Below are 72,089 nucleotides of genomic sequence, written 5' to 3' on the forward strand. Positions count from 1 at the left end.
TGTTGTTATCTTGCGTACGAATTTGTTTTGTTGTCTCATGATGTTCAATTGTTACACACTTGATGTTGTTCTGTTTTGTTATTTAATTCTACTAACGTGTGTTTAACATACTTTTCGCGCATTGTTCTATTTGCCTTTGCGCCGCAGCTCAACGGTATCGTTTCATTCTATGTTGTGGTGGTTTTTTGTTCTCTTCTTTTTAGCTACTACTCTCTTGCTCTGTTTTTGTCAATTAGTTTCCTGGCTAAAAATATATCCGGTATGATTCCTATTTTGTATATATGCTCTCACTTATAAGCTAAAAATGGGTTTAATCTTGACTTTGTTTCATCCTTGATGACGCAGCATTGAGTTGCATTAAATTTCTCGCTGAAATCCAGTTAGTTTGTTACAATGCTTTAACTCGTCTCGCAAATGCTACAACTTATTCGTTTCTCATTTCCTTAATCGTGTACTTGTCATCTTTTTTTCCAACTTTTACAGAACCAAAATGCTCATGTTGCACTCCTCGTCTTATTGGTCTTAAACATGTGCGGCAAAACGTTTGATTATCATTTCGATACTTTGCTTATCTTTTTTTTTACTTTACTCCTCAACATGGTTGCACATCTTTTCCTTTGTTTCCGTGTTCCATTGTTAATCCTTTCCCTATCTAAGCTTAGTTGTTTGTAGGTGTGTAACGCTTTGCTGCTGGATTTAGTATAGTTTGGTTAACTTGTTTTACGGTGAATGTCGCATGTTTGATCCTTTTCTGTGTTTTTTTTTTAAAGAAGATGATTAACCGACCGTTTCGAAACCATACAGTAACGGCTCCGCTAATAGTGATAAATTTGTTCCGTACTTTCCATAGCCTAATTGGTGGTGGGATGTGTTTGTGCTACGTGTGTATTCGTTTCGTTATGCTGGGAGAGTTAAAGAGACTGAGTGTTTTTCGTGTAGTACTTGCTATTGTTTGTCGATATGTTGTCGCTCTCGGCGCCAACAAGTAGGATACAAATTGACATTTTCATATTAATGATGGGCTAGATCGAGAGTGGAGTAGGAAGTGTGGAGAGTGGAGGCTCCCTGCTGGTGGATATTATTTGGTAAAATTCCTACGTTCTGTTTTACTTTAACATCGTGTAACAATTGTGCGCTCGTAAAAGAACCGGTATAGAAGTGTTTTTTTTTGGTTTGTTTGTTGTTTGTTGAAGAAATTTGAGCAAAGATAAGGTCCAACAAGGTGGTAAAAGGTTACAGATGTGTTTACACGTTCATTTTCACTAGGCGGCTTCGCTTACAGTATACACGAGATGCAGTTGCAGTTAGTAGAAAATAACATAACTGATCAGATCGAACAATTCTCACTACACGCCTTTTGTTCTAAGTCTTTGGAAAACGTCTCACTACAGGTGTTGCTTTACTGTTGTTGTTTAATGTTTGTTTGCTCTGAACACGATCAAATTCGATAGGGATTACATAGACAGGAGTTAGGATTTGTTTCGTTCGTTCGCTCTACGGTATAATTGTGTTGCTTATTTTTGTTTCTTCAATTTGTTCGCTACAAATGGATGTTTTTTTTTCTTCTACTGTGTATCTATATGTTCCATAAATTCTTCACCATTTTGGTTTATTTTCCCACCACTGATTGCTGATACATCGAACTCGATGGTCGATCATCATTGTACGGGGTTGCTGTTCCGCAGGGAAGAGATACACCAGCAATATTGTTCTAATATCAGTTCTACATTCGGTATAAGGTTGTCGCCTAGCTTTCTCTACAAAGGGTGCAGAGTGTGGGGTTCGAGAGGTTGTAAATTGTTGTCGGTTTTGCGTGAAAGTTTTTTGTTTGTTTGTTTGTTTTTTTTTTTTTATTCTCCTAAGGTGGAAAAGGTAGATAGAGCAAGAGTATAGTAAAGGTTTTTGGTGTCGTAGTAAAAAGGGGATAGATAAGATAGTAATAGATTTTCCACTATAATATTCAGTGATTGTTGGTATAGTGTGATTCGTTAAAATATGGAAAATCGGACATAAAATATAGCTGTCCCGAAAAAGGTCATTTTCAATCTCTAGCCGAAGACTCGTGGGTACAAGGATCATTTAAATAGATGGAAATGGATACCGCGTGCAACTGTTCAATTTTGTCCTTCGATTGTATTCTTTTTTAATTGTTCTATCAATGGTAATGATCTTTTTTGTTATTTTGCTTAATATCTTTGCTTTGTTTTAATTTTGTCTAATTCTAATACACTACGAGCTCAATTTTGTTAAACTTTGTCTTTTTCTTTAACTCATTTGTTCATTTGTTTCCTTTACTCTACAAGCTGCTTTAGGATGATACAAATTCCGGCTTCCTATGTCCACCAGTTACACCACGGTAGTTTTGCAAATTCTTATACCAATTGGCTTGTTATATTTCTCTTGCTTCCTTAAGTGGTAAGTTAGCTTGTTAATAGTTTGAAATCTCACTGACTTGCACTGTCAAAGCGCGGTTTTTCCTTTGGATGCATGTGGCGCTTTACTTAGGATTCGCTTTGAATGTTTCGTAGACAAAGGTAATCCGCAAGTGATGGAGTCTGCATTTGAACGCTTGGGTAATCTGTCGCTGGGGTTTTTCGATTTAGTTGGCGTAAATCATTGTGTTAACGTTTTGAGTGCTTTCGATTACTCGCATGACGCGTGCAAAAAAAAAGGTAACCGCTCGGTAATCGATTACATCTTCCAGATTATTCCCTGATAGATGCATAAACCGAGCGTGACTAACAACGGAGCATCGTATGCGATGGTTAGGTATGTGTCTATGTTTTTTCTTTATTTTTGATAATGTTGAAAATGTGCACGCGAGAAATAACAGATATAAAAGCACAAAGGACATTTCCTGCAAATTCTCGTTAGTTGCACAGTAAAGCAAAATGTATTGCGAAAACTCGCCGTTCGGAAAACGTTTGTACACGGAAAGGTCATACAGCTTGGAAATAAAAATGGCACACCGTTCAATCGAAGCGAAAGAATATAATGAAACATGAGAAGAGCAACCAGCGAAAGGAGTGTGAATACATCCACTGTGGCCTGAAAATGCACGAGGTTCGAATGGAGAAATCAGATGCTATTCACCGAATGATAGCGGCAGAACTTCAAACACACTTCAAAGGTCACACTTTCGAGCGTCATCATTAGCGTCGTGTGTCGTTAGCTGTCCGCTGTTCGCATTGTGCAACCGGAGCTTCGGAACGTTTTGGTGTACTTTTTGAGCCGGAAGAGCACTCTCTTTTTTTGGATGCCCAACGCAGAGTTTAATAACAAATGGTGCACAAACTTATTTCGTTCGAGCAAAAGTTGGACATCAACCTTCAAAAGCACAGCATGGGAGAAAGTTTATGCTTAAGCGTTTTTTTATGGTTTTGCATTTTGCCAGCTAGAGAAGCTTTATAACATGCGATCGCAGTAATCGCTTGTTTTTGTTTGTTTTTTTTTTTTAATTAATATTGCTCTAATCAATAGAATACTTTGATAAAGTTTGATAAACTACGACTAAAACACTACTTAACTGACTTGACGACTGAACAGGAACTAGCGAGATTTTGAACGATTGCGCGGTTTTTGCATTTAACGTACTTGCGCTGGAACATGATCTAGTAGGTGCCCGGGCACCTACACACACGCACGCAAAAACATATACACACTTTACATACGCTCGGTCCAAAGATAGTGTACATCTTCGAACGTATTGTTGCTATCGCAATCCACTTAACTAACGCCACGGAAAACAAACAATCGAGCAAACGCAACCCCTTCGGACTGCTTTGCAAGGGTTTTTCAATCGCCCGCACCACCCCCCAACAAGATGTATGTATGTACAAACGATAACATAGTAGGCCTATATACTACACAGCAGTGAGGCAGTGCCGCTAATGCTACATCGAAGCAGCCCAGGGTGTAAAGCGCACGCGAAACTGCCACGACGGGATCACAAAATGGTGGTTATCTGGGCCGAACCGGACGCGTAGCTGTTACCATCACCGATCAGATTCTGCAGATGCTGCTGCGGCAGATGGTGGTACTGCTGATAGTGATGCTGCTGATGCGTATGGTGATGGTGATGGTGGTAGTGATGATGCTGCTGTTGCTGATGTGCCGCCCCCGAGATGCAGGTGATGCGCTCCGGGACGATCGAGTCCTCGAAGTCGCTGTTACTGCTGACGGTACGGTGGTAGTGTTGGTTTTGTTGCTGCTGCTGCTGCTGCGAGGACGTGGAGCGATCGTTTCGACGATCACCGCTGCCACCGGAGCGGTGGCTTGACGAGTAGCTGGCTACGCGCCCTATCGAGTTGCGCTCCTTGGAAGTACTCGTGCTCCCTCCGCCGGTACCTCCACCTCCACCGGGTCCTCCTCCACCACCGGCGTAGGAGTGGTGGTAGTGTCCCGATGCAGCCATTCCACCCGATTGCTAGGTGTGGGTAGAGTGCGAGTGTGCCACCGATATGGAGGTGGTCATCGCGAATGGTCCCTCGTCCTTGCGGCGCTTGTCTAGCGAATCGTACAGCGGAAACTCACAGCACAGGATGAACTTGAGCGCTCGCGGTACCTCGGAGTAGATTGCTGGAGGGATCGGTATGAGGGGCGAAGTGCACGCTTTATATTTTCGGTACTCGAGATCACTAGTAGGAGGAGTCATAGAAAAAGGGCAAGAGAAAAAGACATGAAATGATCATTTTATCACAAGGAGATCACAATAGAGGATTTTAAGAAGGTCCCATCGAACATAGCACAAAGGGTAATGATGGACATTAGTATTTTTTCCGCTTCATCTGGCATATGCAGCTTCAGGATATGCAAACTCATATCGTTCTGGTGTGATATGCACCTACGGATAGCTTGGTGGGATCGGCTTAAAAATATTCTACTACGAGCAACTTTACGCACTAACAAAAGAATCGGTAAAGGGCAAGGTATAACTGTTGATATGTTTATTAGCTAAATGTAAAAGCAAATACACGAATCCTGTCAACAACACGCAACCATTTGCGCACTGTTAACTGTATCGTTCAAAGAAAATCCCCATAACTTTTGCAGACCGGTGCGTCACCATGTCACAATAAATAAACCAATCGTTTCAATCTTAAACGCTTCCAATTTGCTTCCTTTCATAATACACCGGTCTATCGCACAATCGTGGCAATAAATCGACCAAAAACCGGAATCCAATTCGTGTACCAGTCATGCTTCTTTTCGGTGTTTATCACGTTCATTACGTGACCAAAAAACTTCCCATTAAAAGGTTGTTCGTAGAAATGGAAGAAAGAGCGAGCAACACAAAAACAGTAACAATCCCTTTCCATTATGCCACCTAACATAGCGTGACCAAAGCTGTTCTTTTCTTGCTTTCCCATCGTGTATTGGAAGCATAGAGCGAAAGTAGTTATCGTTCGATTGGTGCTTGGCACGCAATAAGCCTTCCACTAAACCGTGAACAGTTTCACCCTTGATAAAGATTTGTTACTCCTAAAGACAAACGAACGTTTGTTTTGCATTTTGGCTACACGCTCTATCTACAAAGATGTTTCGCATGTTTGCTGCTGTTATTTTGTTTCCCTTATCCATCACTGGTGGTTCGCAGAAGCAGAAAATATTTTCATTTTCCCCGAAATGTTCACATTTTTTCGGCCAACTATTTGCCGATTTCTCGGGGCCAGTGGGCAAAGAGGCAACGAAGGTTGATTCCATTCATTAGTGAAAGCATCTTTTCCCGAGAGTGTTTATTTTTCTCCTACCTTCACCTTGACTCCATTCATCTCGCATCAATTTTGTGGAGGAAAATGTCAACATCCATGCGAACACGGGCTGGAAAAACCACTTATTTTCGTTGGTGTACAATTTGAAGCGAAATGAAATTAATTGAAAGATTATGTCCTTTTGCCTGGGTGGGAAATATTTACGACATCAGAAAAACATAAATCGCTTGTCACTCACAATCAGTGTCGGGATGGCCCGGCCGGGAGGCGCTTTGCCCAGGCGAGAGGTTAAATTAACGCCTCAGACAAGCTGACGCCAACGGCCGTTTATTCCCAGCAGCAGGATAAATTTGCCAACAATCAACGCTCTCGTCGAATTTCTCTCTCACCATCATAAAAATATGGCCATTTTCTTTTTTCGTGCATTGTATTGGTTTCGCTGTGTTGCTGTTTGAACCTTTAAGCTTCATTTTACAGTGACGCATTAGCGTGCGTGGATCTTTGTGTGGGTTTTCTCTATGTATATGTATGTCTAGATACTTACTCCCGATATTTTTCGTCCGCTGACCGTTCCCGTACCGGAATGCCGGACAGGAAGAGGATGATAAGGGTCGTAAAGATCGGCGACAGGATAGCGACCCATTCGATGCCCTCGATGACGTTCAGCGAAATAACGAAGATGCCCCACCAGATAACGATCTCCCCGAAGTAGTTCGGATGGCGTGACATCCTCCAAAGGCCTGTTCGGGAGATAAGGGAATGAAAGAGATTCGGAGGGATGAACGAAACGCAAGCACTAGAGCCCAAATCGAAAGTAATGTGATGCGATGCGGAAAAAACGAGAAAAGACGAACTTTGAACCCCGGGACGGATTAATTTAAGAGTAGCGAAGATGATGACAAAGAACGGATCGTCCGTCTTCAAAGTGGGCCATGATAAGGAAACAACGCACCAATAATATGGCAAGATGATACAAATTTCGAACAATTCAACCGACCGGTCGAAAACGAAAGGAAGAGGGAAGTAAAACGATGCCTCGAACGCGACGCAGTGATGTGATGTGTATTGGGATAAAGATGACCGGCAAAGTTGGCTACAAAAGTGTCATAAAATTCAATAAATGTCGCACGTGTCAGGTGGTTTTATGCAACATTTTCGATCTCTTTACTATTGGGAAGATATGGAATATCGTTGGGGCGCAAATAAAAGAAGAACCTTTGTTTGGTAAAATGAGTATGGTGAAAAAATATGTTGAAATTGAAATTAAAAATAAATATATTTCACGAAACATCTATATAGCAGTAAACAAAGCATTAAAAAATTGTCATAATAATCTTTTTTAATAAATCGCTTAACTCAGCCTAAGTTATGCAAACCGCATGACCTAACTCCAGAAGCTATGCAATTTGCGCAACAAAGGTTTGTTTTAACAAATTACAACATTTTCTTTTTGAAAAAAAATCTTTTACACAACCTTGGTGTCATCATAGTGTGTTTTTGTTGATAAAAACCATTTAAATATGTAAACATTAAACACTTTAATACAAATGGACGCTTTCCCATTATCATCACTTACACGCAAACCTAACATAGTACGACACATTGCGAAGGAATGATCTCAATCTGTCTTGATCGAACACAATTTGATGATTATATCATGATTTTTTCATTTATTATGTTCCACTTTAACCATCCCCGCTTTCCGCCCTCCGCTTCTCGCTTGTTTATTAACCAAAATTGCGGCCCACGAAGAGTTATTGGATTTCATTCTCGTAAAGCCTCCGACTTAGTATCAGCTTTAATTTCTCACCGAAATTCTCTTTAGCACCGGTGGATGGTGTCACAGCCAGCGCACATCGGGTCACGGTAGATAGCATAGCATCATGCATAAATATTGGCACCGGATCTTCCCAGAAGGAAAAGACAATCCCACGAGTCAGATTACACTCGAGCACATAATGCGGACACCCGTAATGCTCCATCATTATACAATGTTACAGGAGATTTTTTTTTTGTTTTTCTGCATATACTTTTAGCGTACTTTTATTTCCTTTTCGCTACACTTCAAGTACACGAACGCAGCACAGAAGGTACAGTTGTTTTTACTCCTTTTTGCTGCTGAAACGTCTAGCGACCTTCATTTGATCCTTTGGATTTTTCTCGCTTGCTTTTTCTTGGACGGTAAGTGATGGATGGATTGTCGGTTGTAGACGTGGAAGCATAATATTCGTGTACCTTGAGCGATGTACCGGATGGTAAAATTGTTCTCAGCACCCAGTGCCGCGATGATCCCGCTTTCGTGACAACCCGTCATTCATGCCACTGTCAGCTAGCTCTGTTCAGGTTGTTCCGTAGTTTTCCATATGAATTCTCGCTCCCTGGTGAACCCTTTCCCGAAAGCATTACGATTGTGGTGTATAAATGGCCGATATACCCACTGCCAACTATGCACAACACTGCCGTGGTAAGCCGTGGTTTAAGTACGGATCTTCCCATAAGCCGAACGAAAACTGTGCTTGAAAAGAAGGGAGAAAAAACTTGCCAACGTCTGGAGAGGGCGAACACGCCGGACAAAGATGCCCGCTCGCACGGATATCTATTCACTGTGTCCGCAAGCTTTCATTTAATTATCTTCCGCTCGTAGCCCGTAGTACGTGCGGGTACGGGTCTTGCAAGTCAAGATGTAAAGTGTTTCGCCACGAACGTTGCTCGGGGTCGTGCGGCGAATGACGATACCCGTGCAAACCGTCAGCTGGAGCGGAAAATTAGGCACTTGCAAAATAATTAAAAATCACTTTGCCGAAGAATGCAATGGCACCGGGACCGGGCGGTGGGACGTTGCCACCACACGAAAAGGTGATCTTTGGAAGAGTAAAATTCGCACTAATGTAAACTGTGCGGACTGGAGAATAATTACTTTGCTGTAATTCGCTATGATGAATGCATTCGGGGAGTTTTTTATTTCATCCCGGAGATGCAAGTGAAAAGAAACCGTATGCTGGGCAAAGCTGTAAGCAAATTTGTGTTTTTGTAAGTCGAATGAATGAATCTCAGTTATTTTTAATGAAAGAGCACGTTGAAATTAAGTTTAAATACAATAACACCACAGCTTACGAAAACGAAGTGGAATGTTTAAGCATTTTTCTAACACAATATTGCATGAAATTGTTTGCTCTTCTTGCTTTTTCCACCATCACCTTACACATCCATTCCAATCAATGTCCTTCCGTTGGAACACTGTAAAGATCGTACCGCACTACGTCGGACAAGATTCAATTTTGATTTATGCTCAAACCCATGTCCGGGTAAATTCCCTGGCTCGTGCTGAGAATCTCGTTCACAATACATTGCGTTTCAGCACGGTATGGCTCACGTTGTGCTGCTTTATTTTGCTGCTTTCGCTTCTGCTTCCATCTACAATGTCATCCGGGTAAGCACAATGGAGCGCTTTCTCTTGCTTCTGTCTGTTTCGATCGCTCAACGTCCCAGTTTTTTTTCTTTGCCCAGCCCATCTGCCCAGACGATTGTGTACGTGTGCATGCGCCCCTGGAAAACGCTGGTGCGATGTCCTTGCCCTTGACTGTTTGCTTTCATCGAGCATATCAGCAAGCGGTTGCTGAAAGGGGGAAGGATTGAAACATTTCGTGCTAGAAACAGATCGCCCCCTTCTGTGGAGTTGCGAACATGGAAATGGATTTGGGTTTGGAGTTCAATCTTTACGGCCTATCGTTGATTGGGTATTGCCGCTGTATCGTTTCGGGCTCCCAAAAAACCACAAAACCACCCAACCATTCGAGTGCTCGTCGGGAACTTTCCGTTACTTCCCAAGGGTCTGCAAATGAATGATTTATTTGATGCACATAGGAAGTGGCACACGGGCACCAATCACCGGCCCAGTTGGACGAAAAGTCAAGGGATCGGCTCACTGGCGGGTGTACCATTTGGAGCATACCTGCTACAGGATGAGCAGGACATCCGGCACAACGGTCCCCGATGACGTCTACCTTTCACCGCAATTGTAAATTTAAAGGCAAGGTCGCAGAGGCTAGCGTGTGAACGCTGCACGTGGAGTACTCTGTCCTCACCGATCGGTGTGTCGGTGAACTACGAGCTTGCGAAGGGCAAGTTCACGGTAGTGTGACCACAAATGGAATGTTGAAGCCGTACTTCCAGTTTCGGGCACTGGTAACTGCTGGTGTGCTGCTAATGGAGACGCCTGGTACGTTGATGAAGGTGACCATGGAGACGCCTGGTGGCTGACGGGAATAAGCTACGGTTCGGTAGCAATTTGTCCATTCCTGTCCCAACTGGGAGTATCAAAGGGTATCATTCGTTGCCACATCTAAATGCTCTACTAATCATCGATTTTTGGTGCGTACTATGCACCGCTCACCTCACCTCACGTGCCAACCCATTATAGCCAATAAAACCAGCACATCATGCTTTTCCACTTACCATCACGCACACTCGTCACATACACAAATGGTGACATATCGTTAAGCAGAGCAAGGAAAAGTGCCAATTTGGGTGGATTATCGGCAAGCGTATCGTACGATAGCGTTTGCCGTTGTTGTTGTTGTCCCCCAAGGGGATATCAGCCTTACCTTTCCCTCACCCCCAGAAGCGCCCCAACACACCGCAACGCATCGCAAGCGCTCCACTCTAGGGCCAATTTAGGTACATGATTAATGAAATAATTATGCAAGGCAGCTTTCGAACTTGCTACCAGCACCGATCACGTTTGTGGCGGCGTTGCTGTCGCTGCTGTGTGTGTGTGTGTGTGTATTTATTCAAGCTAATGATTACCGGTACCAGCACACGATAATAAAATGTGCTTTCAGTGGCGTAATATGACGCATCACCGCAAAACTGATGTGCGATACGTTATCGAAACCGTTCGGTCTTAATTACGACATTTCCTGCCCGATGATTGAGTGTATGTTTTGGAGAGAAAAAAGCTAAGTGGAAGCATAACGCAAAGCGAAGGACTTGTGTTTGGGGTAGCTAAGCACTGCTGTAGTTTGTGGTGTCATACTCGTCGGAATGTTACAAAATATTAGGGAATAAACAAGCGAATTTTAAAATGTTGCAGCGATAGAGTGAAGCTCCTCAGGACATTTTTTTTTGTTGGTTTGGAGAACTTGAAACTGTACTTGAATAAGAATATTTGTACTACTTCAGTAATTACTTTTGATTCTTATGAATTTACTGAAGAGTTATGTATGTCAATCATCATACAATAGTTTATTCATATGATTGAGAAATGTGTTTCAATGTCATTCACTCACGTCACAGCTTGTCTGTGATAAACTTTTCCTCCCAAACAGATGCCAAACGTCAACAGCAGAATCACAAGAGGTCATCCAATTGCCTTTTCGTGCCCCTCCATAATCATTGTTTATGAACACATTCTTTCCAAACGACGAACCTACCTTCATGCTGGGCAACGGAAACGACCAGAACGGAGCAGGTTCGGTTAAACAGCAAACTCTTCTCCGCAGCTGCTTCCAAACACGTGTGCAGTCAGCTGCAATGGACAGTGCACCGGTCAGCAACCAAACCATCGCTTTCGTGCGGATGGATACGAATTCTGCTTTTGCGTGATGGCTGCACTGCATCTGGCATCCGTCCGGTGCATCAAAGCGGTGCATCATTCACTGCTGGTGGCTTCCAGTTTCCAGCAGAAACGCACCACTTTCGTACCGAAAATAACCTTTGGATAGTTGGATGATAGTACGAGAGTACGAGAAATGCAAGTGATATCAAATATTGAGCACAAGCACGGCTAGGCGTCTCCATTAAATGTATTATTTATTTATTCGCTCAGAAAATGGTAACAAATTTAGAAGCAAACGGATCCTCTTCTTACCCATTCAGCAAACGTAAATATTTAACTTCTTGATAGTGACAAACATCCCGATCGACCGCTCGAAAACCCTGCTAAGCGCAGCGGTTGTGATTGTAGCAGAGAATGGTCTGAAAAGTGTCTGCTCCCTGCTTTAAAAAAAAGCCCATCGATTGAGAAAACCACAAAGAAGCTTTCCACTTTACAGCGGTCCATTCCATGGAACGTGGCAAGGAATTCGATCGAGCTCGCAATCTAACGCTCATCAGCCGTTCTGAATGATGGTGTTTGCATTGGGCACAAATAGCATAAGTAAACATGCGGCCCTCCCATACTCGGATCCATTTATCACATGCTGCCGGTCATTGTCGTTGTCGTTGGAGTCTGGAACATTGAGCAAAAATATTCACACACACACACGCATATCGGGGCATGTTTGTCAAATGAAAACGAAAAAAAAACGGGATACAAATGGCTTCGTTTATCGTGTTTCGAGTGTGAGCAGGACTGATTTTGAAAGCCTTGCAAATAGAAAGAGCACCACGGTACAGCACTATGGCACAGGAGATACAATTTCACCTTTAGGACAAGCACTACTTTGGCACGCTGCCGGCCGTGTGCTGCTAAATTTTTCAAACAATCTTGTGCCTCCATTTCGGTGTTGTTTTTCGGGCATCACGGCACAGCTGTGCGAAGCGGAACGAAACAGGACAACGGAAACGACCGTGATCCGATTAGTGTGACTATGGAACGCTCGTAAAGTGGGACCATCTACACACACAAACATGCATGCGTGTGCATAAAGGATGCACCTATTGGAATCATAAACGAACGCTGGCTATTCGAATACGTTTCGCTTCGTTTACCGTGGAACGGTTGGGAGTGATCGATTGCAAACACCAAACCGACAAACGCGGGCAGTTCCAACTGCAATTGCAATGTTAGTAAATCTCCGGCTCGCAGCGGGGAATGTGTAGCCGCATTCAAAGGGATTATTAATTGCGCGTCAAACGATTTATAGTAATTTATGTAATAGCGCATATGACGTTCAATTGGCTGTGTCGGATCAAGATCAAGGTTTTTGTGAGTGTTTTTGACTAGGCAAGCTTTAGAGAATATTATTTTGTAGCATTTTTGGACAAAATTTATGAAAAGTGTAATATTGTTGACATATTGTTATATAAAAATATTTATCTAAAGAGCTCTTCAAAAACATTCACAAGTTTTGAAGTCCCTCTACATCGCCGCAACAGCCTCAGAAAAAAAAGTTACACATTGCATGTAGCTGCACTCCACAGAATGTGCCACCACGCCAGACAATAACTTTGATTGCACAATGGACTGCCTTATTACAAAACCCACCATACTGACATTGCCATTAGCATAATGATAATGTACGCTCGAGCTGCATGTGAGCTTAATTTTGCATTGTCTTCCGTTTCTTTGCATCCCGTTTTTCGCTCTCCATTCTATTGGACGGCTTACTCGCAGACAAAGGCCTTCCGTGTCCACAGTCAATCCTAAGCCACGCAAGACTATTTGGCGCGTAAAGTTGTCGTGTAGCGAGACGCATTTTGAAAGTGAACTTCCTGGCAAATGGTCGTGTGTGTTTGCACTTCAAAAAGAAAGAAAAAAAAACAGCGGAACGTCTGCATAATTATTACACCGTTTCGGTGGAGTCATTAAAAGTATGGAGTGCGAAATAAGTGGAAATTAATTAGTGTACATCCACGACATTGAGATGGTTTTATAAAAATATATTCAAAGATTAGTCTTATTTACATGGATAAAACATCGCTTCTTAGGTCTAACACCTGGTCAACCTTCAACCTTGTCTCATATAAAGATCAACCTTGTATCAGGCCAATTATTCGCTTACAAATCCATCCCATCAACTCTTATCTGTACCGTCATGCAACACCACATCCGATCGAAGTGTCGTTTAGCCCGCAGAAGATGAGGACTTAACCCGGCTTCCGTCGCTGATTTGCCCGGCTGACAACATAATCGTTTAAAATCTAAACCGCTCGTTAATGTCAACCCGCCAGATAACGGTCCGCTCGTATGCTTGCGCCACGGCTGGAACGATGTTTTCCCACGACGGTCACCACCATCGGTTGCTCCAGAGACGGATAGCTCATCGTTTACCCGGTCCATCGGGAAGGGCGCGCTGCAGGCACTCACGACGCGAGCTCGAGTATCCATTGTATCCGTTGTAAGCTCACATAACGAGATGCTTCGTGGCCGTCCGTTCGACGCTGGAGGCCGTACCTTCGATGGTACACGGTGAAGGCATCATTGACATGGCTTGAGCTATGATGAGGATTGATTTTGTTTGGTTTGAGGTGTAAATGAGGCAACAGAACGGGACGATGGCAGGGATGGGGGAAATATTGAAATAAATCAAATGAGTGCATGATGAGAGAGTGTAACAACATTAAGGCGTACGATTTTTGCCTGATGGGTTTCCAACACGTTCGAAATCAATTGAATCTAGCACAACTCAATAAATTTGTTCAACAAAGCGTAGCTAATCCATTTATTTAAGCACAGAGCGCATTTTCACCAGAATAAGATTTTGCTTTTCCTCGTAAAGGTAAAGAGACTTTAACAACCCGAACCGGCTCGGTTCCAAATTCCCCAGTGGATAGAAAAATAATCTGCTGTGTCGAAAACACACAATCAAATATTCATCTCTTGTTTAATCTCCCAAACAAACTTGCGAGCGTTTCTATCCGTATGCTAACACCTTTGCTGGAAAAGAGGAAAACAAATTTTATATCCAAATTCACTCGTTTCTTTCACACTCTGGGCGCAGCCTAAGCCAGCAGAGAATGATAAAAATCCTAAGTATTACGCACGGTAAACGACCGTTTCCAAATGAGGAACCATTTCGGAGAAATCCATCCTTCAATTTGGGCACGAATGAACATGAGCACTGCTTGTATCTTGCCGCTGTGTGGCACTCACACACACACACGGATCCCGTAATCGGATTAGTATGCGAGATGCTACCGAATGGTAAATATTGATCCACCGATCCAACGGCAAGGCGGAAAAAATGGTTCAACAAAACCAACCGAAACGTTCCGTACAATTCGCCTCAGAAAAACCGTCCTGACGGTACACGGTGTGCCTTTGCGTCAAATTCAACATCACCGAATTACGGTTCTAATATTTTCGGTACAATGTTTTTCTCGGTTGCCCCTCTCCCTTACAATCACCCAGTGGTCTACCCTGGGTCTACGATAAGGAGTGGAAACAAAACGATCATCCCATGCGTTGTCGGAAACTTTCGAGACAGATCTTGAGCCTTGTTTCGATGGAAAACCGGTTTCTGCACACTATTTTCCCACAAACAGCACAAGAGTGGCAAGGGCAATAGAAAAGCCCGAGACTTATATACCGTCCTTTGACGAGTGTCGTACCGAGTGTTTCCCAAGGATATGTGAATCGACGCAGATCGGGTCCTTCCTGCGAAGTGAACACACCATACCGGCGGTGCTGAGCTGCTGTGACGCATTCAATTACGTCGTTGGCGTACAAATTGTCCAGTGCTGATGAGGTCTCATCATAGGCGGGGTTGAGTTTGTGCACCGCACGTTGATTTGCTGTGGTCCTTTTTGATTGCTCGCTTTGTCCGCCTGATTAGGTATGCGTGATTGGTGTGCAAACAATTCGGCGGCGTGGTTTGGCTTTTGGGCTGTGCCTTACGAAAGCCGTGGCACACTCTTTCGAAATATCAGCATTGTCTCTAAAACGGTTCAGATAAATGGATTGTTGCTTAACGGTCGTTGTTTGAATCATCGTTGCATGCATCATGATGATTTAGTGAGTTTGAAAGTAATTTTATGGTCAGAACGCAACAATCCTAAGGGTTTCGATGTATCAATCAAAACTAATGAAATGAAACCAAAATAGATCCGAAGAATATTTCAGCGCCGAAAAGTATGCAAATGGATGCATTTTAGGCCTCAATTTGCTAATCATCTACCTGTGGCTTTTGTAAAACATTTTGTCTTGTAGATTGCATACTTTCAGGCGTTTTCTTGCTATATTTGTATTGCATTCCGATAGATCGTACAGGACCACCGTACATCAAACGTAACATAAATGTTCCCAACGCAAACACTCCCACAAGTTCTGCTCAGTCTGCAGTGTCGTCACATTACCATCATCATCGTCGATAATGGTCCCGTACAGTGGTTGAATTCGTAAACGATTCCCTTTACGCGACATTAACTCTTTCTTGCCGGAACCACGCAAAACTCATTAGCGATATTAAAATTCACGCACGCGGCGCAATATCGCCGGACTCAATATTGCCCAATAAAACACTCGCGAAAGCCCATCCAAAGCCCAAAGGAAAAAATAAACTACGTGATGTCGATGACAAGCAACAGCAAAAAAAAAAAAAAAGATGAAACGATCGCAAATGGAATGCAAATTTTTAACACACAAACGTTTGAAGGTGGCTGGTTGGTTTGCGGGACGGTTTCACCACTGGTCCCGGTGGACCAGTTTCAACAGGGACGTTTGTAAAGCCGTCAAATTTATGAAACTCATCACACTTCACTCTCTCGCTGAAGTCGCACATTAGAGTATTTCTCAGCTTAAAATGTAATATTTAAATGAACCAAAAAAAAAAAACACCCACGCCAACGGAGACGGTTTGGGGCGTAAAAGGTCACCAAATGTGTTCGTTGGTCACGTGCCGGCTCACGGTGGTCATGATGAGAATTTTAAAGAAAAATGTCACCAATATTAACCGTAGCCGGTGTCGCGGTCTTATCGGCCGGTCGGAAGCAAAACCATAAAAAAGCATGTCACAAATCGCATTCGCTGATGGGTGAAGCTTTCCAAGTCTAGTTAAATGAACGGTCTCTGGCTTGGCTGCGTCTAGAAATTCACTGATGGCAGTACAGCGCAGGAAATATCTCCAGATTACCCTCGGCTCTTAACGTGCTGAAAAGCTTCCAGTGTTCGCTTATCTTGCCCCGCCCTGGGACGGCTGACGATCGCGTTCGTCGTCACGGCACGGAGTGGGGCGAACCATTTTGCGCAAGGGCATAAGACACGGTTTATGGTTACATCGAAAGATTAATGGAGAGGAAGGTAGAGAGAGAGAGAGAGAGAGAGAGAAAGAGAGAGACAAAACCACCGTACCAAACTTGAAGCCTAAACGAGTGAAGCTTGCGATGGTAAGAAAAACGTCGTTTACATCGTGTGTCGCTGGGGTGATGAGCATGACACCGTTAAAGTGGGCACTAATGAACGACCGACCGGCAAAAACATTAAACTCGAAGGTTACACCGTCAAAAGGAAAGCGCTCCGTCCGCATGCGGCTTGTGTAATGTGAGTATTAATATCTGCTCGGGATCGTGTACAAGCCCGCACCATCCAAGAAGAACACGGTTGTACCGCTGAATTACTAACCCATCGCCACAAAACAAGCACAGCGAAGCCTACATTTAGGCGCCGAAAGCGATTTAATTTAACTCCTTTTTATGGATCGGGGCTGTGGGCCTGGTGGACAAGAAAAAAAAAACACACACCACGGGTAGCAATACTTACCATCGTTACAAAACTTGCCCTGATTGATCGGGTCCTGGCGGAAGGAAAACTTCTGCAGATCGGCGTACGTTTCCGCCAGCAGTCCCGTGATGAACATGCCCGTCCCGGCCGAATCCAGCGTCGTCATCGTTTTGGGCGCCTTCGGGTATGAGTGTCTCGGTGAGTTGATGATAATGACTGGCAGCGATACGACAAACACCCAGACGGCCTGTACGGGGAGGACAAAAGAGAGAGAGAGATAGAGAGAGAATGAAATGGGGATGGAGAAACAGCGCATTAATGGTGTGAGCTGTGCGGAGTATGAAACATTAAAACGATCGCATAGAAAAGCGACGGCGTGACGAATGACGAATTTGTTGGTGTGTGAGAGCTGTGGTACCGACAGGGCGTATTAATTAGTACCCAAATTTGGGGAGAAGATTTTACTGCAACACCGGGACCAAACCATCACGTGGCACGTGGAAGAAGGGTCAGGCTAGAAGAGGCTTTCTTCTGCTGGGAATTTCTGATAGCTGGGCACGAAAATTGTCCTACGGAACTCCACCGTAACTGTGGAGGTTTTTTTTTCGATTCACTACTACCACCACAACATTGAGTATAACAAAAAAAAGTAAGCTTATCCGGTTGCTCGAAGCGTATTTCTTTCCAATCATTTCCCGTCTTTTATACACACACACAGAAACACATCAAATTTTCTCCCCGTTGCCATCGCCGAACTTTCCCGATTTCACAGTCCCGGCGTCCCCAAACGAAAACAAAAGGCAGAAAAGTTTTAATTTCTGCGTGAAAAACTTTGGTGCGATGTAGCAAAACAGAGGAGAAACAAAGTGAAAACACTCCCAGGAAAGTTTTTCCGAAGAAAAATACGATCGTCGTCGTGCGAGATTGACGAGCAAGTTCGGGTGTTTCATTTCATAATTTGCAGCACCGCGTGTGGTAATCATCCCGTGCCCGGGTGTATCGCTTGACTCGTTTGTTTACTCTCGAACCTGGTTTCCGGCTTGCACACCCCCGAAGTGGTGGTGGCAAGATGGAAAGAAATGTGTGATTTAAAACCCCGGGTAACTGTGTGTGTTTTTTTTCTTTTGCTGGTTTAATGAGGTAGCTTAACTGTATCGTTGTCGGTGTAATTCATCACGTTTGCTTCATTTGAGCAACAGCAGATGGAACGACCGTATATCTGGCGCAATTTATTTGTCCGTTGTGTATGTAAAACAATACTGCTATCGGGAATAATTAATTACTTTAAAAGTTGGCCATGGTTCATTATATTGTAGGTAGAAGCAAAGAGTATTAATTAAACAGTTAATTAAGTTCAAGACATTATGACAATAACATTATCATTCAATGTTTTAATTAATATTTAAAATTGTATAAAGAATATGGTTAACCATGAGCCATTTGCAACAACTCGTAATATAAAACACTCAACTGATCCTGATAGTCTACCTTCACCTTAACTTAACCAAACACTTAGAACGGCTTTTCCGTAAAATCTTTCGAACCACAAATGGTAACTAATTGGCACAAAAGGTGACATTTTCATAAGACGCAAATTTATCACAACTCATGAAAGAAAATTTTGATAAAAGTATCATATTTTCCTCAAGTCGTTTCTCAAACGTCCTCATCCTTCGACTATTTACACTTCTGATGAATTGTTACCCATTAATAGTCATAAAAAAGAGGTCAAAAGTTCATGCCCGAAGTAATGCGTTAGGACCTTCCCAAACAACTCACCACCACCACCGCAACCAACCCCATCTTTCGTGGAACAATTTAATAACGTGCCATTAAGTAGTTCCTACAATTTACACTAACGAAGTAGCGAAATGGGGATGGAAAATGGCCGATATTCCCAGCATTACCATCGATACAAAACTTCCAGCTTCATTACAATGCAACTCCCAGCTCCCCATTAACTGTGTACTTTGCCGACATTTATTTCCATATAAAAGCGTTAAAAGCGCCCCACTAATGGAAAGTGCACAGCGAGCCCTTCCCACACTGCAACCGTACGCTATTGTTGGCCGCAAGAAAATTCACCTTTGCACACGTTTGCATTTGGGGGCGATGGGTGTGAGTGTTGTTATTTTTTTGTTTTTGCTTCATTTGTTTGCTTTAGCACACATGCAGAATGCATACGGGCATCGTATCACGCACGTACACCGCTCGCAGTAATTACCCACCACACTGGATGGGAAATTATTTATACACTTCCACGAAAGCACGGATATGCTTCTATTTCTGCCCGAGTGTTACGTTTGCGTGACCGTACCTCTAGGGTACTATGCCAACCCGTTTCCTCGTGCGCGACGTACAAGGATTGCTGGCTCGTTATCTTTCAATCCGAAGCCAGCCCGGTACAGCTTCGGCACCGTAAAACGGCCATGTTTAGAGGCCGAGCAAATTGCGAAGAGCATAACCGATTGGAGGAGGATGTTCCGACCGGATTATGATAGTAGTTCATTTGCATGAAACTAAACACCGCTTCGGAAGCGCATAGCACGGTACTCGCTCACCGCTGCAAACCCAATCCCGAAGGCTACAAATCGGTGAAATTAAGGAATCGAAACAAACGGGCGAGTGAAATAATTTATGGCTTGCAAATGGCCAGCCGGCACTAAACAACCACGCAACGAACTTAAGACAAACTCCCGGAAATTACTGACCCAAGCGTAGTGGGAAGTTTAACTCCGGGGTGAAATATATCTCTGTCCAGTTGTGCTTCTTTCGATACGAGCGTTGGGGCACTCTTTGTTTTCAAGTGTACAATGTTTTCGCTGCCAAAAAGGCACAGGAAGAACGCGGCGCTATAAACAATCCATTACGCTCATTTGGCAGGCAGTTGTGTTTGGAGGGTGTGCGATTTATTTGTTGTTTGTTGTGCATCGCAGCAGCTGGGACGGTATTTATTGATTCTTTGCAAAACGAGCCCAAACTGTATTAAAATTTGAATGAAAAATAACATATTGTAGATACGATGGCGGAACGTTCTACAGAACGTATCATAACACACAACAAGGTGATGCAGTATAACAATGTTTTTGTTAGGGATTGAGGTTAAGGACTTTCACGCTGGGAAAGGGTTGCTGTTGAAGCTCATTAATCATTGTTGGGACATTTTACGGCATAATGCTTTTCAGAGATAAAGAAAAAAATGTCACCATCTTATCGCATATAGACATCAATCACAATGATAATGTTCTTTTTTAACAACAGTTTGATTGAAAGGGGTCGGATGGTGTAGAATTATTTAATATGCTACGTTTTTTCTTCACAAAAGAATACTATTTCAACATTTTTATAGCTACATTCCAAATGACAAACACAACACAAAATAGTTCTTCAAGAGAGTAAAAGAAAGATCAATATTTACAAGGCAGAAAATGTGTGCTCGCAATATCACTTAACCATCATCAAACAGACGACCGCCACAGCAGAAATTGTAGCACGAAAACAAACACAAAATTGCTCGGCAAATATTATTTATCGTCCACTTACATTGTGCTTCCTGTATTTTTCACACAGCTACACTGCTGCCAAATGCAAATGAAACTAGTCATCCTGGTGGTGCTTACGAATTTATTGGAATAGCTCTGTCAAAGCCCAATGTACGCCCAATGATCGTAACCGTACCATCCATTCCGGCGTTGCTACGTCGCCCATGTTCGGGCGTTGCATTCCTGCCACCATTTGCATTATTGATCCGGCCAGAACAGAGCGTGTGTGTGAGAAAGGGTGGAAGAGCACAGGCCTTTGTGTGTATTTGAATTGGCCTCTCCAGCAAAGCAACATCAAATTACCCGTGTTCGCTAGCGAAAGGTGGTTTTCTATGCCGTCGAGCAAAATTAATTACAGAAGAACAATAGCTACCAGTGAGGATATCTCGTTCTTTTCAATCAACTGGAACCGACTGCATGGGTACGGGGGCATCGTGTGTTTGGCCGCTTCATTTACTGATCAATATGAATGCAAATGTTGGGCAAATGTTTGCAGAGTATCGATTACGTTTAGCGCTTAATCTAAAGCACCCGGAAAACAGGAGCAGTAATTAAGCGTCGAAGGTATCGAAATGATCTGGTTTTGTACATAAAGTGCAACTTAAGTAAGATGATTTTCAAAATACAAGCTTTTTTACGACACAACGGTAAAAACATCATCGTAAACTTAGCTCAAACAAAACACGCAGATTAAGTTTGCTTATTCGCTTTACACTTCTTGCGTGATGAGATATTTTTAGTAATGCCAACCACGGATTAAGTCTGCTTATTTAAGATTATTTATCTACATTCAGAACACCATCACACGAAATGGGCGATGCTTAAGTCACAGCACTGCTGTCATAAGCAGCGCAAGGAAAAACCACCAACAAATGACGCCTGAAGGTAGGCAATCGCACTGCAAAAACATTCCCATTTATGAATCAAAATTTATATCCGACAAGAAAAGCTTCCGTAATCTTTGACTTTTGACACATCCCAGGCATTGAAATGTACATTTCAGATTTCATTTTCTTCTTTTTCACAGATAATGTGAAAACGGTGCTACTATTTACAAATTGCTTCACAATCCACGCGAACGGAAACCTTCTGTGTCCGGCTCTTATCGACACAATGAATGTCACATAAAACGCTTCATTGGTTCACGAACCCGAAGAAACGCCCGCGTGCAAGGCAGCAGCAGCATCCTCGTACCGATACATTGTATCGCCTCTGACCGGGTCGAATGGTAAGATAAAACATTGAAGCTAGTGGGCGGCAAGGGACTCACCTGGAACGTCCAGAAGACGGCGAACCGGATCACATTGCGCCGATTGTCCTCGAACTGCTTGTCGCGTCCGATTTTCACGATCCGATACAGCAGATAGCCGGATAGTCTGGCTCCCCAGAGGCACACGAACACCGTCACCATCAGCTGCCGGCTGTCGTAGGGCTACAAAGTAAGAAACGGAAAGAAGCAAAACAGGACATTCGAGAAGCATTAGTAACACACCAATGGAAGAAACGATTCGGCAAAGAATGGGAATGGTTTCACTGGTAGGGGATTTCACTCTGCCACCGGATGCAAAGATTTAATGAACTGGACAGGCTGCAGTCGCTAAAGTTAATGGGTGGGTAAAAGAATCTGGAATGAATCACTTCCCTTCACATGCACACAAACAGGAACGGATAAACGAGAAGATTTTTCTCAGCGCACCGAACGAGACGGAACGTCTAACTGTGTCCCATTAGTAATTTCCTTCCGTTTCGGAAATATCAGCACAAAACCGAACCTCGCTGAAGCTCCGCACGGTTAAACATCCGACCGATACTGTGTTTAATAAAGTCATCATTTTCGGACAGGAGCTTATCAGACAAGCTAGATCAGCTAGAAGAAAATGAATAAAAATGGCTCATAACCGTACCGTGTGACGATGGATGATAAAATCGGTAACCAATCGATAGAATATTTTACGACTTGTGATCCACGCAGTACGGTTACCGACCAAACTGAGATAACGAAGCTTCCGACACTATTCTCGAGTATCAGGGAAAAAAAGCTATTCTGTGCTGCATTTTCCATTGAATGGATTTTTTGTGTATACACAGGACAGCAAAAAGCTTTAGTACACATTTATGGTAATCGATGGTAAAATATTAGTCTAGCACTTTTGCAAAGTCTCCTTGGAAATGTTTATGTACGAGAGTGAAAAAACACGTACCAAGGGCCGTCGGAATAAATAACAAGCCACAGGAAAGGATATGAGGATGTCTTAAATTCGATTTAAAACGATTCCCACTGTCCATGATGCATTCATCTTTCGGAATGGCTTCCGACAGCACACGTTACAAACAACCACGATAATTCTTCGAACTGAATGTACTATGCTTAAAAAAAACCCATAAATATTACGGTGATTCGATACCGCTCCAAGGATCGAAGTACAATCTCTTATAAATTGTTCTAATATGATAATCAACTGCTATGCACTATTCAGGAAAGGTAATGATTTAATTAAGTGATTTTGCTATGCAATTTGCCTACAATTAGGCGTATTATTTTTATTTGCAATGGAGATATAATTGAAAACACAACCAAACTTTTCGATCCAACAGATAATAGGTGATGATCGATAAGAATTGTTTTCGAGCAAAGTTTTCATGCAATTCACAATATCGCACGATTATTTTGTTCCTCTTTTGCACTATCGCTTTCATTTGTGCGTCTCATACCAACCCGCATTCAACAAGCAATTGAACACTTGAGCCATGTTTTTTTCGCTTGCTGGTAAGTGCATTAGTCAACAGTACTGTACCCGTGCTTTCGGAGCACTTGTACAGTAGCTTCGCTGTTTTCCGGCTACGGACAAGAAACTTTAATTTGGAAAACTTTTTCCATGAAACTAGTTTTCATTTTCTGCTCATGGTTGTGAGGTTCTTAGATCATCTGCTCGTATCCAAAAAACACACAAGCAGAAGCTTATTTGTGAGCTCGAAAAGAACCGACAGACACCGGTGTGGTGCTTACCAAACAATGGGAAACTTATTCTCAACTGTCCGGTTCTTGGGCAAGCACTCGTTAGAGTATTCACACCGGGACTTCTTTTGTTTGTTGCACTGGTTTTCTAAGCTCTTTTCTAGTCGACAGCAATTTACGAGTGGTGAGTAAGTTCTTTTCGCTTATACGTTGTAATGTTTCTAAGCTTTGCCTACTTTGTCATCTCCAATCAGTTATGGATTCAAATATGTAAAAATAGGTCATTATACATTTATATTTATATAAGAATATTTATATTTTTCAAATCTGCAATGTAATACAGAAAGTTCGCTAGTCAAATGAAAACATATCGATAAACGGCAGACAAATTGATATTTCATGCAAATGGCATCTCATTGAAAAACGCCTACATGTATGCAACCACTAGACATAAAGGGCAACTGTGTCCACAGCAATTAATTATTCACGAATGCTAATTAATTAAACCTAACATTTCCAGTCCTTTTTATGTTCTATTACATGGGTTGAGATTGTGCTTTCGCTCCGTAAAAATGGTTTTAATATTTAATTATGATGAATTAATTAGCTATTTTTAAAATTGCTTAGCTTTTTTATTAATGTAATTCCATTATGTTGGCACGACCCTATTGATAAAAGTTAACTCTGATGGTAATGAAGATAGCATTGAATCAAGCATAGCTTATTCAGTGCTTTAGTTGCTGATTGAAATTCTGTATCGAAACGGTTCTTCCCTTACGCTCGTTTGACTCGTACGTGAGTTGACTTAATTAATCCATTCAAAAGTCGATCACTAATCCGGTGAACCGAAGCGGCTAAAAGCCGGAAGTTAGGAATTGTCATCCAAAGCGGAAGGAAACTCAACCAGCTGTAACAGGTCATTAAACGTTGGCGTAAGATAAATCGAACCTTTACAAGCATCGCATGCACTTCGTTCGATCGTTCGTGTACGTGACCGAAGGGCCACTCGGACCAAAGGAACGCTTTTGCCAAGGATAAAGAAAGTGCCCGGAAAGGACTCTCGGTTCAATCCGACAAAAAAGCAACCAGATTTGATTATTCGCTGCCTTCTGTTTCAAAACCATTCCTACAATGCCCTGATTAGTGGGCAACGATCCACATCTACTGCCATACTTTTCGCCCACAAATGTCCTCTATTTGCATGGCAATCGTTCAACGAACACGAAATGGTACCTGGCCACCGGAAGGAGTTTGTTTTGAAGTTGTTTTTCGGTAGCACGCTAAGAAGCCGGAGGGGCTCTTATTTCCTCCAAAAATGAACACACGAAGCAGACGGCGACCCTTGCTGTCGAGTCGTGAACCCAGACCTGCTGAGTCGTTCGTCAAACAAACAAACGATTCAAAGCACCTGTGCTGTGTCCTCCGGGCACTGTTATCTTCTTGCTGTGCTGTGAAGCGATAGTTTCCCGGCTGAAAACACGAGACACGGACGTGAGTGATGCTTGCCCTCGTCGGGCCCTCACGGGACTTGGCCAACCCCGCGAAAACTTTCTATTGACACGAACTGGGTGGATTTCTGCTTTCTTCAGACAGCCGGGAAGTTGTCTGATTGTATTCGGAGCACATCGTCCCCACTGTTTGGCGCTGTCTGTTTGTCTCATCTGTTGCGCCGGAATCAGTGACTGCGACGGACAGGGTTGCTGGGGGTGCCATTCTTCCTTCCTTCCATTCTTCCATTCAGGAGCTTCCTGAATTTCTCGTGTAGCGTACCCCGTGCCGTTGGGAAATGGTTTGCTGGAACGCTAATCAGAATTTGAATGCAACACCATTTCCGTTTGCACCAGCCGTCGAAAGTTGTCGAGTTGAGCCGTCGCTGTACGAGTGAGCAATGAAGTTTGCTTCATTATAAAATGATAGACAAATGCAAATTTTATGCCGTATCAGGGTTCGGTAGTTTGAAATTCCGGTAGTCAACGGTAAGCATGGATGGTACCGTGCGATAAAGTGTAAATTTAATTTGAACTATCAACTGTACTTCTACTATCACGCATGCCTTATTGCATATTTTGCTTAGAAAAGTATCAACAAGAAAGGATTGATTGTGCTTTTTTGTGTAAACACAATGTGTTAATGAGTGATAAGTTTGATAGAAACCGCATTTGGTAGTCCTATGACTTGTCATAAGAAACATACTCCTTGCTCCAAATAACTTCAATCGATTTAACAAAGCATATACCGCGATTGACAAATCGCCTATATTTATGCAATTCGTAAAGCAAAAGCATCCATTTTGGTATTTTATCTAATTTGATTGGCTGTCGGAAGTAATTTTATAGCATATGTATGTAGCTCGTTTACACCAGACTGAGTGAAATAGTCTAAAGATTCAAGTCTTTCTTTCCCGTACAGTGGTATCAACTATCTGCCAAAAGGTTAAAGCAAAGCTGTTCACTTTCACTTTCATTTTGTGCAACACTTGGAGGTGCAGGTGTCAGTCGGTATGAATGGTATATTGAAAACATTTGTTCAATTATGTGGCCACTATATACTAACGATGTAGGACGAAAGAAGATAACTCAAGCTATCTTATTACGGTTCAAAAAGGATCCGTTTAGCTGCTTGTTTATCATACTGGGTAGGCACACGCAAGCGTCCTTTCTTGACGTACGCAACATCAGGAAGGTCGTTACGTTCCACCCCAACCAGAGCACGCTCATGAGAATGGACATGAGAGGGCGTAAGCAAGCGTCAGTGTTATTTACCTTTTACCTGCAGCGTAGATAAAGGACAGCTCTGCCCACATCTCAACGGCAAACAATATTGGGAAGTACAGTAAACCCCGGGTGTCCCAGCAACACTCAACCACAACCTTCATCCTAGCTAGTGTAACCACCAAAACCACGCAGACTTACGTCAGATTATGGGATTGAAGGAAGCCAAAATTTCATAACTACACGCTACCATCTTACCTATCCGGCACCTTCGTCCACCGTCAGCGCCACTGCACTAACCAACTATCAAACAATAACGATAAGAGGTTCCTTCTGCTGCTGCTGCTGGTGAGCCGTACAAAAAAATAAAAGCGAAACCAACTGATGGTGAATGCGTGTAAACGAAAGCCCTTTTTGCAGAATAACCCTTACGGGTGGAGATTTTGCTCATATTAACAAACAACAAATTTCATACCCAGCACCAAGCCGGCATTCCGCAATGGAGACCTCGGTGTCCTTGGGTAATCCAATAAAATTCCTAACTCATCCTCTTCTGCTACTGCGGCGGTGTAGTATCGTTAACTACCCCAAACACCTTCGCACCTTCACAGACACGAACACCCACGCTGTAAGAACGCATTCAAGCACAAATGAACATCGCGAGTGTTGCGTCCACACGTGGCTGGATGGGTCTGTCCGTGAGCTTGCAGAAAACTACAAAGTGTGGCACACAATTTATCATCACACGAAGCTTGGCAGACGTGTGGTCTGACCATGGGTGTTGTGTTTTATTGGTACCGTGCGAGTTCGGTTGCACTGCTGAAACACACATGAAAATTGAACCTGAGCTTTTGAAGTAAGCAGGCAGCTGGCCAGGGTTCTGCTGCGAAAGGGCGATAGCGCCCAGGATGGAAAACACCGGAGAGGAAATCCACAAAATAAAAAAAAAACAGTAAACTAGTGCCAGTGTATCCATGTTGTTACAGTCGTTTTGCTAGCATCATTCCATCGCCTGGCCCTAATACCAACGAGATTTTCGGATGAAAGGAACCCGGCTTTCAGGGCCTCTTCGTAACACACCCAACCACGACCACACTATGCCACCCCGCGGTTGCAGCATGATTGATGATGAGGCACCGGTACGAGAAGCTACTTGAACACAATCCCTTAAAACCTTTCCCAAACATGTAGTATTGCCCTCTTCCGAGGGTCGACGGGTTTTCTCCCTCAAAAGTACCACCCAAAATCGTTCTCAAGGATATCACGAGCTTGCTGTTCGGAAGCAAACCATTGTACCATTGTTGTGCTGTATTTGGAGCGGTAGGATCACCAACGAGTGCTTGACGAGTGATACGAGACAGTCAGACGTTGCAAAGGAAGGTCACAAAATGAATAGTTAGCGCATTGCAAAAGAGCTGGGACGGGGGGGGAATTGAACCACCGTGCACGGAACTGACGTTTCAGTGTCGAGTAGCAGTTATGGCTGGTTCCTTCCGTTAGCGATGATCCAAGACGACGAAACAAAAAAAGGAGAAGTACGTGAACAGTCTTACATTCGTGAAGCATTCCTTTGACTTTCGTTCATTTCATTTTGCAGGGGTAGAGGTACATTCCTTGGCTGCCCATTTCAAGCCTACATTCGGTGGATGGCCAGGACGTTTCCGTTAATGGTAGCTGAACGTGAATCGGCCGACAGTTCGTCGTTGACATTGCAATAAACCCCGTGTGTAGCATGTTGGCTGCCTACTTCCGTGAATCCGAGAGACGAGACAGAGCACCAAGAAGAGGACGTAAAAGAAACACTTCACCAGGACGAGTATTTCTTTCCTTGTCCTATATTATACCCTTACAACGCGAACAAGTGAGAACAGGCACTAGCGTGAGTAGTGTATTGGGGTCAGCATAAAAGTGCTATGCCAAGTGGTACACGGAGCCGAACCTTCATAAACCGTGCTCCTGGTGTGGGTGAGGTGCTAGAGCGCTTTTAAGCAGCGAACTAGTGGACTTTTGTTTTGCTGGCGAAGTCTGGCGTCTAGCGTCGTACCAGCTCACCAGTGTGAATGTTTATGTGTAGTTTATTTACAGGATGTGCTGCAATTTATACGCCCGCCCTATGACGATGAGTTTTGTCAGTGACCCCGCAAGTCAAATGGTGTCCTCGACGGGTGGACAAGCAATATGAACACTGCTGAATATGTGCACATTCCGGTAGAGGACCTTAAGTTTTTTATGACAATTTTGAATGGTCCCGAAAAGGTGACTTCCGTTGCATTAGAGTCGAAATCCTTGAAAGCTTTTACATTCCATGGACTAAATGAAGAATTTTATGACAATGGATTATGGGTGAGTGTGTTTTTTTGTCATTCTATATTTTACTGATGTATAATGGAAATCATCCTCATACAAAAAGGTTCCAAGGTCTAGAAGTAAAGCTAATTGCATAACTTACGGAGCTTAATTGGTCGCAAATACAAATATACAAAGAGCGCCTAAAAGTATGCAATAAACGTGACAAAGTGCTTTAAAACTCACCATGATACACTTATTTGTAACGAAAGTGAAGTAACCATGTAAGAAGGATGTGCTATACCGTTCCTTACGGTCCGGTTTTCCGTATCGTACCCAAACAAAAGCAAATCGAAACAAACGGTCCATTACGATAATTTGAAGGCGGTTATTTACCTTCCTTTTTTCATCTACGTATCAAGAATGTTTTTTTTCTAACTTGAGAATTGCTTGCTGCATCTCCTAAGGTAAATGTGGAAGCACGAAGGCACAAAATCAATCTATATCGAATGGTTGTAATATTTATAGCAATTTTCTTACGATGCATTACAAGGCACAGCTCAGCTATTACTGTTACAACATCTTTCCGATGTGTAGTGCGCTTCATGTCTGAAGCTTTCCACTCGTACATTACGGACGGTCGCAAAAGACGACGACGAAACTCGGTACACTTCAGCGTACACCTACATGCCTCCCCGGTTGAAACACCTTTCGCACCGGACGTAGCAACCGACCTGAAAGCCGTTCTGCCCTATTCCGGCTTCTCATGCAACAGAGTTTACCATTTCCATCGCGTTTCACACGGCGACCGTGTAGAACGCGAACGTGACTGACATATCGATACGGAAGTCTCACGAAACAAGGCCACCACCACCACCCGGATTCGTGTCTTCAGTTCTAGGCACTTTACGCCAATTCGGTAGTGTGCGAGGGATTGGATTGGATGTGGCCGGTGTTGGTGGTAGTAATAATGGCAGCCCATACACACATATTTCTTTTTTGGTGTCAGTTTAAAGGACCCTCCATAGAAGTGGCTGTGGAGTGGGCAGTAGCTCAATGAGAAATGTCTCAATTCGAAAATGTGAAAATCGTTAATGTGCTTTGCTATTTCGGAATTTCCCCTGTGAAAATAACTTTTGATATTGCCTTTTTAGTTCGTTTGTAGTCGATTGAAAATCTGTCCCTTTTGCGCCCTTTCGGTCCGAAAGGGTTTCGGAAGTCATGCGGGCCATGAATATTCTGCACAATGAATTCGTGTATACGATTACGTTTGAAGTTATGTTTATCTGAATTAGCTTGGGATAGGACCGACCACGAGAAAATGTCGCTAGACATGAATTTGTAATGCATTGAAACAGAGCGGTGAGACTGTGACCATCGAGACCTTAAACCCAAGAGGGTAAATTGTGGGTAAAAATAGCTTGTTTGAAGTTGCAAAAGGAATTTCATAATTTAATCGCTTTTTTTGGACATGAATATCAAATGTTTGGCATGTTGCTTTATGATAGTTTGACACAGTACTGTAGCAATAACAATATCCGTATACCATATATGCACAACTTATCTCGTTTTAATGCACTTCTAGTAGAGTTGGTCTAAAATGCGAATTTTAACACATCTTTATCACTCTACTCACCTTTCAACGGACGTTTTAATAGTGCGCGTGCTTTTTCAACTTGTCGCTCGCAACACGTTCCCCTACCGGCCACCCGAAATGCCATTTCGTTTCAACAATCCGCTGGATCTATTTCCCAATTTCCCAACAACACGTACCGATGTGACGACGTGACGAAAGCATTTTCCTAATGACATTCCGCACCAAATGCCGATCGGATGCCGAGTTCCGAAAACAGAAAGTTAATACACACACACACGCGCACATAAAAAAGAAGGAGTTAGAGGAAAGGAGTCTTGTGTAAACGACTTCCCAATACATCCAAGTGTTTACGACCCCCGCGGGTTGACAGGGAACGAATATTGACAATTCATTTATTTTTAGACTTTCCTTACGCTTCTTTGGTTAGGAAGATGGGAACTAGCAAAACAGCGCCCTATCTAACGACGTGACCATCGTGGAACCACGATCTTACCCGACATCAAATACTTCCTCTCGATGACAATTGACGAGCCTTTGCAACCGAAACCATTAATGGAATGGATTTGACGAGTCGCATGAACTGAGACGTAAATGTGATTGGTGAAATTCTTGAAACTGTTGTGCAAATGAGTTCGGCACGAACTGGAGGCGCCAAACTCTGGCCCACATTGTTTTGAAAGCTTTTCGAGAACGAGTTTGTTCGTTTCGGTGGGAAAAGGAGCTGAACAAGTGGCGGTAATAATTTAAGTTTGTAAATAACTGCCGGGATTGAAAGGGAAGCGATTTCGTCCGGAGAAACTCTATCTAAGTTATGTATCTCGCTCTAAGTCTCCAAAGCAGTATTTCAAGGCTGTACCTCCGTTACTATGAAAACTTTGTAATGCGAATTGCATACTTTAGGGCGCCCTATTGACAAAGATAAAAATGTAAAAAATGGGTAGTTTTTATTGAGTTTTAAACTCTATCTTAAATTGTTTAAAACTATACTTTCATCTGCTGTAAGTCAAATCAAGCTATTGGGTTCAAAAGAGATGTCTAAATTTTAATTAAAAACTGGTTAAAAAAGAAACAACGCATCGAGCTCATTCTGTTGCAGATACAATATGCTACACGTTTCACAGAGACGCAAACATAAATCCTTTAAACGTATCGCCGCGCACTCTTTTTCTTCGAACATCATTACACTCATTGCCATTAAGTAACGCTTCGACCACGCTGTTGCCCATCCCGCTACCCAGAACCAAGGCAATGGATCGAGTGCGCACCGTTTACTTGCTTCGAACTTTATCGATTTAAAAGGATCTACTCGTCAGCCATCCAACTGTGGTGCGGCCACCCGGCAAACTTTCCAACAGGCCGCCCACCGTCACACGAGCATACGTTCCGAAAATAAACCGATCCTTTGGGGGCTGATTCCTCCTCCCAGATGGTTTTTGACTGCATTGCAGATGATTCGCACAGCTGCCGGGAGCTGGCACGGTAAACGGTGAGAAAAACGGTGAGCTTCAGTTTTGGAGATTGTAAAGCCATACCGGCCATGGTGTTGTTGTGCGATTTTGACTCCCACCCACACAATGCCACCCCTGCTCATGCGGGATGAAGTTCTTGAGCGTACGCTTCCCCTCCCGGTAACCTTCCGCATGCTGAAACACAAATTTCATTTAACGCTCGTTTTTCCTTACCCTTTGAACGGGCGTTTCTCCGAACGTGGAAGGTAAGTTGTGGAACGATGCACACACAGTTTCCACTCGTTGGGCCACTCGAACGGGCTAGTCCGACCGGGCGTTGTGACCCATACCAGTGAGGGCATTAAATACTTTTCGCCGTGTGAGTTTGACGGGAGAGTTACGAGAAAAGCTAGCACGGCGAAGATGGGTAGCAGGATGTGCAACATTTTCCAAGGCCGCTTTCGAGTGCTTCGGCAAAGCTCGTACGGCAAAGTGTGGAGATAGGATTTAGCTACGGAACAGCCGAGGCTTCTTCTACGATGGCGAAACTACACAAACACCTGTTTTTAATTTAGTTACAAACTGTCTGTACAATGACATGGTCATTGCTATTAGATGGTTCTCTATCCTCATGAAGTCTTGCACTGCTGCATACAGTTTTAAAAATTTAAGATAACAAGATTGGATTTAAAAAGAGGAGATTAAATTGTAACATGCAATAAAAAGCGGATTTGATTACGTTTTGTAATAAAGCAAACGCCATATTTTCTAAGTGAAAATTTAATGCTTGCTCATCGTTAATGAAACCGTTCCAGCTTTTTAATCAACCCTGACCAAGCTCTGTAGGGGTGCAAACGAAGAGAGAAAAAAGACAACCCCAAAACTACCCTAAGTAACCTTCAATTGAAATGGTCTTCCCTGGAATAATCTCCCCCTTCACCCAAAAAAAAAAACAACAACGGTCCCCCTTTTTATTTCCCGCCTAAAAGACGCCAAAAAGACATCACCAAACAACAAGCCGGAAGTGTTCGTCTTTGCGCGGGCACGAGAACAATAAAAAGCAACTCCCAAAAACCTAAAGCTAAACGGCTCGTTCGGGCCTCTCATGCACACATTTCCGAGGGAGTTTTGGGTGTTTGACCCAAATCGGTATCTTTCGCCGACCAACCACTCCCCCTCAACCTCTCCTCCTATTGGGAAGCGCTCCCACCGTTTTTATTATTGTTGTTGCTGTGCGCTTCTTGGTCGAATAGTGCGTCGTATTGCCAACATTTTCACGGCAACAAACCTACACGCCCCAGAAGAAAAAAGAAACACAGTGGATAAATAGTTTCCTGAGCAACCGGAACCCAACCTCCCAAAAAAAAAAAACCCGGAACGGATGAAACCGTGGGAGCTTCACGTTTCACACAATCGCACAAACTTTTCACCATTTTTAGTACACTTTCCCTAGCTTGTGTCCCTTCCTGCTGCGGCCGTGTTTAGCCGCGCTAGACCCGCTGGTGTATTCAATTTTTTTGGCCTAATCTCATGAATTATTCAAACGCTTTTATTTGGTCGGTGATTCCGAGTGAGCGAAAATCAAGAAGCGTTTCGCGCTGCGGTTTCATTCAAGGCGAACCATTTCCTTTTACCCCTTGACGCTCGCTTGTGTGATGGGAGGATGGTTTTCGCTTTTTTTGTTTTGTGTTTACCACCCCACTCGGTTTGCAGCGTTTGGTATCTTCTTCGGCCGTGCCACATGAAACAACGACGCAGTACGAGGTCAAATGGAGCAAAAGGACACATGTGTGTGCAAGGCGTATCCGTACTCCGCAGAGTTGCAGCAACCAACACCGTGAGAAACCAAGCACAAACAGTGGAGTCCCATTCTTATCTCGCTTCTGGTCGCACCATCTGCCAGAATAAAAGGAGTTTTACGAACACACGACGGACACCACTGAAAAATGCTTAACACTGCCACTGATACTGGATACGAGCACGCGCCACAAAAGGACATCGTGACAATGTAAATTGGATCTAGTGGCGATTTATGCTACCCAAATTTGTCTTCATTCCATTTGGGCTTCTTCCATTTCGGGTGGAAAGTTGTTTTCGTCCTAATCTGCCCGTGGCCAGTAGTTTGCAGACTCCCGCACGGTCGGTAACTAACCTTTATGGTTGGTTTGCATACAAGAACACCATAGACAACATCTAACCTTGTTGTGGGCTCAATTTTTAACCACAATCCCAGTGGAATTCGTATGACCAGTTGCATAAAACAACAAGAACTCATACTATTTGCAATAACTTAATAAGGTAATTTTGGTGTGTAAATTGTGTTATTGTAAATCCTTTTATCAACAAATACGCCTTGCATTATGCAACTCGCAAAACATTGCCCCATAAGTTATGCAATACGCCTAGCAAATTTAGTCGTTTCAAATGCTCTCAGAATCGGTTGAAAGCAACAACGATGCAAAATGTTTGTCTCAGAAGAGGCTAGCAACACCGAAGAGAAATTATACCAAAAACCGTAATTTGTTCCCCTTTTTCCATTCCTTCACTATTCTTTTGTTGCACCATTCAGGCTGCTCTGGTAGTGTCTCAAATTTAACCACACCTTGGCCACAACTACGCCTCTTCGGTGCAAATAAAGGCTTCTATTGTTCGCTGGTCTGTGCCCGGGTACGTTCGGCTTTTGCATTATTTATCTGTGCATTCGCCATTCGCTAGAGAATGGTGAGAAAATTCATTACCTTGTGCTACTGCAGTACGAAATGAAAATGATTTTTGGCTTTGTTGTTTGGTGTGAATCTTACACTATTTGTGTCTGTGAGTGTATGTGACCAGGGAAATGTTGCAGAACCAAGAGCAGCAACTTCAAACGGTTTGTATCCCAGAAATAATGAGAAAAAAGGTAGGATAGGTAAAATGGAAGCTTTTTTCTTTGCTCGGAACATTATGCTTCAACTGCTTGGCGAGGCTTTGTGTGAGGCGAAAAGTACAGACAAGTGCTGTCACAATCACAATTTATACGCTGGTGAACTTATTTTACGAGATAATGCGAGACCAAGAGTAGATTTATTATTGGGAAATTAAATTTATATACCTTTTTAAGTTCAAAATAAAGATTTAATATAACATGTGAAGTAATAAAACTAATAACATTATATACTTTAAACTCCTTTACTAATATTAATACTACTAAATATAATAAATATGAAAATATTCTTTTTATACCATATGCAATGAAGGTATTGTAAGCACATCAAAAGATTTCGTAGAATTAAACTAAAATTTACTCGTAATTAATTTCTATTACAGAAAATTCCGAAAACCCATAAAAAGATACAGCTTGTCCATTTGAAATTGATTAAATAATAAAAAAAATATCTCTAACCATAGCACGGTAAACTAAAACCATCCATTATGAACCCATTTCAGCGACCCATTACAATCGCTAACGCTTCCTTCCTGTGCATCGGAAATATCGCAAACCACGCGACACGCGCCGCCTGTTGCATCGCGTACCGCAAACGTACAGATAAACTAATCATAAACTGCACCCAACGCGACACATGCCCTGCGATACGCCGCGCGATAAACGCTGCCTAACCGCGTTATGGTGACACGCTTCATAAAATGCATCGTATGCAGTTGACAACGAAATTGGCTCCCAAATACCCAGCTTGCCGGTGGTGCATGATGCTACCCACCTCCAATCAGGCACCGTTTGGCATCAATCGAGAGGGGGCGTGGGCGTGTGGTCGTAATATTGATTTTTATGCTACTGCTACCGGTACTGTGGTGCACTTTGGTGCAAATTGTGTTTTTTATTACGTCGTGAACCTGCTGGGAATTGCTGAAGTCGACGGAATTGCAAATTGATGCCGTATGTGCACGTGCATTACAGTTTGTATCGGTTGTTATTTGGCATTTCAAAGGGAAAGCTTACTGGTGGAAGTATTATTTGGCTTGATGTACGAGGAGAATCATATCTGCTCAGCATTATTCAAGCAGCTGAATGCAATCTACGTAAGCTATCTTCATTGCAATTTTGGTGTAGAGTGCAGTTGTGATAAAGTTTTGCGCCAGGAAGCAGTTACGCAGTGAGAATATGAATTTCGTATGGTGCAATCGGGTGCTTTACAGCATGAAACTTCCGAAACCATCTAATTTTATGTTAGTGAGAAACCTCAGTAGGAAAACAGACGCACTTTAAAGCATCCTTACAATGTTAAGCAAAGTTAATACCCATAAATTTTGGAAAACTTGTCAACCGTTTAGCTTGAAACGTACGCCACGTGTTATTTGGACATTTTATCAGTACTTTATAAGAGTTTAAGTATTTTTAAGTTCATTTCTTGTTGTTTTATAGGCAAAATTTTGACAATTGTTCAGTCATAAATCACATTTTTCACAAAAAATCTTCCGCTACTGCTCAAGATCCGGCCAGATAGCCGGAGTTTCGCTTGCTGAGATCTGTGTGCTGCGATCTGGAACAGGAGAACCTACTGCAATCTGTCAACAGTCACCAACGGCAACAACGGAGTACCGTAGTATATCCCCAACACTCACCTTCAGCGCACGATCGATCTGTCCGAGAAAGAACGTCAGTAAGGCAATGATGATAAAGTTAACACCGCCGGCAAAATCGGTCAGCTTGTCGAGCTGAAAGATGGCGGCAATCAGGAAGAAGATGATCTGCATCACAACCGTCACGATCGCGCTGATCGCGAAGTGATCCTCGTCCAGTACGTTCACGGCCATCGTGCGGTGGGGAATGGAACACACACACACACGCGCACACTCTTTCACTTGTAACTGTAACACGGTTTCTTCTATCCTTGCTTTTCGCTTGTTTTCACCTTGAACTTGAACTGTAAGCCCCTTGTGAGGCTTCCGTATGGGTTGCACAAATGATTACCGCTCAAACACGAACACTTGCTTGATTCACACTACTCACGACGGGTGTTTCATTTTAAATACACGCTCTGCTACTCTTGCTAATCTACGGGTGTGAACTCACGTGTGATTGATTTTTCTTCTACTTATCTTTCTTCCTGTGTCCCACCAGCACGCGACCCTTGCACCGCGACACACTCGACTATATGGACAGCAACTATTTCGTCCATTTGGCGCGATATTTGCTGGCTGCTGGCCAGCGTTCTGCTTTGGCTGCTGCTGCCTGGGTGAGGGTTTTCACCCCAGGCTAGGCCCACTGTCCACCACTCCCCCAAAACGGTCGAGATGATGGTTTAACGCGAACGGCAATCTATTTATGTCTCACCATCCTCTGCCGGCGACGGAACGGAGGAACACAATATTGGAACGGGAATGGAAAATGCCTCCACCTATCGACCAGCTACCGGAAGGGGCCCGAGGTACTGGGGAAGGACAGTAAGGGGGGATTTTTCCGATTTCCGACTCATTTCGTGCGCTGCCGGCCAAAGACGGCGACGCAATCCGCACGGGTTGCCGTTTGTCGCTTCATCGCTTGATGGAGATGGAGATGTTGATCATCGAAACGGATTGAACGGAGTGCGGCGGAGTTATGTGTTTTGCCTTTTTTTCTCCCCCGCCACGAAACGATTCGATTTGTATTTTCCACAAACAGTGCGCTGAAGCAAAAATTGAACCGAAAAGTTGACTATATTTATCCGCCGTTCGTTTTCTGTGCGACTACGTGTACGTGTACCTACACACAACACGGTCCCGTATGTTCTGCTCAACCTTTCTTCACAGGTTGCCGATGATAAGGTTCATCGTTCTGTTTTTTGTTTGCAAGCTCTGTAAAATGGAGAAACCGAAAAAAAGGAAAATCAATGTTAAGTTCGCAATGTGTGTGTGTGTGTGTGTCTGTTTTTTCCAACCATTTTCCCAGCACCCTTTTCGAACGAGGTTAAAGGAATGGAATTCAGGAATTCAGGCCACCCAATACGGGAGGGAAAAGATGAAAAATATTCCCATAAACTTCATGACCTTCCGTTAAATTTCCACTCGCACTCAGTAAAACAAATTATCACTTGTAGCACACCACTGTACAGTTTTCCACCCTCCCACAGCTGTTTACACCCCGTGTGTCATGGTTTGTCCGAATTTGTAGTGTGATTTGTTCTTATTTTGCACAATCCAATTTTCTCTCAAACGGTCGGCAAAAAAAAGGAATTGCAAATGGTTGGTCTGTTCATTATAGTATTCAAATGAGTATGAGGCCCTCATGTTGGGAAACGAAGCATGTCACCTGTACAACGCGCCTGGGAATGTTTGTCTGAATACATTTTCGATACAATTTAAATTATTTTATTGAAAAAATGATGCTGGAAAATGCAAAGAAATTTATCGGTAATTAACGCTACATGGGAAAATCAATTAAAATCGAATAAACTTTAATAAAAGGGCGATGAAAAAGAGTATATTATTTAACACGTAGAAAAACATTAAAACATAATCCCCAACCGTCATAAAACAGCACGCACTTTACCGATCGCAAATGAAAACAAAACAACAGCTCAAACGAACGACCATGCGCCTCCATTAGACAGACGCTTTTTTGTTCGTTTTTGCTCCTCGTGAAATAATTTATCTCTCAAAAACCCATTCGCTTTCCGCTCGGTTTATATAATCGAGTTAGTTTTAATTATCCTCAGCCGTCTTGCTTCTTCACAGCTTCCCCAATCACAAGCTACGTTTATTAACCATCTTCCAACCAGCGGCCACAGTCCGAAAAAGTGCTGTGCGCGCAAAATGTTTTTGGTTATTAATTTCTACTTCAATATCACCGTCCACCGGTACCCAGCCGTGGTTTTGGTATTCGTTAATTGCCACACCACCCAACCAAACGACCGATTTTATCTCTCCCGTACGCTTCTTACCCCCCCACGAGTGTGGGGTGCCAGCGCCCTCTAGGTGCGAGTTGCAATCAATTTGCTGCAGCAACATGGCACGAACGAAACCGGAAACGGACTAACGGGACACTCTAATTAATCTCCGGTCGGCAGCATATGCTAATGAAGTGGCATTGCAAGCAGCAAATCATTTGCGCACAGCGTTCTGGAACTCATCAAATGATCAGCGGCGTTTGAAGTTGAAGGAGCACCTTACTGCCACGGATGAGGAGGCGTTCGTGTTCGTTCTATCTCTCTGCTTCGGATTTATTATCGCTTTCGGGAAGGGCGAACGCCAAGTTCAAGTTCAAGCACTGTTAATGAAAACGGATCCGAGCTGCTCCTTTTCGGGGACGGCGAAGGGGTTTTTAATTTGAAAAATGAGTTTTCACGAGTTTCCCGACATTGGAAACGAACGCCTTTTAGCGTAGTTGTTCTATGAAATGAACGAAATTATTTCTTTAAACAAATACTCATTAATTATGCAATGATTTTTTTCCAAAGGCATTGAGGCATATTTTACCCAACTTTGTGCACATTTGTAGTAAAGTGAAAGAAATAAAATGTTTACCCATCTTCGAGTGTTTATAAAAACAAAAATACTTATACATCAAGAACTTGCTGCCACTACACTTGAAGTGCGGGAAAATAATAATTACACAAACCCGCTTCATCGTTTGCAGAAAACGGGAAAGCTTGCTTCTGATGTGCCGAAACAGCCCCTTGGGCAACTGGATGGAAAACGGGGACAGTGATTCGGAACGGAAACTAAAACGATACATGAGACAGAATCATCGGACAGAAGCCCCGTTTTGCAAAAAAAAAAGAAGCGCTATGCACATGCAACCTGGGATGCATTCCCAGTAAACGTCGAAAATAAATAAATACCTTCCACACTCGGCCTTGACTCGGTTTCAGTGCGGTGCAGTGTGAGCGCGTGTTTTGCGCCCTGCCTATTTGCCCGGCTATTTACATAGGCCCGACCTCCAGCAGACCAGGAGCAGCTCAAGCTGCACAAAACCTGGCAGGAAATCAAATGTAGTAAGCTGTTGCGCCTGCTTGTTTACCTCGGCTGCTCTCGCTCGGAGTTGTGTTCGCTCTTTCATTCCACTACTATTGCCATTCCCATCGTATCTCTCTGTTACTCTAACACACGCACATTAGTACGGTAGCATCCGCTTGTGGTTTGTGTGAATGTTTGTTTTTACTTTTAAACTAAAATAAAACCATCTTTAAAACGGATTAACCTATTGCAAATAACTGTTATTTTTTTATTTTTATATGCTCTCATACACACATAGTCGGCTATGTGGGGTTTCCGAAGGCAGGAAGTGGAAAAGCAATACAATAACGAAACAATGCCACTACACCCCGGGAATCGAACATCGTTCGCCATCATGCCGTCCAGGACAGGGAATCTTATTTGTTCGTGTATGGATGCTCTCTAATCTACCGTTCGCGATGGGTGGCCTTCGGAAATACGCCCATTTTCGCCTGGCTACTGGCCGTGGAACCATTATCCCCATCCTCCACTTTCACCCCCAAAAAGCCCACAACTACCGAAGTCTAACCAACGCGATCGATCGGAGTCTAATTAAAATCTAAAATGGAACCAACCAGTCAACCAACCCCTCAACCACCCCGGGAAACCAATCCACTGGCCCACCCAGATGTGCATTACACGTAAACTGCACACTGCATGCGGTCCACACCGGTCGTGGTGAGCTGGGAAAGCTTTTCCAAGGTAAGCTTCAACTGGGAAAGTGAACGGTTTGGAAGCAGCCGTTCTTGCGCTTTATTTCATAGATAATTCTGTTGTCTTTTTTAAACCATTCGCACACGATCATCCTTGGGTGTAAACATTTTCCCTTAAAAAAAAACAAAACAGGAAAAAGGACAACAGAAAAGGTAACGCATCCGGGGTACGTTCGGTCTCTAGCACCGATTCGAGTTAAATTCAATTCAAACCCCAGTTAGGGGATGCGCTCACGATTGCTACTGAGTCCCCAATTTATCCGTTCCCAAGGACCAACTCGTCGCACAACGAATGATGCCGTTTTATTGAATTAATTTCCCATCAAGCCGGTCGGTCTGGGTGGCAAAAGTTTTCTCCTTTCCCACGGTTTTCCACACAAAAATTGGACGGTATTTTCAAATACGCCCTCCCCAACAAAAACTTTCCCGTATGGATGTCCCCCCTCCCCCTCCGTTTGCTCTCTTGAAACTATTATTCTCTACACCTTTTCCATACGCGTGCACCCCACAACCAACCGGAAGCTGCCATGACCGGTCAATTTAAATTAGTTTCCGCACAATAATTCTATTATTCACTCTTCCGCCGGTCATTCGACGTTTTGACGGGTGTTAGGAGGAGTGAAAGGGGTTGTGGGGGGTGGGTAGGGGGCTGGCCACAATTTGGGTGCTGTTGTGCTGGTACCCCAGTGAATGGTACACTACTATTTTTACATCCCTTCTTCCTTTGGCGACCTCGTACACACACTGGTTGCATTGGTTCTACAGGAAGAAGGAAAACCAAAAAATAACAGAACCTTCCGAAATTATACGTTGCGTGTTCGCCCGAGCGAGGAACAAAGCTCCAACAACGAGCAAAGGATGGTGGGACGCGTTTTTCCGGATTTTGCTCGTAAAATACAAACCACCAGGCGTCTCCATGACCTCCCAACACGTGCTTGCACACAGGCTGGTCGAAAACGGACGGGTGGTGGTGTTGGTGTGCCATGTTTTGACAAAACCGAACCGATAGGTCGCGTGCACAGCAACACTTTCCCCCATCAACAGCTTGCTTCTGGGTGAGTAAGTAAGAAGATTGAATAGTTTGACATGTTTTAACCATCGCAGAGTGATTCGGAAAAAAAGGTTTGAATCTCTATGTTAAATACAATTAAGTACACCTTGCTTAAGATAGGTAAGTAGAAAGAAAACGATCCAAAATATTTCTCTTAAAACCGTCACCAATAAGACATTCTTCACGTATCGCATTTCGCATGGCGTACACATTGCTGAAATGGCAAAAAAACAACGCACCGAATGTGAGCGCCCCTATAATAACAGCAAAAAAAAGGATGATAAAAGAGAGCGAAATTGTAAAAGAGCGTGTCCGCAAAAGATGGATGACAGGAAGGCACAGTAGGCGAGCTAATAAACGAGAGAAATCGCGCGCGCTCCTTACTATACTTTGCAAGGTGGGAAAAACAAAAAAAAACACCCCCCTACACACAGCCTCAAACCCGAACCACTGTTTTTGCACTGTACGTTGTTCTTTGATGTTGATGGCAGTAACAGATAAAAAAAAAAGAATAAATAATAGAAAAGTAAAGGTGGATTAGGCCACAAAAAAAAATTTGGCAGGATGTGGGCCTTTAAAAATACAATTATTATTTCACATTTGATGCATCCAAGTGGGTTGGGAAGTAATTTTGTGTGAAATAGACAAATGCTAACGTCCCATGGAAGGAAGCAAGTTTTATCATGGACACTGATTTTATTCCCATTCCCAGCTGGCTACTGAATACTGACACCACTGATACTGCTGCTGCTGCTGCTGCGAACAACGTACACCGTGTGGCGAGTTCCGGGCGCGCACTACCTTTCACCAAAAGGGCGACCGTACGGGACGAACACTCGAATGCGACTCTTGAGCGCGAGAACTAGGGCTCTGTCGTGCGTCCCCAAACATGCTGAACGCAAAAGGATGTTTCGCAAGGATACAAATGAGACGACATAGTATGCTGGGTCTATTCCCCTCTCTCTCTTTCGCTAGCGCTCCTTCTCTCCCTTTCAAATTCGGGAATAGTAGCGCCTCCTAGGATCGCGATTGCTGCACAACAGGGGATGTGATTGCGAACTTTTGTTCCATTGGAGACGCACACGATGGACAGGACAAACGACGCATCGCTCTCTAGAGAAGAAACTAAAGAACTAGAACATCACACGGAGAGAGAGAGAGAGCTCAGGCGTAGTAATGGGAGAGTGAACGTATGCATCAATTTACTACGGAAAAATGACAGCCAAATGTACCGTAGGATGCCGAAAACAAGAAAAATACGTTATTGTATAATTTCTTTTAAACTATACATATTTTACTTTAATTCTTGTTTCCATACTAAAATGGTTTAATTTTTCTTTTGTAATTCATTTTCACTTTATCGTTACTAAAATTTTAAATGGAGCTGAAAAAACAGGGAAAAGGTTTTCTAATCCCACACACTAGGGGATTTTGAAATCTTTCCCTCGCAAAGCATGAACAGTTTATCTGCACAAATCAACGCTAGCTCTTCTCTCGCAACGCAACGTGCAGCATTTTTCCACACTACGTCAAGTCTCTCTGTTTACGCCCGTGTACATATGAAAGTATTGGGAACAGTGTTCGCTCTCCATCTGTTCCGATTGTAAAGGGTGAGTAAATTTGCAAACGTTCGGAATATTTAAGGCAAGCATCTAAAATCCCTTTTTGATGTCGATATATTGGGAATAATGGATAGGGAACAAAATATAACTAGAGAAGTCATGAAACAAATAACAACCATACTCAAAGTTAATCAACAAACTTTAAATTAAAACGACAACAATTCTATCCATAGAACGTCGTGTCGCACTGAGGTTGGATCTTTTTATAGTAAAACGAAAAATGGAAATTGTACATTCGTTTTTCGAGCACTTGAAACGGGTAATTTCTTGACGATCACTTAGCTACCGGAATAGTGGACTCGCTGTCTTTTACTGATACAAGTTGTTTTTCTGTTGCTGTGATTGTTCGTTTACTTCAATTTATGACAAAGCACGTGAAACAAGTGGAGGCTCTCAATTGGCACCAACATCAGTGTATCAGAATCCAATTGTTCGTGTGGTTATACGTTAGCAATATAGGCAGATGCAGCAGCATACTGATGCAATCCTCATCCACAACCAGCGACACTTTCACCCATTCCTGCAACCAGTCGATCATGCTTTCCGCGCTCAGATTGTTCGCATTCAGTCCCCGGATGTAGCAAGCGTGCTTCAGGGATTCGATTGGCATGTTGTGAACGCCTCCCTCACGCTTAATAGCCATATCCATGTGGTGTACAACGTAAGCCCGTTCGCTTAAACGAAACCGCCTCAGCAGCCCGGCATGAATGTCGTGTAATCGGCAGAGGTATTTCTAAAACATCGTCAGACAGTCATGTAATGGAATTGTTAAAACATATAAATCAAGCAAATGAACTTACCAAATGTGAAGATGATAAACTGTTCAGATTGAATGGCGGTCGTTGGAATACCTCCCTTACGTCCAATATTTCTTCAGACGTCGGATGTAGACCGCTTCCCAGCAAACCCAAAATATAGCTAAACTTTTCGTACGCCGGATCGTGTGACTTTTTCAATACGTCTAGCTTCGATTGCATACAGCGAAAGACGCGCCGATTGTACAGGAGCCGATTGCGTAGATCTATCTGACCAAAATCCACCTTCTGTTGCACTGACCAGAAGTGAGATGTCAGTAGTGTTCGAGGGTACATATAGCTGAGGAATAGCAGAGCAATTAAGCAACATGCATAATGCAAGGTACGATAATACAGTACTTACGCTAGAGGAAATATCACATAATTCGCAAACGGTAGCGCCGATATAAGCAACACCGGAGCAACCTTCTTCATGTCTCGTGGCATCTGATAGTACAGCTCGATCTCCTTCCGCGTCAGGCACCGCAGGTCATTGTCGTGCGAGTAGACGATTTTCGTGATTTTGACTAGCTTCTTCATGTCATTGAAGAAATCCCGCACGCCCACCAGAAACACCCGGTACACGTGTACCGCCGACGGGAATTTCTTCTCGATCACCTTGTCATAGTTTTTCACGTAGTCGAAAAACCGCGAAAAGACATATCCCTGCACGTTTCGCTTTACATTTTCGCGACTGTATTTGGTCGCCAGCCGTTCTTTGGTGGACTGTTTGTCGTTACTGTGAGGGAGAAACAGAGAAAAACGTTAAATCACAAGCTGAAACTCAACCCCCGCTAATTGATTGTACAAACGCGATCGTCTTCCGCATTACCTGTCCTGGTTCGGGTTACCTCCACCGGTGGTGCTCTGAAATCGTATCGCACAACGTACTGGGTTGGTTCCGGCAAACGAAACGGGCTGCCACTGTTGTAACACGTGCTGCTGCTGGCGGCACAGCGTTCGCAGCAACGTCAGTGACATGATTTCGGGCAGGCGGAAACGAAATGAGGACTGAAATACTTGATTTTTGTCTATATTACATCATATTTCTTCCCTTCTGCGAACGACAACACACTACACACCGGCGAATGTTTATCACGTTGACAGATACAGTGCGCGCCGGAAAGTAGCGACACAACATCTTACCCTTAAGGTTACCATTAACGAGAACAAGTTTGTCGTACGATCTTCTTTTGTAGAACATCAGTTCTTCAAATCTAAAATTACACATTTTATACGATTTCGGGAACAAACAAACACACACATACACCAACTTTGCTTTAACTATGTTCATATTTTACTTTATTTTATTCATCTTAAATTTTTTTTCTTTATTGTTTAATATTTATTTACTTAATAAAACAAAAAATGTCGGCATATTAGCTCCTCAAAGGCTCAAACAACTTTAGGCAACACGACACTCAGATTGGTATAAATGCTGGCAGCGTACCGAGAGCTTTACGACGAAACACCGCTGGTCTCGTATCTTCCTCGGTCTCATTAGCGTTCTTGGCATCGTCAAGTGTTGGTTCCGAAAGCGTTTTACTCGCTTCGGAACGATCACTGTCAGATGTAGGGATGCTTTCTATACTTACAATTTGGCCATCATTGTCCACAGTGCGTTCGGTCGGTGGCGCATTGATGTCCTCTTTGTATCGTTGTTTCATTTTTTCCACTTCACCAAGCATACGTTTTAACTGATTACGCTCACTTGCACTAAACTCACCCGTTTGGTCGCGGTTTGTCGTCATCGATTGTCCGTCGTCCTTGTAGTACCGAACAGGCGACGTCATTGTCGGTGGTGTCTGTTTGGGTTTGGGTTGTTCTTGCCTTTCTGGTTTTCTCAGAGCAGTCGAAGTCGATGGGTTGTCAGATTTTGTACTCTTTACTTCCTTCTTCCCATGTGGATAAGGGCATCTAATCCGGTCGCATTTGCCGTTCTGCTCAAACTCTGGACATTGAAATATGTGGCGATTTGTACACTAGGAACCGTAAAGTCAGCAACATTGCGAATGGAATGGAAAAGAAAAAGGAATTAAACCGTCGCCAGGAATGAACTATTGTAAGCCTTGTTACCTTATCGGCCAGCGAACAAAATCCATTCAAAAATGCATCACAAATGCGCTCCTTTTCGCTCACTTTCTTGTGCAGATAAGGACACACATCGCGCGTACAGCGTCCCTCGAGGAAAAACGTACACACGGGCATCTTCTCCAGCGACACATCGTGCGATAGAAAGCATCCATCGAGAATGCATTCTCCGCGCAGGAATTTCTGACAAATGCTAACGTGCTTTGGATCGTGCACTTTTGGACATTTGCCACGCTGATGCGCCAAACACTTCCCCAGACGACGGTAGATATGGCACGGTTCGTTACATTTTCTCAGCTTACTCGCTAGCACCTGTATGCTGCGCTGTTTGGCAACACTCAGATGGTTCCGCGTTTTGTGATTGTCCGTCCGGATGAAGATTCCATCCTTGCGCGCTTTGTACGTTAGTCCTCCGATATCGATGCGGTTTAATCGTGGTTCCGTAGTGGTTTTGGATGCAGTCGCAGTGTTCACCGCGCCATTACCCACGGAACGCAGCTTCATACCGTTACGATCCAAGGCGAAGCGCATTCCTCTTATAATCAAATAGCGTTCTTTGGTTTTACGTGCAGGTTTGACCGGAGAATGATCTAGCGCTGGTGGAGATCGTGCAACGGACTTTTGTAACTTGTTTGTCGAGGAACGATAAAGCACTCCGTTTATATTGACCAGCACAAGCTGCTTGTTTTTCGAAGCATATGCAATGGAATTCTTTCCCGGTCTGGACTTCTCGTCGCTTTTTACCATTGGATTACGTTTCCTAAAATAAACATGAAACATTTCATAAAATACCCTTGAAGGAATATCTAACATATGCTTAACTTAACATACAGTTTTAACAACTTCGGATCCGTGATGACCACCTTCTTTGGCGTTATGCCATTTATCCTCGACAAGGCATATTGCTTCACGAACGTCAGCTTTTGCATTGAGGACCTTGACGATGTTGCAACCCTTCGATCGATTCGAAGGCTTTTCCGCTCTGGCAACGTACTGCTTATTGTTAGAACTCTGGGTTTAACATTTTCCGATCCCACTACTGTAGTCGGGGCACCGCTTCGGATAAGCTTATTCTTTCCGATCCTTATCAGAGGAGCAAGCTGGTGACTGTTGCTAACTGGATCGGCGGCGCTTCCTATCGTTTTTGCCAAAACAGTAGGCTCGCTAACAGTTGCAGTAGCCCGAACCAGTTTTCTTCTAGTATTCTTTATGATCGGGTTAACTGTCCCCGTAAATGCGGGTTTGGTAGATGCAACAGTAGTAGCAACTTTTCCTGTCGCCATCAAGGACCTTTGCACGATGGGTTGTGAAATGGCAGAAGGTGCTGTTGTTGCTATTGTTGGTGGCGATACCTGTTGAATCCGTAACTTATCCAGAAAGGCAGGATTTAGGTGTATACTGCTGCTGTGGTGGGTTGTTTCGTCTTGCTTTACTTCTGGCCGCCTCAACGTGCCGTTGGAGGCTAGGAACATCGGATTTATGTGCGCTTTAGCAAACTTTGGGTTGATGAATATCTTCGACGGCTGTTCAGCTGCACTCGGTTGGGGTTCCATGGCGCCTTTCACTTGGATTGTTTCGATTGGTGGTGATGTATTCGAGGCTATTTTCAAACCGTTTCGAGTCAGATGCTCTATCTAATCTAGCAGAACTAAATTGTTTAGCTATCACAGATGAATTATTGGCTACTGTAATATACTTTTTATACACGGAGACTACAACACAACACAATGTAATGAAATAACTACGTAATTTGTCCCTGACAGCTGTGCTGCATTGACACATCGGGGCTGCGTTCACGCTCATGACATTTTATAATTTTTTTTATTAGTAATAAACTATTGAAAAATTAACATAACAACAACGATTGCATCAAATTAATTTTATTACAGCGTACAATGTTGAAAAAACAAAAAAATCACGAAATAATGTTTAGTAATGAATCTGTGAGGTGTAAACATTAATGACAACTTCAAACTGAACGTTGCTGACACTATGGGTAAAAGTCATGACGCACAAGGTTTTTCTTGTAAATGGAAATACTTTTTATTATTTTCAAACTCTGACTTTATTTGAATTAAACTATGTAATAAACGTTGGAACCATTACAGCTAATACCTCCATGCAATGACCTAGAAACAATCATAAATTGTTAAATCATAATAAAGTTTACGGAATAGATCGTCGGGACCATTCACCTGTGACAAAGCATATCGTAACCTAGTGACTTAAATGCGCGACACAATATGAAATTTACCTTTTTTACTGTTCATGACTTCGATAAGGACTTCATGGTTGCTATTTGAAATTACAATTATTAGCCTTATCAAGAGTTATGAGAGTTATGAACAGTTATGAGTAAGAGAACTACAAGATACGGTTGAACGACTTTCTCAAAACGATCAGTCTCGTATATCAAACCAAATCCAGATCGTATCGTACGCCATACTTTAGCTTGAAAAGGTTTGCTTGGCTTAATTAAAAGAAGAAGTCCTTTTCACACCTAATTAAGCACAACCGAAAGGGGTTAACAATCCTGGGAACATCCGGAAAATTTAAGAAAGGGAACAATACAACAGCTTTGGTAGAAATTGTATAAACAAAACCATACCCAGTTTTGACGCTTTCCAACACATTCCCAACCAGGAATAATGTCCTTGCCATTCATACGCTCCGCAGGATGCCCGAAGGCCCACAGGATTCACATGCCCACAAAACATATCCGCATAAACACAGACGATGGATGCGTCCGGTTACGGTTATCCTACCGGCAGAAGAATTGAAAGAAAAAGATCGGAAACTGCAGAGAACATAAAAACAACAGGTATGTTTTGTTTTGCTGCTCTGTTCCAAGTTTCGGACAGGTTGAAGAAAGCAGTTCAGAAGGGAAAATCATGAATCTAGAATCAATTTAAACTTCTTTTACACTCCTTCGTGAGTGAAGCCCTTGCAAGAGGATTGTGTGAGAGGAAGTGATTACCATTGAAAATAACGAGGATCGACTTATGGAACGTACCGTTCGTGCAGGAAGCACAATCATTACGGTGATCGCCGCACAATAAACAGCAAACGTTTGCGTATGGGATTGGCGACGATTTAATTGTTGTGCGTGTTTTTGTTGCGTCCCTTCCGGTGTTATGGGAAGCAAATGGATTGTTCACAAGTCCTGCAAGGAACGTATACGCAAAGCAGCGCAAATGGAATGAACATTATAAATGCAAACCTATCGGTAAGTGGTGAAATGCTACATTTGCCCTGAAAAGGATGTGTTTTGTTTACATTCCATCACTCCACACAGATGGTTCATCAAACCGCTTTATCTTGGTGGAAGGTAACGAGAAATGACAATGTACACACATGTCTTACTGCCTTTATCCCTAGGTTTACGACTTGTCTTTCACCTTCGCTATCACACGCTCTTCATCTCTTGGTCTTTTTTCTTGTATTACGGTGCTTAGGATCACCTGCCTTCCTGTGTTTCGTGTATATTCTTCCCGGCCGGCAGCACAAACCATTCTTCCCAACAGGAAGAACCATTTCCCGTTCAACCAATGCCAACCAACGGTGAGCATTTAGCTTCGGCTTTGTTATGCGGACTAATTATAATTACAAAACAAGGATTAAACTGTCCCTCCATGTCCGGGGCTTACCCGATCGCAGAAGAAAGATCACCAAAAAAAGAAAGCGGCAATAAGTTGCGGAAAAGGAAATAGAACAAAGCAGAAAAGGAAAGCTTCCTTTCTTTTTATCCTTCTATTCGCACACCGCTTACCGACGAGCGTCCTTTCCGATGCGGATGCGCGTGGATTGGCAAGGACACAATACACACCTTCGTATCACATGGCGGAGCGAAATGAAAAAAAGACTGGCCCATCCTTGTGGTTCCCGATTGTGCGTTACGTTCTGTAAATTGTCAGTTTGGTCCCTCGGAAGGTCTCAACTGGTGTAATTACACGCCGGAAAACACGATCGATTTGGGTAGGACACAACAACCAGACAGCAGCGGATAAATCATTGAGTCGGACACACTGCTAATAAGTGCTAAAAAGCCGGTCACTCACTTCCGGGAGTGTGATTTAGCTTGAAAAGTGCATCCTGTGTGATTAAAACTAATGCTTAACGTCGTGAGAGAATTCGCCGCCTTTGGTAGAAAAATCGTCAAAGATGAAAGATTCAGGGCTGGAAAATGGCTGTCACAGAGGGTGGAGCAAAGCAACGAACTGTAATCCTTCGACACAGGAAGACTTACGTACGAAGCAAAGATGATTTGGGAAAATATTTACTAACCAATGTTTTGAGCCGGGACCGGAACAGGGCGATTAGAGAAACAGGTCGTACATTCGATCACGTCGATAGTTTATCGGTGGAGAAAGGCAACGAATGAAGCTGATGGCAGCTTTGTGATCAAAACAAGTCGATCCCGAGCAGGGAATCAATTCGGTAGCATCTAAGCTGCATCATGTCCGGTAGCTGGACATTTTTCTACGGTTTATGTAATTCTTCTGAGGAACGGATTATTTCGTATTGTGCGTTTGTTAACTCATTGTAAGATGGGACCAATGTGGTATTGTTGCGTCCATCAATTTTGTTTTTTCTCTAAATGATCTTCATTGGACCAACTCAATTTATTTTAAATAATACATCATAACGGAAGTCACAGTATACTATGTGAGTTTAGTCCCACCATGATGCCTCCATGGTCTAAACTCCCACTCTAAGCTCACAGTATATTTGATTATTTCAGTCCCACCATGATAAAAATGACATATTTTCCGACATCATGTTGCTCGCCTAGCTCACAGTACACAACATTGTTTTAGTCCCACCATGGCAAAAATTCAATTACATTTCCAAATCTTTGTTTATTCCTGTGCATAGTTTTGGAAACGTTTAATTTATTCCTTTAAACAAAACCGACCGGATGACCAGAAATGAGTCCCAGTGCGCTTTTCCACACTATCCACTTCCGTTCCAATTCGTTCTGTTTGCTTAGGACCTTACAAAAGAATTAATTATTTCATGCAGCTTCCTCCGTAGTTTACTACCCAACCCAGTAAAGGTCCTGCCAGGCTGGGGTATAATTGAGAGAACCAGTCATGAAAAAAGCACAACATTTCCACAAAGCTCACAACAACAAATGTGCGGAAGAAACTGCAATTCGTGTGCAATTGTTCCCGTTGGGTGGGCCCCTGGACGGTTGGAAATGAGAAAAAAAACCAACCCCACAATCTGGGATAACATCGGCATTTAGAAGGCCGAAAAGATCATTTTAGCAAACACAGGAAGCAACCCCGGTGGATGGTTTGACGAACGATGATTTTACGACTTTCCACCCGGTTCCGTGCACATTTTCCGGTTTGTACTGCAATCAGAGAAAGGATGTCGTTGGCACATGTGTCAGTTCCTTTCGGCTTTAAACCCCGTTTCTTTGTTGGTGCTTTTCTCCCGTGGCGACAAAACGTGACAAACACAATGTTTCGAACCTGTCCATAAATTGCTTCCGATTGGGCTTCTCCGGAGCTATTGAGTTATAAAAATCGGATATCGTTGTTGTTTGCTGTTAGCGGACGAAAGGGAAGAAGCTCACATCCTTTTGATGATTATTTCCACCCGACCGAGGGCTAAGAACCGGAACCGGATATTGGAGTGTACCTTGCCGGGTCCGCGATCGGATGTTTATTTCCGCGTTCTTGGCAGGAAATGGAATGGCTTCGATTTTGGTTAGATTTTTTGGTTTCCCTGTGCGTAAAGGGAAACAAATGTATCAGCATTAGTAAAGGAAAAGATCGAAGATGTAGAGCACTGTTTAGAAAGCTATAACTGTTCAATTGTATGACGAATATCTTCTTATTCATGATGTGATGACCTTAGGAAGCATGTATGACATATAATGGAACATTGTATTGGACTTATATTTACAACGTAATCAGTAAGCTACTTCTTGTGGCTTGATGAGGTTTGACGCAGGATTTTCGATATCATATTGAGGAATTTAAAGAGCAATGAGATTTGTATAGTTCATAATTTGTCCAACGCTTCAATTAATTTATTTATTTCGATTGATTTTCGGATGCGCAATTTAATGATAATGATTTGGCGAGATATTTAAATGATGTTAGTAAAACTATGGGACTTTGATATAATATATCCCTAGATACAAAATTAAAATTTCACTCTCAGCACGAATAATATCTTGACAGTTCATCAACCAAACGACAGCTTCGCCTTGGAAGTTGAAAGCCGTAACGCAACGCCGGCAAACCGATAAGGCAACCGCGTGAAATATGACTCTTTTCTAACAAGAAAAGGATACTTCTACTCTTTTCCTTAAACCAATCCATTTTTTATCCCTTCGCGACTTTAATTCTTCTGTGTGGGTGTGGCTTTTACACAGAAACTAACAAGTCCAAAGTGTGTCCTTTCCAGGATCAGCACCAGCTGCACACAGGCAGACACGAAATGATCGCTAATGGGTGAATTATGTAAATAGACGGCTGCATGCAGGAGGAACTCCTTGCTATGGTACACATTTTTTGGTCACGTGCAGCTGCAGAACTGAATGACGCAGGAAAAGGCAACAAATCACGAAAGGATGATCACATCCTGGGGCACGATCGTGATCCTGCCGATAAGCGCGGTTCTTTCTAAATCAAGCATTTAATTGAATTCTACTCCCGTGTGGTTCGGTGTTCCATTGACGGTACAATTAAAATTAGGCATAAGACCGACACATTCCGGCGGAGAACCTTTGCCTGCCTAGCCCAACCTTTCAAACCCCGACGTCAGCTTGCGTTCGACGTCACCGTGATTCGACACTTTCCGGGAGGCCATGTCTAGCAGGGGCGGACTGCATCATCCCTTCCTGCACTACCAAACTGATCTGCCGTTTCCTGTCGTTCGGTATGTGATGTTTGTGAAGCAAAGTTGGTCCTTTCGCCAACCGGATGAATGTTTCCAATGGGTGTTGAAAAACCGGCCAAACTACTGCGAAAGGAAAAGGAGTTCCGTGGAAGGATGTTTTTTTTCGGTCCATTTTTTAAGTTGGATGGTTTTTTTTTCTAAATCATCGACGTATAACTGACTGTTAAACGGATGAGCGGATATCTACAAAAAAAATACATTCAACTTGGAGTGTGTTTTCGGAGGACACTCGTGCACCGCCAACGTTGCCGGGTTTTTGTTTGCCAGCTTACCCTTCCCGATGTGGACAAATGGGTTTGGCACCGCTATCCGGGTTTGGATTCCGGGGTCACAATATAAATACAAACATACGCTATGACAACCCTGCAGATCGATACATCCCGAGATCCCGGACGGTAAACGTTTGCATCGTTGGAAAAAACAACAACTAATCCACACCACCCTAGACCGCAGGATATCTGTTTGGTGGGCGTATCGAGTCCTTTCCAAAAAAGAGTCCCGAGCGGGAAATTGTTTGCCATCCCAAACACACGAACCGGGGCTCGATTTAACCGACACGATCGGCAGATGACGGTCGACGATCGGTCGTTAAAAGGGCTGAAGCCTGACGGTTTCATGTCAGTGGGTAAATATAAATTCTCATATTTCCGTTCGGTCAAGCAAGCAAGGGTCGCAGTTTGGTTTACAAATCAGTAAAACTGTCAAGGCGTAAGGTTTATGGCGGTGGTCTAGCTCTAGTTTTACTACACACACGGAATATTTCAAAAAGGACATAAATGTGAAGAGGACAATAAAAGAGCGCTTGATTGAAAGCAAAGACGATTGGTTTTATAGCTTCAAGGCAAGTTTAACGGTTTGTTTAATAATGATGCATAAATAAAGGATGCACCCAATCAGTGTTGTACACTTGCAGAACTCTAATGAACTCAAGCAAATCACGTAAACATCCCAAAGAAAAAAAAATCCTACAACAACATTAGCTGCATTCTTTCCAACATAATATTAATATCTGCTAAGTTGCAGAAGGTAATACAATATTAACTATATAATTAAAATGCTATTTGCTGTTACCCTACAAAGGTGTTCGATCAGCTGTTCTACAGCAACAGTGTGCGTGAGATCAAATGCACAATGAGATAATATAATAAATTAAAAGGTAAAAATAGATTTTATTAAAATACGTATCTAACACTATGTTTGAAAAAGCTTTACAAACAACGATAAACAAAACTGTTAGAGAAAAATTTAGTTTTTCTAAATTTCCAAATTAATATAAATCTTAAAAATCTTAGAAATCAGAATTCTTAATTTTCTCAACAGAATAAACTCATAGGATTGGAAAATTAACCATCTGTGGAACAAAATTTATACAAAATTACATAAAAAGTTTAAAATTATGTTACAGTAACTATTCAATCATTTTTTCCATAAGATTACTAGCCCATAGTGCCGTTTTTAAAGTAAACTCACTCTCTCTCTTTTTCGTCCGGATGGATCATTTCGCTCACTCGCTGCGTTGCGGACAAAACTGGATGCGAAGCATAAACATAAATTCATTCGTTCTTTCACTCTCGGAAAGCCAACATCGGAGAGACTCCCGTAGCAACGCGCACCACTATTCCCATCAGTCGAGTTAAGATCGTTGCTCACCCGTCGTTGCGTGTTTGTGAGCGCGAACGTTGCGAAAAGTGCATAAGTCTTCCCTGTCGTGCAGTTTCGGTTTTCTTTTGTGCATTCTTTCACAATTTATTCGGAGGTCAATCGATCACGTGCTGCCTGTGTGATTACCGTGTTGGGTGTGCGTTTTGAGCGAGATTGGCGCGATCTGCATGCACCCGTTGATTGTCGTGGTCTCATTATATTGAGCCTTGAGAGGAAACGTTGTACCGAAAGAGGGGCAGTGGAAGCAACAACCTTCCAGTCTGCTCAGTGAAGTGAAACGGAGAAGATTGTTAGCCGTTGTTATAGCGTAACGCAACGATCTTACGATAAGACGCGATCGCGAACGAACGATCCTACCTGAAGAAGGCAACAAGCAAACGGTTAATCCTATCCATCATCATACACGGGTGTGTGCGTTCCTTTGCCGGAAGAGTGCCCAAAACGGTTCCAGTGCGAATTAATCATATTCCGGGAAGTTTTTGTTCTGTGCAAACCCGGCACCCGCAGGGCTACACCCGGAAGCACTCGCCCGTGAACTAATTAGAAATACGATAATCAATTTGGTTAAAAAAATTACACCATTCCATCTTCGAGGGCCGTGCATCGTTCAGGTTCGGGAAGTTCTTGGTTTTCCCCCGCCGTAAATATCGTGTTTCGGGGCCACGTGTATCAATTCCGCTTCGCGTAATAACAGTGGACGTATTTGTTGGTGGAGAGAGAGAACTCAAAAAAAAAACGTAAACCAAATCTCACAGAAACAACATCTTTCACCTCAAACATCTGTCGTTGTGGACAACGGGGTGTTAGTATCGAAGAACACACAGTGAACGAGTGGCGGGTCGGGGCTCCGATAATCTCGGACATCGAAAAGGACCTCACCAAGTTCAGCTGGCAGACACGAAAGCCGCATCCCATTTTCGTAACAGCCGGTTACAGCCGAACCGGGTCCCCAGGCGGTAGAATACATAGAAAGTGAATCACGTGAACCGAGCATCGGTCGGCAGAGGCATTAGAGAGTTGCAGCAGCCGGTAGACGTTTGCAGCAGTTCGGTGTTGCCGTTTGTTTCGTTTTCGTCTACGGTTGCGCAGTGTGGCACGGCACGTGTGTGCATCCGAGCCCAGGATTCGTTGTGTATGCTCTGCATCAGCACGGCACAGTTGAGGAAGCTGTAGCCGCATTTAAAGCAGACGGGTTGCCTGATTTGTTCTTCGATCGAACCGGAAACATCTGCAACCGATCGTACGCACGGCAAAAGGCCGGGGAAGAGATAGCCGCAACAGGAAGAGCTTCTGTGTCGTCTAATATTTGGCGACCTTTTTTGGCAGCATCCGCAAACGAGGTATGTAAAATGTTGGGTTATTAGAGTAGCTCCGTTGTGAAGCGAATAACCATGGATGGTTGAAGTTATTCTTAACACAACTTGTGTGTTTTGGGACATTAATTTGGTGGTTTTTCTTAAAGATTTATATGAATTATGGGGATATATTTTAACTGGGTGTTTTGTAAACAATTGAAGCAATATGAAAATTATCAACAAAAGCTGCAATCTGACCTGTTTTAATACTTCTTATTTATAAGGAATTGATCGATCGGTTACTTTTTCATGACATGACCGTGATCTTCAAAATTTCCTTTGTCTATTTTGCTGGCTTAACATTAATATTTGAACGCACCTGAGAATATTAGCAGTTTGAGGGAAAAACTTTGAAAATATCTTTAAGTTGTTGTTTATTTCACTGACATTCTTATAACTTTAGTCATTTGTGAGGTGTAATTATAAACCAGCTTGTACTAGACAAAGAGCAACCTGAACCTCCATTAAAACTATGATTCATTCAAACAAAAGTTATTACCCTTGATATCACGCGCGCCATGAGTCAAACACTTTCGCTCGATAGCGTCCAACCACCTTACAGTGCTCATACATGCGCATGCACCATATTTTATGGGAAGTAATTGGAGAAATCGATTGATCGTCTCATTGCTCATGCACACAGTCTTTCGATCACGGTTTTCCCCCTCTCTCTGTCTCGTTGCTATAAGTTACTTCGAATGGAGTTTGATTTCACACCGACTTGGCACAAACTAATGAACACAAAACAATCACTGCAAAGTAAATATTTCGATCGAGCGCCTTTCATGCCGGATGATGACGGCGAAATCAACATTCCAACATCAACCACCAGTTGAAACAACAGCAGCAAATGTTTGTTGATTTTTTCCGTGATGCGATGTTCTCACCAGATGAATCGAATTCGAATTCCCCGTAGTGGGTGCCGATTGATGACAAAAATGTGCAACGCGTATGCTGCAGAGCGTGGAGGAATGTTTCAGCTTAAAAGATCCGCTCCGAAAGAAGCCGGAAATGGGCATGGCTGGGTAAATACATGCATCGCAGACTGTTGATGTAGACGGGCGAAACATGTGTTTGTTTTGTGTCGTTGTAATGCAAAAACCCGAACGCTTGGGGCTGGAGAGTTGAAAATCAATTAATACATTTCTCAATTTACGTACAAAACATGTGGCGTTTGCTTATTTCATCCGGATCGGTTCCAGGCCGTTCCATGATTTATGAAAGCGAAATGAAAATAGATGAAGGGTTCCGGCGGTGGACGAGGAAGTCACCAGTGGAGCTCGTCGCCGTTTGTTCTGCGACACCCCAGGGAATGGGTTAGAGCACGATCAATACAAAACCGAAAACCGCCGCGTCTCCGGTCTCATGTATTCTTTCCTCGGTGTGAAACGGAAACGAAACCCCGGCCCTAATAAGCGGCCTTACTTGCGTAACTCTACTTTTGACAAGAGCACTCATTTCCTCCCCATTTTCACGATTTCGATCCCATTTTTTCGGGTGGGGAGGTGGGACGGCAGGACTGGGTTGGGCTGGCGCGTAATGAGAAGGTGAAGAAAATGATCACCCCACAGGAACGCCCTTTCATCCGGGCCCGCGTTTATTTGGGCACGACCTTTTGAACATTTTCCCCGATTGAATTGGATCTCGGAGCCGTGCCGGGCCGGGGAACTTTTCCATTCCAGAACACCAACAAGCTGAAGGTGGCAGTCTCGAATGGTAGGAAAGGCGCACCGCTAACTAGATTCCTGAGTGTGTTGTACCCGCACACCAGCATTTGATGACCGGAGCAATGAGCCCTTGCTTAATGAGCAGGAAATCTATTATTAATTTACAAAAATCTTGCGCTTCTTCTGCATTCACAACCGCTTGGATTGGAGGCTGGATAGGTCCGGGTGCTGCGGGTAGGAGGGAAGTTTTGCAATGAGCAACACTCGCCCGGCGGAAAGTGCGACGGGAACCGGAAGTCGCGTCAGTATTGTGACGATTGTGTTTGTTGATTTGGTTCGGTCGTAAATGCTGATGCTGTGAAGGAAGGCAAATTAGAGCGAATGCGAGTATTCTGAGGCGGATTATTTTGGGATCGATATTCAAACAGGCGTTTTGTTTATGTAAAGTGTATAAAATATGCCTGACTCATGTGTCGTATCAGTCGAACGAAAAAGATGTATGGGCACACGACAAAGTTAAACAAAACTCTCAAGATTAGGCGGTGTTCTCTATCAATATGCAATGCAGAATTAGGGATAAAATATTTAATAAGATCCTTGATCTTCGGATCTTCTTTTATGACATTTCCTGTCACTAAACTGGATTTACACAACAAACATACATGCGTCACACCAACACATCGCCACGATCGTGTCCCATTCACCTTGCCACAAAACAAAACTAATTAACCAGCACATAAAATCAAAGCAAAAATTAATCACTGCTCTAACCAATTCCAAGAAAAGCGCTACTCGAAGACAAATTCAATTTAGATTTCTCTTAGATCTTACGGCACGATAAACCAACAGGGAACGCACAGAAGGCAGCCGAACCGAGGGCAATTTTTCTTTGAGCACCAAACGGGGAGGAAAAAGATCATTTGAAGCATCCGTCCGCCGGACGACGGGTCTCACACACACGCGCTTTGTGTATTGCCGTCGTTCTATCTCTTTCTTTCTCTCTTTTTTCCCCCAGTTTTTCTCTTATTCGTTCCCTCTTGGAAGGAAAACTCTATTTCCCGGCTTCGCGAAAAGGGCAAAACCTCAAACGGATCTAATAATACTGAAGGTCTCACTAGCGCTATAGACCGCAAGCGTGTGACCAACCTACCCCGATCGCATGTCTATTTCCCTTCCCAACCCCCACCCCCCAACCCCCTTCCTACGGTGACGTGTCGGTTTGGGACCGCCGCCTAATTTGTCCGGTCTCGGCACTTTGTCGACTCATTTCCCGCCACCGAAGCGCTGGACATTTGCTGCGTGCGTGAGTGCGTGGCCATGTTCACACCGGCTGTGCGTCATTACATCGTATACACACATTCAATGCGTTGGGAGCCGGAAAAATGGACCACCACCAGCATCACCACCATTGACTGAAATTTCCCCAATCATAAGGCCTTCTTTCAGAGAGAGAGAGAGGGAGAGTAAGAGAGAAAAAACATCCCCAGCTAGCAAAAACACATCAAACCCATTTCCGAAACGCGAACAAGATCGTGCGTTTTGGATGGTCGTTTTCTTCATTTGGAGCTTCCGTTTCAGTTGGTCTTTTTGTTTCGTTTTTGTGGGTCCTCATCTCTTTATGGCGAAAAAAAAACACAAGAAACATTGCGAACATTACGGCGGATGTTGTTTGAAATAGAACCCATCGCATGGACGGCATCCGGTAAACGAAGAAGCGAGCTGCAAGTTTCCTTTTCTCGATCGTGTCTTTGTCGAGCGAGCGGTAGGAGAAGGAGGGAGAGGGGGACGAATGCAAGGACAAACTCAAGATCGAAAGCGATTAAAATTTAATTTCTTTTCGGTAGCACACCGTTCAACTCTAGCCACACTATTTGGAGACTATTGGACCACAGCAGGCCCAGCATAAATCGCAACATTCACAGGCGAAGAACGGTACACGGGAAGGCGCAAAAGCGCGCGAAATGTTTTAAATATAGAACTGTCCGTTTCGGTGTGATTGTTTACACACGCTGTTTATGCCGGATGAAGCAAACCAACTCCCACCCAGCACCCAGCGCCACCCCGCACAGGGGCCGACCCATCACCACCAAACAAATCGATCACGAACCCAACTTCCTTTTCGGCTACGACGGGTTGCTTCCGGTTTTCTTTTGCTGCAAAACCGGCGAACCGAGTGAAAAAGGGAAATTAGATCATTAGGGAAAAGTCGGACGGACGGGGTTTTTTTTTTGGGGGTTTTGTTTTTACCGATGTGTCCATCAGCCGTTGCCTGATGGGAAAAACCATGGACCACAGGCGGATGAGCACGCTAATGATGTCGATTATTTGGCCGATAAAGAAGGCTTAGGAAAGCGAGAAGATAAGAAAAATGGAAAGGGTGAAAGAAATTACATTTTGTTATGTTCCATCCTAATTTGTTAATTACTGTTCAATGGGTAAGAAGCAGAGATCACTTGGGGTTTTGTGTTCAATTTCCGTTCCGTCACTCGTGTCTTGCACTGTTATTGACACTGACTGTTGATTATGGTACCAATATATTAGGCTGTTTGTTCACGGACATATGAAGTTATATGGCGTACAGTTACCCAACAAAATCTTGGAAATTCCTAAGGGGTTTAAAGTAATAAAGCACTTTCCCAGGTACTAGCCAGGAGAAGGAGCAAACCCATTTCTTCAACACAAAATTCTAATCGCTTCGAAAGGAAAAAAAAAGCACGAAGAATACATACATTTCCATCTGGTGAAAGTTCCCTATCAGCTATTCACATCTTAACGTGCGTCCCACGTTGTATTCTTCCCCGAACCATATAAGGCACCGACCAACATATTCCATAAAAGAATGGGAAACCCTTCCTCCCACCAAAAAAAAAAACCTTCTAAACAACTCATGTCGGCATCTTTTCGCCTACGGATGCACATGGTTAACCGAGGTGCTTAACATCCGTTCCTACTCTACCAGGGCGATAACGGGCAAGCATAGTCTGCTGCACAACCCCACTATAGAAGGGTTGCCCGCATAGCTCAAGGAGATATGATAACAGCCACCCGGGAAGGTTCGATATTTATTTTTGGAAGCGCCCGACATGCACCGTGACTCACGGGACCGTGCTTGCGCTTACGTTGATTCACGCCTTTAATTTTAGACGACTTTGGGTCGCATTCTTCCCGATGCGAACCGTGCCGTGGGCGCACACCGCACCGGTTGCGAATGAGAATGGCCTAATTTCCCATGTCGTACTCCCAGGCTATCTCCCATCGAACCACCACATTCGGTTGGTAGTTTGGGTTGATAACGGCAGCGGAAGTTTGTGTGAAGAATAAGACAAGATTGACAGTCTTCCTGACCGCACACATGACACCCGGATGGATGGTACTGACTTCATTATTTTATTTGAGTTGTCAAAAAAAAACAAAAGATGATTAAATCAATTAAAAAAACCTCAATCTCAAAAGGGGGCCTTCATTGATTTTTTTCCTCCACTTGTACAGCACAAAACGAAACCTTCAAAAATTTGCTTCGCTCAGCTGCTTTTCGATTGAGTTCTTCACACATTTGTTATGACGTCTCAGACCCGACCAGCGTAAGACCTCCCAATTAAAACCAGTACACTTTGCGGTCGTTTCCAAAATCGCAGCACAAAGCACAAAATAAGAAACAACCAAAAAACCAAACCCCTGCGGCCCAAAAAAGCGCATCGCACTGACGGTTTTCCCCCCCACCTGGCGTGTATTTCCATACACAACCGTGCCAGAAATGGATACTTCCCAAATGGAGTATTATGGTGGTAAAGTGTGTCACGTGGTTTCGGCACAGTTTGATGGATGAAGAAAAACACACCTTGACTCAACCACCTTGGCGCTTTTTTGGGGGTTCCGTCCCGTGTGTGCTTTTGGGGGGTATAAAAACACATAAATAAAGACGGAAACCATCACAAACGGTGGTCTTTTTTTCTTTGCTTTCGTCTACTGGGTAGCTTCCTGTAAAAGTGCCTTTACCGTAATCAGTCGATCGAAGGGGCTTACGCCCCATTCGACTCCCAAAATTCGGTATCGTAAGCCCACCAGCTTGTGCATCTTGCAACATATGGCAATGTCTTGAGTAGATTTTTTTTTGGGGAGCTTCCCGGATTTTATCACAATTTCCTTCTACGCGCACAAAAAACCAAACTTGCCGAAAAACCACCCAACGGTAACTGTACCGTCTATTAGCGAACGGAACTGAACGATCACGCTGGTGGGGTTTTTATGTTGGTTTGCCGTGTGCGTTTGTGTCGGTGTACACGATCGTATTAAAAACAGTAGATACAGCGTAACGCACCCCCCTTGCCAGCAGCACGGTCTGGAAATGATGTGAAAATTGCGATCCCTTCCCACTCCGATCCGATCTCCGCCTAAAGAGGATGGGAGAGAATTTCCTTCCTTCGTTCCATTTCGCGGCTATCGTAAGCGTGGCACACCATCGCTGCTGCAAATTCTTTCCCAAGTCCCACGGATGGGGAATTTTCCTTCGCCTTCTCCCCTTTGCTTCTATGGTTAACGGTAGGAAAATCTACACGGAAAAGGTGAAAAGCGGATGCGAGATTATTAAAAATTTACCAGAGCACATCCATCACATCCTGTAAAGCAATCCGGGGAGGAAAAAATGTTCCTTTTTTTTCGTCCAGCACAGAAGCGCTAGAACTATTTCCGCTCACAAAGTTGGTGATCGATAGGGGAAAGAGACTTTCGGGAGCTTTGGTGGGCAAAGAAAAGCGGATCACCTCCGTAGGATTATGAGGTTTTGTTTCTTTTTTTGGTCCGAAACTAAGGTATTGAAATGATGATTTAATTACCCGCAAAACTCATCTATCGTTCGTTAACCTACGACTCCGCCACCCTTGCGATGGGAAGGTGTTGGGCCGATCTCTCACGGCTACGATGGTGGTCAGAGCGAACTGATCGTTTTCATCAGATCAGTGAGCAACCCTTTTTTCACGGACTCCCCGAGCAACACACCGCACACCTTCAGCCGAAGGTGAAGTGCAAATAAACAATAATCTAGCTCGCCGAAGCTGTTCCAACGAACACAACCTCCCAACCATATCACCCAAGATCTTGGTGGGGGTTGATTTCTATCAAAATACTATTTTCCAAATTAGAAGAAGGTGCGGAAAAGCTGGATTGCTTGCCGCGCAATTTCACTCCCCCCTCCCGGCAACAGCTGCACGGCAAAGAAAGCATCAAAGCGTGGAGAAGGAATTTGGAATTTGTGCGCGGGAAATTGTGAGGTTATGGTTGAGGTGAGATCGGCGGCGAATAACTCTTGGGGCGAACTGGGCGAACACTCAACCTGTTGCGGATCGCCGAATGGAAATGAGGATCCCACCCGTGATGGGGATCTCTCGTCTTCTCACCTCCCCCCCTTGAATTCCAGTCCCGCGCCTCGTTGGAGGCTAGATTAATGTGGAATTAATTCACTACTCCGCGAGTTGGAGCGTCTTCGGGCGTTCGGGATCTCTCGCGCACCGGCAGCTGTCGGGCAGTTCCCGCAAAACAATTGGAGTGTAAATAACGGTGCTGCCCTCGATTTCGAAAACGGGGCCCCCGAAGAACGTTCGACATCATTATTATGGAGCAGAACGAAGTGCACGAGGCCCCCCCTTCGCAAAAGGGGTTTCCGCGTTATGCTCGGTAGGTTTCCAGTTCGTTCCGCACCCGGCGGTTTTAGAAATGTGAGAACCAACCGAGCGACTCGCTCTGCACCGCGGCTAGATCGTTCTTTTCCGCAGTGCCCGCCGTGTCTCAAGACCACCGCGACCACGGCTAGAAGAAGTGGATCTACTAAGACGCTAAGACCTTCTTGCCTTGCGCAAGAACAATGCGATCAAGCGTGGTTTCTGTGGCGTCATCGTGCCGCCACGGAGTGTTTTTTTTCTGCTGCAGAGTAGTCGCATTTGCAAATGGTGTGGAAGCGCAACAAGATGCATGTTTGTTTCCCACCGGCTGGAGTTCCTGAGAGTTGAAACTCAACGCGACCGAATGGTTGGACGTTCTGGTGCGCTCCACCGGTGGGGTCATTGTTTTATACTTGAGCAGGTTTATGTTTCACATTAGCTTATATTACACCAGCGGCAAATGGAGCAAACCGAAACGTAGGCAAGTTTTCTTTTTTGTTGCAATTCTCATACTGCTAGTTCGTCGCTTGGTTCGTTGCTTCTACAGAGTGATCCAGTTTACTTGGATCTCCCGTAGTTACTCTCCAAGCAACAGATTTCATTGAAGCAAACCACTTGTTTACATCTTCCATCTGCTGTCCATGAGTTAGCAAGAATATAACATTTCACTGACATGACATCAGCTCTCCCCCCACCCCAAGAAAAAAAAACAAACGAAGTAGACTGAAACAATTCAAAACCGCCACTTTCTTTCGCTTCGAGCGGAAATTTGAGGTTATCGCAACGTTCACCACCGAATTGGTGCTACTGCTGATAGTACAAAACAAACTTCCGTATTGGTTTACCGGCGCCAGTCTTTTAAGAAGTAAACCAAACAACTGATACTACCGCCACGGCCCATCCGTGTGCCGGTGCGCTACTACCTTCAATGTCGACCAATTTCCAAATTATGCCCAAAAAAGGTGAAACACGGTAAGAACATCCACATGTACACTGGTGTGTGAGAGTCAGTTTGCAATTAGGCTAATTTATACGGCTGCATGCTAAATGAACCGAATCCAGACCAGGAGGCTATTGGCAGATCGCGGGGTCTCGTCGCGCCGGCACAGGAAGCGCAGACACGCGTCAGTAATTTAAACATCGAACAAATGTCATTAACTCACCCGGGTGACGCGACAGTGCGGCGAAAGTGCGGCAGCGGTGCACTACGCGCGTTAAGCCACCGGCAGTTCTAATCAGTCATCGTCACCGCTCCCTGGCGGGGTCGAGATTGCAAGGTTGAGATACTGATAAGTTCGGCCGCGACACTAAGCGCACACAACGGGAAGTGTCTTGGGCGGTTGTTCGTGAACCTTGATGAACTGAGCTCGACGCCCGAGGGACAGCAGGGATCACACGCTGGATGTTCGCCGGACGTGTCAGACCGGACAGTTTCGTTTTTGTTTGCGAATATGAACAGACAGTAGGTCTGGGATTTTTCGTTTCGTCTAACTTTCTTCCCACTTGCCCCTTGCACAGACCGTACAATTACATCCGCATGGAGCGGACATCATTAGCATTGACTTCGATACGCTCCGCGGTCGGTATGTGCGCGCGCACAGGTGACCGGAAGTGACGCAATTGAACGGAATGTCGGTCACCGGTTGAAACCGATCGGTAATTATGGTTCGGCAAGAATTTGGCTACCGTTTAGCCACAACGCATAAATGATCAGCTACGCGATCATTCGTGCGAAGGTGGTTACGGCTATTGGCTACCGCTCACACAGATGAGTGAGCAGTAACGCTGTTTACCTTGAGAGTCTGAGCTGGCAATTGCGTATGGCGTGCGTTGTACGGTTTGTTTGTTTATGGTACAGACACCAGCACCGGATGTGCCGGTGACCATGATCGAGCCAGCAAGGCGGGCGTCATGAGCCGATCGGCAATTATCGCATGATCGGGTTCACTGATGTCTCATTCATTCTGCCCGTGGTGTGTCGCACTCGCGTACAGAAGGGAAATGTGCAATTAAGTGAGAGGAAAAATGTCACCATTTCCTCTAGGGCTAGCGGGATTGGGGGCTTGATTGGCAAGAGCCAGCATGATGTCGTTTGGATGCAATTCCGACCAGGGCCCGGGTGATGCTGGACTGTTGTTTGACGGGTACCTCCTCGATCGACGGATATTGACGGACCGGAACCGTGGAACCGGATGCATGAAGCTATAAAACAAAAGCAATTGCGAAGAAATAGACAGCGAGATGTACTACAAACGGTTCTATCTAGTGTTGTGTTTAATGAATCTTTCGAGAAGAGTCGTTCATATGAATCTTTAGTGAGAAGTCATTCAAATCAGGAGTCGATTCTCATCAGATCCATGAATATTTCAATATTTCAATATTCATGAATTCTAATACCGAATACAATACAATTAAAACATTTTGCGAGGCTGGACGGAGGAGGATTTAACAGTCTTTAGAATAGGGATTCAGAGTCATTCGTTCAGTTCGAAGATGTGTTCATATTTATGACTTTGAATCAGATTCATCCAACACTAAGTCTGTCTAATGACAGGCAAAGTTGTTTGCAAAACTGTCAAACTGAGAGCTGCAAATCGAGTCCCTGGGTTGGGAAATGAATTATATTTTCCCTTCTAGCTTTACTTCCCCTCCCTAAAAAAACAAGGGCAGAAAATATACACGACACACAAATAAACGAGATCATGCCGCTGCCTTCAACAAAATAAGCAATGAGAGAACATCCTGCTGCGAGGAACAGTGTGGCGGCAGGGGATGGCCTTCAACCCGTGTTCGGTTTCCGTTGCCACACGTCCAAATGTCCAATCGTAATTTCCCGTCTGGCTACCCTAAACCCAACCGTGAATCATGCTGAGGTAACATCCGTCATACTTTTCGGATCATTTCGATCCGATCGGATGATGGCTTCACACACACCGCGCATGCAATGATCGGGGTGATGAGTGCGTTGTTTGATTTGTTCGTTTTTTTCTGTGTGTGTGTGTGTTACCACGAAACAAAACCTCCTCGCGGCCTCTCGCAAGGGCTCGCTCCTCACGTGCAAAGTACAGCTTCCGTCTCCGGTTCGGTTTGTAATTACGATTGACAATTGCTTCCAGCAGGTGCCCTGATTTTTTGTCCCTCACGCGCTACTACTGCTTCCCATTCCAGCGCGACTCCCAACATCTTTGTTCCGTAAACACACCTTCCTGTGACGTACGTAAGATCATTCAGCTTTGATTCGGCTCACGCAGTGCGCAGTTTACACATAAAAACAAGCATCGTATCGCGTTTTAGGGCGGAACCGTGCCGTGTGTTTGCCGCGTTCGGATAACCATTTGACGTTGGGGAAATGAACATTCAATTCCACAGCGGCCCGCCATAAAGTTTTGCCTCTAAATCACCGCCGGAACAGATGCAATGGCGTCGCGCAGAGGACATCCGCTTGGGTTGGCCCCGCGCAACGGAAAAGGGGCAAAAGGAAGCAAATGGCCCGACCGGTACACCGGGACTTAGTTCCACCTTAGCTGCGGTTCGACCGATTGGCGAGTCTTGCACGCGCGTGATGTCTGTGGTGTAGAAAATGGAGGAAACAGCAGCAACAGTAGCGCAACTGCCGAGCACATCCGCCAGAGGCCATCCGCACATACCAGACATGCGTAAAGTATTTCCGTTCGGTTATTGGTTTTTTTTTGCGTTTCGTTTAGGATTTCAAAAAGCATTGTGTGCTTCTGTGCCACACTTCTTGCCTGTTTGTTTTCCATTGCGAATGTTGTGCACTCGGCCTGGGGGAAGTGCACTGCACACTGTGCTGTTCACCGGAATTTTTGGTAAGGCGACCGTGTATCGGGGTCATGGTGGCTAAGTGTAAAGCAGCAGAGCACTGCACCGAAAACTGCTGCGCAACACCGGAAACAAGCGCTAATAAAATGTGAAACTTGCCATTGATTGAAGCTAGACCACTCGGAATTCAATATAGCATGCACCATTAAGATGACGTTTGTAACTGATCACTGATCCTCCCAAGATCATGATTCGTTCACGAATAGGGAAATGCTATAAAACATGGTTTATGAGCTCTTTTCCACATCTTGTCGGGAAGAACAAGAATTTATACCGACACTAGTGACTAGGATTTAGTTTCTAAGTCGTCGGAAAGATGTAAATCTTCACCCTCACAATCTCCAACGTAAAAAAATGGATTCTATTCCGATGGCACATAAACCCACGGGAAGAGATTTACTGGAGCGATTCCATTCTGGAGGCCCCTTTTTCGAAGAGCATGAAGCATGAAGTCTCCGCACGCCAGCAGCTCTGGAACGAAACCCATTAGATACCGATTTGAAAAACTACGGTGGCTTGTCTTGTAACCGGATCAGGGGGTATTGGGCGCTTCCTTCGGCACAAGCAACGAAAGATAGGAAGCAACGATCGTTACAATCCGGTCGTAGTTCTAGCCCAGCGAAGAATCGTCCAAGGAAAGTCATCCGCTCGCAAAGGAAGCAGACTTCCGACGGTTCCATGATGTGTGTATGTGTGTGTGTGCGCGTGTGGGACAGGAAAAGCATTACGGGAAGCGACGCTTTTTTATAGGATAATTACATAACTGGCAAGTAAACCGGAGCCGCAGTCTTCGTTGCTTGTTGTCGGGTGATCGAACGCATTGTCTGGATGGTTCATCCGGCCGTTGTTAGCTTCCCGATCTTCCGGGAGCGCTGCGCGCTAGATTTTGATTAAACGCTAAATGCACAAGCTGATCGCCTAACGCATCCCCGTAAGCACGCTCATAAATCATGCTACCCTTTGCGAGGACTGCACTGAAATAGTTGAGATTCTTTGCTCCACAACCGGCACCTATTTGTGGCTGGTTTTGCGAAATACCGGCCTTGTTTTTTTGCGCGCGCGCCCCATTTCCTGTTCTCTTGCGTAATACACACCACGTGGTTGAGTTTGTTTTTTTTTCTTCTGCACACATTCTATTTATGTTTTGGAATGCTTTGCGTAAAAGTCTCGTGCGAATGGCTGGCGAACGTTGGAGTTGGAAAAGCAAACCGATCGTTTATTCTGTTAAGCATCACAACACATCGGAGTTCTTTTTTTTCCCCCATGGCCGGGCGTAAGATCGAACGATGGTGCGACTCTTAACCGCGCACCGGAAAACCCCACTGTGAAGGAAACCGTGACAGCAGGAAAAGGAACACAATAAAAACAGTGAAAGAAATTAATAAAGTAAAGAGAAAAAAAGGAATCGAGAGAAAATGTACGCACACAGATGCACAACATCAACAAAAAACACTGTGGGACAGTACGACAAAGGAGACAAACCGTGGAGAAAAAAGGAAGCCCACCAGTAACGTATACGAAACGAATCGAGAAAGAGAGCAGAGGAAATACTAGAACAGGAAGCGAAACTGAATCGAAACTCGACGAACAAGGTGCAGAAAGGGGCGAGAAAACTTAAAGGCTCCTCGCGGGAGCCTCGCGTGACGATGGCCTAACGTGTGCTAATAGGATGTTGGAACGGTTTGTTTTCGGGCGAAAAGGAAATGAAACAAAACCGGCGCTGAAAAAGATGTGAATAGAAACGACATCCGCCAGGAGCAGGAACCGGGCAAGGCACGACGGGACCGGAGGGCGTGCTCGAGGCAGCGGACTTGACACACACACACACACACACTTGCCTGCTTTGGCTGCCGGTGCATCATCATCTGCCGCTGCACAAATGGTCCCGAGGAGCCGCAAGTAGGAAAGACGCGTCCGTTAATAAGGAAGTCCCGTGTTTTGTACTGCGATCGTGACCATTGGTGCTGGTGGCCAATTGTTCGTGTGTCTGTGAAGAAAAGGAATCAACCGAGCCGCGCGTCCAGGAAGTCGTCCAAGTGTGTAACGAGAATGGGAATAGCTTGAGAGGTCTCCTCCTGCGCAGGTCTGCCTATTATCGCATGCTGCTTTGAGTTCCATTAGATCGAACGAAGGATGCTACGGGCTAATTATCCGTTGATTGAAATTGATATTGACGTTTATTAAGTTCGATTAGCAGGATCTTCTGTACCCCGGGGACTCGCGATCACTCGTTATCTCACGCTTTGTTTACATTGCGCATCGCGCACCAGCGGGAAGATCACACCGACGCACTACTTTCCGGGGGCTTGTGAATTAGATTTCCTGTCCGCCATGGACTTGCACCGCACCTAATTGCTTAATTTTATTAACTTTTTGTCCGCCGTCCACCGTCCGTTTGCTAGGGGACTCTCAGCACTGCTCTATCCATCTTGCCGAACCGGTTCGCGGTTGTGTTTATCTCGTCGGGACGGTCTCGGTCCCATGCCCGGTTTGTGTCTATCTGTCTGTCTGTCTGTCTGTCTGGCATTCAGTCTGGGAGGAGTGTGTATTGGAGGGTTTTTTTTTTGTTAAATACATCGTCAGCGTTGGCGTTCCCCTTCTCTCGTCACATCTCACCGCATTGACATTCCGTGCTGCCGATTTTGGACGCATTTTGGATCTCGCGTGGTCTGTCTGTCGCGGCTCGATTGTGTGCTGTTGATTTCCGGTGTGCGATATGCTCGTAAACTTGAATGGAAAATAACAAAAAAGCGAAAGCTACCACCCCTAAACACCCCCGGGCTCCCGCAGATTCGGCTTGCCGTTTTGCGTGGGTGATGTTGTCACTCTGTGCAATGAATTCAATTACGATACACACAACACGCGCCTCGCGTACACTCGCCTAGTCGGCGGACGTTTGCGTCCGAATCGAATCAATCTGCAGGTACAGCAGTGGGGGGAAAAGTTGATGTTTGAAGTTGATTGCTTTCAACATTTTGCCTATTTATTTTAATCTGTAGACATTTACTTGCGGGGAAGAAAAATGTATCCGTGCAGGGTAGTAACGAAAACAAGCCTTTACGTTACGTCAGAAGATCAAGCTTTTCACACTTTCATGTGATGGTTTTCACAACCGTCACTCAAGCCTGGAAATGTTTTCCCAGCGGCTGATGACGGCACTATCTCGAAACCGATCGAGAAACCGTTTGATCCCCGGGGCCGTCTAAACAGAGCCATCTAATTTAAGTGCTGACAGGCTTGTTTCCACTTCAAAAATCACGCATGCTGCCGTTTTTCACAGCCCACCCCCCTCCCTCCCCCCGGGTACCCGACGGTTCCCACCAGAACAAACAGCATCCACTGCCGGTGCAAGAATGTTGTGTTTATTTTCTCAAAACCATTCAAAACGGGGTCGACGATCCCGCGACACATCGGCGCGGCTCGATATGACGATCAATCCACACATGGGTAAGAGTGGGCGCATGTGGCAGTCATGGCAGCAAACCAAGCATACAATCTTCCACTTGAATCTTAACTCGTCAACTTTCTGATACAAATGCTTGCACGAACTGCTCGAGTAGCACACGAACAGTGCGCTACGTTCGAGAACGTGGCCGTAAGAAGAACTGCATCCGTTTCCGGATCCGGATGTGCGTAAAGAGGTGTCGATTTTTTTCCCCCTATCTCTCTCTCTTTCTCTCGCTGTGCTTCTTCTTAAAACACTCACCCGGGTACCCGGTAATACGCATCCGAATGTGTACGGCCAGTGCCCCGGCGGTGGAGTTTGTGTCGAGGAGAAACGACGGAAGCGACGAATCGTACAAAACCACGAGCGCCATCTCAGAGTGCATCCGTTTTCCCAGGCGAATCGTGACATCCGTTTCGACCGCTCGTACAAACTCTGGGTGGAAGCGTTGGAAAACACATGTGAAAATGCCATCTCCAACTTCCCTAATGGTGAGGATGCAAGCACAGAGATGATATCTGCCAGAGACGCGATCATTTGTGGTGTGTGTGTGTGCGTGTTTTTTTTTCCTCTCTTCTTCCTGTCCGGAACGGATTTGGAACACACCCGCCGAACACATTAGTTATGGCGATGAAAGGTTTGCTTTCAGGTGCTTGTCAGCAGCAAGGTTGTGGACGCGAAACGACAAGATCACACCCATAAAGAGGACAAGATATTACGTCATCACGGCTTACCTACCACCGGATGACAGATCGTTCCAGCCTGGGTGGTCAATGCGCGGTGTGCTCGTGGAGTGTGTCTATCCTCTGTTCATCCCAAACTGTGGAGGTCCGAATGTCACCAAAAACCCGCGTGACGGAGATACACATTCCGGTCTTCCGATCTGATCGCATTCGATCGATCACGCCTTCATGGTACGGGGTCCGGTCAATATACAACTGTCCGGAAATGCATTCCTCTTGGCAGCTTCCAAACAAAGCGAAGTCCCAACAGTGGAGAGCTAGAATTGGAAGCCCCATATGCGACGCTGTTCCGAGCTGTACAGAGCACATCGTGATAGAAATGCAAGGTCTCTTCCACCGCGTAACACAACTCCTGGTGGCGGGCCACCCAAACATACAACCACTGCAGCCATAATAGGGAAGTACTCCGCAGGGGGAAAGTGTGGCTCTGTACGGTTGTGGATGACGAAATAGAGTTTTGTCACCGGAACAAAAGACTTCCCCGTGTACACGGTGGGGCCATTTCCGTCAAATGCGTGCAAATGGGCGCATTGTTGTCCGATTGTTACACGATCGTGCATTGTGGTCGGTTGGTTGACTTTTCCGCTCTTTCAGAAATAAAAAAAAAACACACTCGTATTGCCGGGTGGAGGCGACAGTGGAGTGTGTTCTAATGCAAGAGTTTGTGTGATTCTGTTTTGTGTAGTTTACTTCCTTCTTCGACGAATTGTATCTGTCCATGGTTATTCTATAACACAGCACGCATATCATCTTTCAGTTTTACAATTTGCTAACGACACAACGATCTTTTTGCTTTTCCTTCTTCTCTCGTGCAGATAATTCACCAAGATTGTGGGCAAATCTTCTTCAAACAAGCCGGCCATCCAATACGGCAGCAACATGCAGGTTGAAAGTGCAACGAAATGGCGTGTTCCTCCGCTGGACCTGTCCGCTGTCAGTGTGCTCACGAACGAGACGGAACGGCGCTGGAACCACGGTGCGAATGGCAATGG

General features: G+C 44.2%; 4 protein-coding genes across 4 annotated transcripts in view; 1 reads left to right on the forward strand and 3 right to left on the reverse strand.

Moving 5' to 3' along the window:
* Positions 1 to 4,426: 4,426 nt before the first annotated feature.
* Positions 4,427 to 36,383, reverse strand: LOC128713366 (uncharacterized). Its single transcript, XM_053808224.1, has 5 exons — positions 36,192 to 36,383; positions 21,904 to 22,065; positions 17,131 to 17,338; positions 6,256 to 6,451; positions 4,427 to 4,637 (listed from the first exon to the last, which is right to left on the reverse strand). The coding sequence occupies exons 1-5, from the start codon at positions 36,381 to 36,383 to the stop codon at positions 4,427 to 4,429; spliced, it is 969 nt and encodes a 322-aa protein (XP_053664199.1).
* Positions 36,384 to 43,337: 6,954 nt separating this feature from the next.
* On the reverse strand, positions 43,338 to 44,703 carry LOC128711999 (LETM1 domain-containing protein 1). The gene is made up of 4 exons (XM_053806892.1): positions 44,555 to 44,703; positions 44,087 to 44,461; positions 43,729 to 44,023; positions 43,338 to 43,661 (listed from the first exon to the last, which is right to left on the reverse strand). Exons 1-4 carry the CDS (start codon positions 44,701 to 44,703, stop codon positions 43,338 to 43,340), a joined length of 1,143 nt encoding a protein of 380 aa, XP_053662867.1.
* A 440-nt stretch (positions 44,704 to 45,143) lies between these two features.
* LOC128714358 (zinc finger CCCH domain-containing protein 3) lies at positions 45,144 to 47,366 on the reverse strand. Its single transcript, XM_053809231.1, has 3 exons — positions 46,645 to 47,366; positions 45,799 to 46,573; positions 45,144 to 45,704 (listed from the first exon to the last, which is right to left on the reverse strand). Exons 1-3 carry the CDS (start codon positions 47,364 to 47,366, stop codon positions 45,144 to 45,146), a joined length of 2,058 nt encoding a protein of 685 aa, XP_053665206.1.
* Positions 47,367 to 71,976: 24,610 nt separating this feature from the next.
* The window catches only part of LOC128714442 (ETS homologous factor), a 432-nt gene continuing 319 nt past the window's right edge, over positions 71,977 to 72,089 (forward strand). Inside the window, exon 1 of the mRNA XM_053809317.1 lies at positions 71,977 to 72,089. This exon is cut by the window's right edge and continues 319 nt beyond it. Coding sequence (XP_053665292.1) covers positions 71,977 to 72,089 — 113 coding nt within the window.

Source organism: Anopheles marshallii, chromosome 3 (genome assembly GCF_943734725.1).
Source record: "Anopheles marshallii chromosome 3, idAnoMarsDA_429_01, whole genome shotgun sequence".
Taxonomy (NCBI): domain Eukaryota; kingdom Metazoa; phylum Arthropoda; class Insecta; order Diptera; family Culicidae; genus Anopheles; species Anopheles marshallii.

What these genes read in the sequence shown, in the direction of transcription:
- LOC128713366 (XM_053808224.1), bottom strand. Translation starts at nt 36,383, where the DNA reads ATGGCCGTGAACGTACTGGACGAGGATCACTTCGCGATCAGCGCGATC. An exon ending in CCGTCTTCTGGACGTTCCAG is followed by an intron (nt 17,339 to 21,903) that starts GTGAGTCCCTTG and finishes CTCCCCGTACAG; the next exon opens with GCCGTCTGGGTGTTTGTCGT. An exon ending in GGGCAAGTTTTGTAACGATG is followed by an intron (nt 6,452 to 17,130) that starts GTAAGTATTGCT and finishes TCTCCCGAACAG; the next exon opens with GCCTTTGGAGGATGTCACGC.
- LOC128711999 (XM_053806892.1), bottom strand. Translation starts at nt 44,703, where the DNA reads ATGTCACTGACGTTGCTGCGAACGCTGTGCCGCCAGCAGCAGCACGTG. An exon ending in TATGTGATATTTCCTCTAGC is followed by an intron (nt 44,024 to 44,086) that starts GTAAGTACTGTA and finishes GCTATTCCTCAG; the next exon opens with CTATATGTACCCTCGAACAC. An exon ending in GTTTATCATCTTCACATTTG is followed by an intron (nt 43,662 to 43,728) that starts GTAAGTTCATTT and finishes ACGATGTTTTAG; the next exon opens with AAATACCTCTGCCGATTACA.
- LOC128714358 (XM_053809231.1), bottom strand. Translation starts at nt 47,366, where the DNA reads ATGGAACCCCAACCGAGTGCAGCTGAACAGCCGTCGAAGATATTCATC. An exon ending in GATCCGAAGTTGTTAAAACT is followed by an intron (nt 46,574 to 46,644) that starts GTATGTTAAGTT and finishes TGTTTATTTTAG; the next exon opens with GAAACGTAATCCAATGGTAA. An exon ending in TTTGTTCGCTGGCCGATAAG is followed by an intron (nt 45,705 to 45,798) that starts GTAACAAGGCTT and finishes TACGGTTCCTAG; the next exon opens with TGTACAAATCGCCACATATT.